We start from the raw sequence: 60948 nt of genomic DNA, 5'->3' as shown, positions 1-60948 counted from the left end.
TTGGGAGACCATGTGGATTGTTGGTGTTGATACGTGCTGCTAGGATTTGATATTGGTTGCATGATTATTTTCACGTTCTTTTGATTCCCGCTTGCATTTTGTCACATGTGCATATGTGTTGTGGTTAGACTTAGTTACACTTAGTTTGTAAATGTTTTGCATAAACATGGTCGAGGAAGGGAATCAAGTACCTCCATGATGAGCTATGTGTCCAATTGTGCCTTTCCCCTCCCCGTGGCTCGCACCCGTGACCTCTTAGTTAGCCGAGGGAGGTGGGCTTGGCCAATGAGTTTAGACCGATCTTGTGAGACCTAGGACCGTAGACTAGACCTAAGGCTCGACTTAGCTACTTAATGGTAAAGGTGGAGCCTCCTAGGGTGGGTACATTCATACCCCACCCTCATCTAGGTTTGAGAGTAGGCCTCCTCGCGAGACGTGTCACATCAAGACGCTAAGTGTGTCATTTCGTCCTTATACCGTGAATTTGCATTACATTTTTGTGCACATGATATGAAACAAAATCCGTTTGTATGAACCTCACATAGCCAAATAGCCATATTTTGTCCCTTCCATTATCTCCCTTTTTGATTCTCCCCTTTGAGCTTTAGCCTTTCCATTTGGCAAACCCACTAAAATAGCTACATTCCATAACCACCCTTCCTTGATCAAGAATTGGTCGGTTTCGTAGTGGTGTTATAGGAGGTGATTTAGGTCATAGTGGTGGATAGTATACATATCCACTTGGGTCGGAATTTGGTATGCATTTGGCATTGTATATAAATAAGAGGTTTTGAAAAAGAAATGAAAAACAAATTAGAAAAGTGAAAAAGTCATGAAAAAAAATGAGTTACTTGTGTTGAATATATGTTGTCAAGAAAATAAAGAGGCGAGCAACACCCCTCCTCATCATTAAACGGGGTAGAAAAGGCCGTTGCTAAATAAAAGGGCAAATTGATGTTTTTCCAAAATGAGTCGGGTTTAAACATTTTTTGCATGACTTGGGAAACTGAGTCTTTGTTAGGGTGTAGACCATTTGTTGAAATAAGAGGAGTATTTTTGAGTTTTTCCAATTTGAGTTGGGTTTATGCAATTTTTGCATAGTTTTGGTGATCCATGCTATGTTAGGGCATAGACGTGTCTCATGTGTTGCAATAAGAAATGGGTTACGATGTGTCGGCAATTCTTGATTTGAACTCCACATATCCAAACGGTGCTTGCACCAATCCCGTTTTGTCCTACTGCCTAGCCCCGTTACAACCCTTGTTTCATATTGTGTGCATTATACCATTATTTGTATTTCATTGGACATAGGACGGTCTTATACATTAGATTGCGGGTACGCTTTCGCTAGTCGAGTTAGGAGAGTGATTTTGGTTACTATTTGTCACAAAAATCACCTTGTTCTTTCATTGAGTGACGAGTGAAAACCGTGAGGATGTCGTTATCTAGGTCCCCTTAGTCATGGGTCTTTTGGTTGAATCTCGTGTCGGTTTTGTAATTCTCGGCGGACTTACCTACTTCCCCTTACCCCGCTCTTGAATGTGTTTCTTGAGTATTGGTCACACTAGGGTTGTTTGAGCCATGCTTAGGGGGTTGGCACCTCCGTTGGAACTTCTGAGACGGTACTCCCGACCAAGACCGTGTTTTGTTGTTTGAAAATCCGGCCATTTAGATGAGGAAAGTGGACCATTTTGTTAGATGCATTTTATTGCTTGATCACGTGCTTTCATGATATATGCATCGCAATTTTGTAGTAAGACCCAACTTGCCTTGCAATAGGGCACTCTTCCCTCATGGGTGTCAAATTGTGAGTTGAAGGGGCGTTTAGTGCGCTAATACTCGATCTGTTATTAATTAGAATAATTGAGTGATGCTTATATTGTGCACACACTCTTGATGGTTATTATAGTAGTCTCTTGTGCATTGGCTATGGACTTACTCGGGGACGAGTAAGGACTAAGTGTGGGGAGATTTGATGATTGAACATTCGGCCCTTTTTTACCCTTGTTTTTGCTAATCTTTTGGACTACTTAGGCACAATCTTAGGCCTTTTTCTTGCATTTTGCTTTTTATTCCCGCTATTACCGACTCCGACACTTGATTGTACGTAATTGAGCTAGCTAAAGGAAATTTGGCAAGAAACAAGGCATACGAGGAATTTAAGAAGGAAGAAAGGGGAGAAAAAAAGCAGAGGATGCTCCTGGGCCGACCAGCCGGTGGCCGGTCAACCGGCGGAGCGTCAGCTCGGCCATTTCAAAGCTTCAAATTTGACATGTCTCGGCGCCGGAGGGGCAGCCGGCCGCCGGTCGACCGGCTGGCGGTCGCTGCTACCCGTGTTTTGGCTTAATTCCGTTTTTTGTAACCTAAGCAGGAGGATACTATAAATACTCCCTCAAAATCGTGTTTAGACAGATAATCCTAGATCTAATTTATTTCCGATTTCCAAGTTTTAAACTTTACTAATTACCTTGTTAATCTTTCCCTAATTAGAACAAGTTATTCAACAATTATACCATTATTAGTGTAGAAATTGGGTTGTAAGAAGATTGAAGGCATCTCCTTTCTTATTTTTCAATCCAAGTTCCTTTCTTTGCTATTGAGTTGGTATAATTTCTCTTCCTAATTTCATTTGTTTAGATTTGCTTTTCTCTTAAGTTTTATTTAGTGGTTTATGTTAGAATTCCAAATTTAGTTGTTTGATTGTTGTATTCTCTCTCCTGTTCATCTTTTCTTTGTTCACCATTGTTGTTTTCACCCAAAGATTGAGTCTTTGATTTTCTCATGTTAAAGATTGAATCTTTGAGTTACTTGTGTGAAAGTTTATGTCTTTTAGTTTAATCCTCTTCCATTCTTAGATTAAATCATCTTTCTTGGTAATTTGTGTTGAATTATTGCATGATTAGTAGTAGAATTTATTCTTCCACCATGATTATGCCTAAAGAATCCATCTTTATTGTCTCTATTGCTTTTAGAACCATGATTAGTGAGTATTCTTCTACTAGGACTCGGTTTGACCCGACATGAGTAACTTCACTAATTGAATCTCATAAAGGCTAATTATTTGGGGAAATTGGTGAGGGTAGTTTAGAGGATTGACATGGTTTATGGATTGATTTCGGGTAGTGTCGACTTGTGACCCTTGTCCACCAACGAGAGTTGGTTAGGTTGTAATTTGGATACCCGAAAGTTGGTCCTATCGCTAACCTAGGTTTAGACCAAAAGGGAGAACCAAGGGAGGGTACCTCTAGACTAATGTTTGAAATCGACCTCCGAGAGGAGGAGTGGGATGACCCGGAATACGATGAGTACTTAATGACCTTGACCAAGTTCTTGACCTCCTCGGAAATATGCATGTTTTTGGGGTTGTTGGGTGTTGAGTTAGGGATTCCGACCTTCGAACCCAAGAGTGGGGTTGGTGGGTAGTTCTAGTGTCCTACTTCGAACCCGAGAGGGGGGTCTTAGGTGAATTAGAGCCATCTCCTCCTCACCATTCTACCCTTATGATTAGCCTAGGGAATTAATTGTGTGAAGTTATGAACTGTTGTGGGAGGACCGAGTTCTAGGCTTTTAATCATTTGATTTACAACTTATCCTTCCTTCTTGCTCATTTACCTTTATCTTGTTAAATTTTCATCTCATTTTGTTCTAGGTAGCATTAGTATAACAATCTCATCCATTATCGTTGACTTAGCTAAACAATAGAGTTAAAACGATTAGTAGTCTTCCTAGCTCCTTGTGGGATCGACCCTCAATTTTGCACAACGATAAATCGTGCACTTGCGAGGTATTATTTGAAACCATAAGGATCGCTTTGACGAATGATCGTCCCACCGCCGTGATACGCATCAGTGAGACCAAAGACCAATTGAAGAACCAATCGACTATTAGACACATTGGAGCTGACATTTTTCAAATGATCTACCAATGACTTAAGTCGTTGACAATATGCGGACGCGGAGGGAAAATCCTCCATCACAATATGGGAGAACTCTTGTTCGAGTGTTAATGCTCTCGAATTCTTGTCGTTGTCTTGAAATATGTCGGCAAGACGATTCCATGTGTCTATGGCGGTAGTCTCGCCCTCGACAATGGTTTCCAAGTTATTGGTGGTGAAGGTGGAATAAATCCACTGAAGGACTGTGGCGCCTAGGGTTTCCCATAACTCTTTTTCGTCATCAGTAACAGGAGGCTTACGAGCGTCCGCCTTTGGGTTTGACGAAATGACGAAGCACGCGATTAGATTTTGCGTTATTCGTGAATAACGCGACCCACAATGGATATTCGTCGTTATCCATACCAAGCTTGATGGTGATGTGGTTCGATATGTTGTTAACTGCAAGAGCCGGATGGAAAGTCGACTTTGCATCGGGAACCATTTGGACGGCGTAAGGTCTTTGAGAAGAAGAAGAAGAAGAAGAAGAAGAAGAAGAAGAAGAAGAAGAAGAAGAAGAAGAAGAAGAAGAAGAAGGAGAAGAAGAAAGGATTCGAGATTTAGAAACCTAATACCATAAAGGAGATTAATCGTTGATTTCTATTGAGATATTCAAAGAGTATAAATACAAAAGTTATCCTACAATTAAGCAACTAATTAGCTACACATAAGGAACTAATTTACACTAAAGTAGGCAACAAATAATCTAGCAAATAAATTACATATTTACGATTATCCTATCACATAGACCAGTCCGTGAAGGCGAAACTATAGCTATTTCTAGCGTTTTTAGATACCCATTTCGAAAAAGAACTGGATAAAAGGACGGAAAGGTGGCAAGGCCGTCTCCTAATTAATTCCAATGATTTGTGAGATAAGGCAATGGCTCAGCAAATGATCTATAGTTTCCTCTTCCGATAAGCAAGACATAATGGGTCGTCCGACAAGCCACGTCATACACACTTAAAATTGCATATTATCCTATCATGAGATGCTAGCTAAATAAACATTTTAATATGTGGTTGTATGTACACTTTTAATAGTATGTAACTGAGTTTTTACAGGTAAAACATATATGAAACTCATAAAAAAAACTGCAAAATCAGTAATTAATAGGAGTCCCGTAATTTTCACAAGTTCCAAAACTTGTTAAAGATAATAACAATTAGCCTTAAACAATGACCACAAATTCCAGTCTCAAGAAAGTCCAAAGATATTCCTTATATATAAGCATGTTCCTCTCCCTTATTACCCTCATCAGACTCACTTACAGTAACAAATCTTTGCACATTTTTGTATCTATTATTACCCTTGACCAAAAATATAAAAACACCCATATTCATAACAAAGATCACGGTTAATAACCAATAAAAATAATCAAGACGACTATGATTCACATCCTTGCCAATCCATTTTTTCCCACCATTCTTCCCAGTGACAGCGTTAACAATGATGATTAACAGGCTACTAAGAAACGAACCGACACCATTAATACTAAGACAAAAGGCCATCCCTAAGCTCTTCATCGAGTCAGGTGCTTGTTCATAGAATAACTCTTGCAACCCAACAATGGAAAATGCATCCCCTATTCCAAAAATCAAGGTTTGAGGGACGAGCCAAAATACGCTAAACATTGTTCCATTTTGCAATGCCAATAATCTTTTTCGTTCGACTAAGGCTGAGACTACCATTGATACGATTAACAAAACCATGCCAATGGCTATCCGGTTGAGAATGCTGAGACCCCTTTCGTTGCCTCTGACACGCCTAAGATAAGGAATTAATAACTTGTCATAGATTGGAATCACGACCGCTGTTGACATAAAAACAAGGGCGTTTACAGATGCCGGTGGGATCTCAAATTTTCTAGAGAGTCGTCTATGCATCACACTTCCTTGCTTGATGAAGAATGTGTGCGTTTGCGCGATACCGATTCCAAATACTAAGCAACTTAGCCATATTGGTATCATGTTTATTATCAGCTTTAGTTCCTCCACTTGTGTTACTGTTGCTAGTCTCCATGGTCCTCGCTCTTGTTCTTCGACTATAGCAGCTTTATCAAGAAATCTAGACAAGTTTACAACAGTAATGTTAAGTGTCTAAATCAGCATTTGGTTATGTCGTTAAGTATACCTGGCAAAAATACCTCGACAATGATGCATTTGGTTACGCCGTTAAATAGACCTGATAAAAATACCTTGACAGTAACTCGATCATCCAACACCTGACCCAAACAAGGTTGGACCAGTTATTAAATCATGGAAACGGGCGTGCCCGACCCCACCTCTAAAAGGAGGGGAGAGAGCGTCCGTTTCATAAGCCCAAAGAGGTTTCACTCTAAAAGGTATTGGCAATAAAGTAAGCAACTCCTTAGCTTAAAAAAGATAAAAGGGTGACAATTGAATTGAGCTTTAACATTAAATAATTACCTCAGCCGATTAGTATGATGGAGACGTCGAACTTTTTGTGACACCAGAACTTCATTCAACAAGGAGGAATCTGAAGGATTTGGCAAATTTCTCTTTGCCAAAGCTGCAACTAAAACCATGAACATTGGAGTTAAAGGACTTCCTTTAACTGTTTTATACCGATAAAGGGTCCTCCCTGAAATGAATATCACGACAATGAACCCCATAGCACTGGCAAGTATAATAAACGCGACACCCCATCCAACATTGTCTTCTATGTAGACTATCACGGTAAGTCCAAGGATACCTCCAGCATGCAATGCGAAGATCCACCAATTGAAATACGACATTTTTTGCTTTCTTTCTTCAAGATGATTGTCGTCAAATTGATCTGCTCCAAAAGCCTCTAGGCATGGCCTGAGTCCTCCTGTTGCTATCGACAAAAGGTAAGCCGCAGTAAAGAAGGTCGCCTTATGAATCTTGCTAGCATTTTGGCATGTAGTCAAGATTGTGCCGTAACTGTTGTTGCATGGTTTGAGGCTTGGGATGTATTGTGTCATGATGAATAGACATAAGACCTGAACAAATTATAGAGAAATAATCACGCACATATGTAGAAGGTGAGAATACATTGGATAATACGATTAATCAACTCAGGATAAATATCACATATGACTGTGACTCTGTGAGTATCGACGGTATTGAAAAAGAGGAGAGAGTTGGCTATAAGTATGTAAACAAGGAAGTTACCGTTACCTACTCACAATTCACTATTCATGACTCTTCAGACCGAACATAACTTTTTTTTGGCAGCCGTAAAGAAAGGATTTAAACAACATGCATTCTCATGGCATTTTGCGCAATGCCATGAGGCAAGAGCTATCTTATTCATGTTCCTAGGATGTAACTAAAACATAAACGGTGAAAAGATGTAGCTAAGGAGAAATCATCAAAAGTATTATCAAATTTAATATAGCGTAAAAGAAAAAGATCGAAAGTAAATATACTAACCAAAACATAAAGGAGGGAAGAGAAGAGAGCAATGTAGAAGCGACCAACATAACTATCACCAAGAAATCCACCAAAAATTGGCATTACAAGTGACACTCCTGCCCATGTATTCACACTATTCACTGCGGTTTCGAGGTCTTGATGCATCACCGTCGTCAAATACGTTATCAAATTCGATGATATGCTGAAGTAGCCCAATCTCTCAATAAACTCTGTTGCTGCATTTCCGCCATTTTAATGTCGTATTAACACATACGGAGTACATTGCGATAATAAGTACGGATTACAATATAATTAAGCGCTTATATTGGAGAAGAAAGTCTTTTTTACTCCCATATTTAGAATCCTTACTCCACACCTGTCAGCGCTTATATTAGAGAAACTCGGAAAAAGTTGGAAAATTTTAACTAAAAGTTTTGAAATTTGCATCGGGGACGAGCACTAGACCTCTAGCTCCACCACTGACCTCGCCTAAAGCGTGGTAAAGTGATTGAAAGTACACAAATGAAGACAAACACATCGTTTTTCCATGACTATATAGAGCTGACAAATCTAATTCGACCCGAACTTAAGCACACTTGAACCGATGACAAGAAAATGTTGCAACCAGAAACCGCCCCGACCCGATAATGACTCGTAACCCGACCTAACACGTTTAAGGCCACCCAACAATACCCGAGATGACCCATAAGGCCATAACCCAAGTTTACTCGATTCATGCACTGATCCAACCCAAATGATAACCCGAAATTGACTCGAAAGATGACCCGCAAGATAACCCAAAAATGACTCGAAAGCGGACTCGAAATAAAACTTATACATTAATAAAAAGTCCAAGGTAACAATTAATCTTGATTCTTGACCAAAAGATCACTTGTAAAGTTGCAACTGATTTTTAACAAAATTTCAGTTCAGATGTGTATTCTCTTTTTTTCTAGGGTTTTCTCCTAGGGTTCGGTCTAGGTCTAGGGTTAGGTCTTGGTTTTCTCCTCCTATTTTGAGGCTTCTCTCACGTTTTCTCACGTGAGTGTAGCTGCGTCGTGTTCTTTTGTGTTGTGTTGGTTGCGTTGTGTCGTTTTTGTGCAGGTCTGAAGAATTGTTCGATCCGATGGCTACATCTAAGGACAAGGGCAAAGGGATTATGACTAGCGAAGATCGAAGAAATTTTGATTCGTTTCTCTGGGACGAAGGCACTGAGGAAGAGGAAGCAAGGGGTCAGTTGATGTTGGTAGGGCGGATTTGGGCGCAGAAATCGATTAATGTCAAAGCGGCTATTGAGACGATGACAAAATTATGGAATTCGATGAAGCCTATCATTGGGAATGTTATTGATGCGAAGGAAAAACTCTTTGTTTTTCGGTTTGGGACGCTACGTGATAAGGAGAGGGTCCTGGAAAATCAACCATAGCACTTCGATAAGTTTGTCTGGTGCTTTAACGAACTTACTTCTACGGGCAAGGTAACTGATATCCCTCTTTTTCATTTACCTTTATGGGCACGCGTTTATGATTTACCTATATCAGGACGGCGTAATGAAGGTAATGTGAGGAAGATAGGGGCTATGCTGGGGACGTACATTAATATGGAATTAGAGCCAAACCTGGAAATGGACAGAGCGATTAGGGTTCGTATTTTATATGATGTTAGGGTTCCGTTGAAGAAGTTGATTACTATCCTGATGCCAAATGGGAAGGAGGTCGAATTTGACATAAAATATGAAAGACTGCCGACCTTTTGCTATGGTTGTGGGAGAAACGGGCATGGGGAAAAAGATTGTGAAGATGGACCGTTTGATGAGGATGATTTACAATTTGGGAAATGGTTGAGAGCATCTCCGTGGAAAATCACGAAGACTGTAAAAGAAGGAACCGGGAAAGCTGCGAGATCGTTGCAACCAGTGTTCGAGGATATGCGTAAGAATGATGAGGAAGAAGATATTGCTAAGATTATTTATAAATTACAAAATATAGCTGTGAGTTTTAGAGCAAATAAAAGGCGGGAGGAGGTGGTTGTAAATGAGGCAGCTGGGGATGACAGTAGGGAGAGAGGGGGATCTTTTCTCGGGTTGAGGAGGGGCAAATGCAGGAGGAAGGGGTGGGGTTTGGTTCGACGGTGGAGGGTTTAGAGCAGGGGCAAGGTGTTTCTGAGAGGGTGGAGATGATGGTGGACGGTCTGGAGAGGAGGGGGGAGCAGATTGCAGCTGGTGGGAATGGGGGTCTGGCAAGGAAAATGCCGTGTGAGGAGGGGGGAGACCAGGCGGTCATGAGGAAGGGAGTGGGGTAAGTGAGAAAGGCCGTAAGTGGGTAAGAAAAGTGGGGGAGGAAAGAGAGGAAGAAGGGGTGGGGTCGACGGGAAGCAAGAAGTCCAAGGTTGTCAACGACGGGGGCATCATTATACCTGAGGCGGAGGTTGAGGGAGCTCAACCCCGCCGGGCCCAATGAGTATCCTAAGTCTTAACTGCCGGGGATTGGGCCACCCCGATGTAGTAGGTGCGCTCCGTCATTTGTTACGACGGGAGGCCCCGGCCATGGTGTTTCTTTGCGAGACGAAACTCAGTGGTGGTGAGATGCAGACGGTTCTCGCGAAATTTGAGATGTATTATGGTATGCATGTGGATAGTGTGGGGAGGGCTGGTGGGCTAGCATTTTGTTGGCATAAGGATATCAAATGTGAGTTCCTTTCGGCGTCGGTTCATCATATGGATTTCATAATTAGGGAGGATAATGGGGATTGGCGTGTGACGGGTTTTTATGGTTGGCTTATGGTTGCGGATAGACACCTTTCTTGGGAGCTATTACGGGTGTTAAAGCAGCAATCAGCGTTGCCGTGGATGTGCATAGAAGATTATAACGAGATCTTATTTGCTAATGAGATGAAAGGGGGTCAACGAGCTCAATGGCAAATGAATCAGTTCCGAGATGCGGTGGATGCTTGTGGTTTGGTGGATGTTCAATTTGAGGGATATGCGTTTACATGGGATAATGGGCAAGCGGGGGAGGATAATCGTCAAAGCAGAATAGACCGAGCTATGGGTACTAATGAGTGGATGGAGAGCTTCCCTTATGCCAGGCTTTGTCACTTGGGGCGCGAGTGGTCTAATCATTCACCACTCAAATTGGTGTTGGACCGGCGGGAGAGTGTGGGGCAAGTCACAAAAAGATTTCATTTTGAGCAAATATGGGTGGGAGCTGAGGGGTGTGAGGAGGCTATATTGCGCGGGTTTGAAAGGGGGGGGGGGAATGTGGAAGCTTTACAGGAGAGTGCGACAGAATTGCAAGTTTGGAAACGGGTGAGTATAGGTAAAATTGTGAAGATGATTGCGACGAAGCGGAGCCAAATTACTAGATTGAAGGAGGGAGGACAGTCGGCTGATGAAGTGAGACGAAGGAGGAAATTGGTGAGGGAAGTGGCTGATTTATGTACACATGAGGAACAATTCTGGCGACAACGATCGAGGGCCTTATGGCTCAAAGATGGGGATCGAAATACAAGTTTCTTCCATAAACAAGCAGGTCAAAGAAAGGCGAAAAATCATATAAGCAAGCTGGTGGATGATGGGGGCATTGTGAGGTGTGGGGATGAGGCGGTATCTAAGGTTGCGACAAACTATTTTACCGAGCTATTCACGGCTTCTCCTTCTCGTGATTTTGGGGATGTGTTTGCTGGAATGGAGGGACGAGTGACTGCGGAGATGAATGGAGAGCTGAGCCGTGAGTATACCGAGGGGGAGGTCGTGGAAGCGCTTAATCAGATGCACCCGTTGAAGGCTCCTGGACTGGATGGTATGCACTGTCTCTTTTACCAGACATATTGGCATATTGTTGGACCGTTGGTGACGGATACGGTCTTGAGAGTCTTAAATTGGGCAGCGATGCCGGATGGGGTAAACCATACTCATATTGTCCTTATCCCGAAGAATAAGGCGCCAGATAAAATTCGTGATTTTCGGCCAATCAGCTTATGTAATGTGGTGTATAAGTTAATATCGAAGATCCTTGCTAACTGGCTCAAATTATTTCTTGATAAAATTGTGTCGGAAAATCAGAGTGCTTTTACACCAGGAAGGCTAATCACGGATAATGTCCTCATCGCTTTTGAATTGTTTTATTACATGAAGAATTCGAAACACGAAAAAGGGCATATGGCAGTTAAGCTTGATATGGCGAAATCTTACGATCGGGTGGAATGGGACTTTTTGAAGCAGCTCCTGCGCGTTATGGGCTTCGATGCTATGTGGGTGGATAGGGTGCTCATGTGCGTAACCACGGTCTCTTCAGCTGTTCTTATAAATGGTAATGTGAAGGAGGTCTTCCAACCGGCGCGTGGCTTGCAACATGGTGACCCGTTATCTCCTTATCTATTTATTTTATATGCGGAGGTTTTATCTAATTTGATGAGGAGAGCGACGGAAAATTATTCGCTTCATGGACTTCGAATTTCGCCCCAAGCTCCTGTGATATCGCATTTACTATTTGCAAACGATAATATATTTTTCCTGAAAGCAAGTGAAAGTGAAGCGGTGGAGGCGAGTAATATTCTTCACAAATATGAGGTTGCTTCAGGCCAAATGGTGAATTTGGATAAAACGACCATTTCCTTTAGCCACGGGGTCTCGGATGAGCGGAGGATTAGCATAGCTGCTAGGTTGGGTGTGAGCGTTGTTGAGGAGCAAGAGCGATATTTGGGTTTACCTACGGTTGTGGGCGATCGAAGAAGCCTTTTACCGATATTGTGCGCAATAAGCTCAATAAACGGTTGCAAGGGTGGCGTGGGAAAATATTGTCTAGGGCGGGTAAGGAGATTCTCATAAAGGCAGTTGCCAATTCGCTCCCTACCTATGTGAAGAGTGTGTTTAAACTCCCAGCCTCTTTTTATGACGAATTGAGAGCTCTTGTGTCGCGGTTTTGGTGGGGACATGAGGAAGGAAAGCCGAGAAAGATTTCGTGGGTGTCGTGGAAGCGCATGTGTCAACCGAAGTGTATGGGGGTATGGGGTTCCGTGACTTTATTGCTTCGAACCAAGCTCTTTTGGGTAATCAAGCCTGGCGTCTCTTGACGGAGCCGGAGTGTTTGTGGGCTCGGCTAATGAGGGGCAGGTACTATGGTGAGGGTGAATTCTTGAATGCGGGTTTGGGAAACAACCCGAGCTACACTTGGCGTGGGATTGTGGAAGCTCGGACCGTGGTTGTGCGTGGATTGCGGAGACGAATTGGGGACGGTTTGGAGACCTTAGTGTGGCGTGATGCTTGGCTTGTGGGTACCCAGTCAGGAAGGGTCCTTTCGCCGTGTATGGAAAGGGGGAAAATATGACTGTCGCGGAACTGATGACGACCGATGGACGTGGATGGGATGAGCAGAAGCTGGCCGAATGCTTCTTACCTTTCGAGAGGGAACGGGTTTTTAACATTTGGTTGGGTAGGGAAAGACGGGTTGACTCGTGGTATTGGGCTTTTGAACAGAATGGGGAATACACGGTTAGGTCGGCCTACAAGCTGCTTGCGGGAGAGGAGCCTAATAGGGTGGAGACGTCGAATTGGGAACGAAGCAAATGGTTATGGAATAACTTGTGGAAAGTTCAGGTGTGGCCTCGGATCAAGCTTTTCTTTTGGCAATTGTGCAACGATGCTTTAGCAACTAAGGTAAACTTATCTTTTCGTGTCGGTCATGATGATATTTTGTGTCCGTTGTGTCAGTGTCAAGTTGAGTCGAGTCTTCATCTTTTCCGAGATTGCTGGATTGCGAGGGGGGTATGGGAGGAAGTTGGGCTGTTGGAGGAGAAGAGGGACGGCGAGGGGGATGTTCGAGCGTGGGTGGAAGGTTGTTGGCGTGGGATGGGAAAGAGGGAGTATGGGTTGATGATGGTAGTGTGTTGGGCTATATGGGAGGCTAGAAACCGAGTTATCTTTAATGGGGGAGGTGTGGTGGTGGAGGATGTGGTGAAGAGGGTTCGACGGGTGGTTGAGGAAATAGAAGGGGAGCTGGTTGTGCGGGTTAGGGATGAAGGGGGACCGAAGGAGGTAGGGGGAATGCATGGGGATGATTGGCGACCTCCGAGCTCGGGTTGGGTTAAGCTCAACGTGGATGCGGGGGTAAAGGAGAGGGTCGGTGTGGGTGTTGGGGTGGTTTGTCGTGATAGCTCGGGGAAAGTCCTATGGGGCATGGCTCATAATAGAAGGGAGGTTTGGGAAGCACGTGTAGCGGAAGCGGTAGCGGTCTTGGAAGGGCTCGAACAAGCGCGGGAAGCAGGCCATGATCGTGTTGTGGTGGAGAGCGATTGTTCGCAAGTTATTGACGCCTTGAAGCAGCGCAAGACGGGACGCAGTTTATTCTCGCTTGTTTTAGATGACATTTTACGTATTTCTAGTTCTTTTTCTTCGGTTGTATGGTCTTTTATTAGTAGAAGAAACAATGTAGTGGCTCACACGTTAGCACATGTGTTGCCGGTAGGAGATGGTAGAGTTGTTTGGATCGACAAACTTCCTGGAAAAAAAAAATGTTCAAGAAAATAATACTTCGTAATAAAATTCTCTAGAAAAAAGACATATAGTCAAGTTGGTTTAAGAGTTGGATAAGAATTAATTAATCAACATCAAAGGTGTATATATAGAGATTACACATTAGTAGAGATTTGATTGCGATATTTGTCGTCAACTATTGTTATTCATTGATTCATTATTTAAGAAATAATCATCAGCAAGTATTATAAAAACAATTCATTTATTTTCACCTGTTTTGAATGATCTTTAAAAAAGTTTAAAATTAACTAATTTTATAACTTCACAAAATAATGATTAAGCTAAACAATTATTAAAGAAACAAATTTAATATGTTACTATACATGTCCGTGTATTTATACGGATTTTAAGCTAGTATATCATAACTCAACTCAAACTGGTAAGGTAATCGAAAAAATGACCCGATATAAATTGATAAGCCAAACGAGACAAAATATGAGCCAGAAGCCCATACTCGATAATGCCCCGACCCGACCAAAACTCAACCCGGCCCGACAAATCTATTTCAAAAACCCGATCCAAACCAAAACAAAGATTTGACTCGACTCGTAAGTGACCTGAACCCGACCTGGGCATAGCTATGACACGATATGACCCAACCTGTGACCCGACCCAAACTTGACCCGAATGACATGATTGCCACCTCTATGACCATAGTGTAATAAGGCTCAATAAAAGGAATTGAGGGAGTAGTTGGTCTTGCTTCAGACGAGATATTTTGGTCTGAAGGGATTGTGTAACCATTTACAGCCAAATATAATCACTATTGTAAAAACAAGTACCATAAACTATAAAACGAGTTGTACCATGGTGGTTATATTTAGTCATAAAATAGTCACATATGCCCGTCTGAAACTCCAAACAAAAAGGAATCGTTTGAAACAAGAATTTGTGTTAGAGCGAAACTGACATACATGCATGTAGTCGTTTATATTTTGACCACTACTATTTTGAAAATAAATACTCCCTCCATCCCGGTCAATTGTTGTCCTTTTGTTTTGGCACAAAGACCAAGAAAAGAGGAATGAGTCAATTACTAAATGAAAAGTGGAACAAATTGAGTGTGAATGATCAAATTGTTTATCAAGTTTATTTTTAAAATAGAAAGAACAACTCACTAAAATACCCTAATTATATGAAAAAAGATAACAAATGACCGGGACCGATGGAATATATTGTCATGCTTTAACGGTTTATAATTTTTGCCAAGAACAATATGTTAGCCATAGTAGAATAAGGTCTTAAACATGTTAAATTGAAGATCATTTGGCTCAAGTATTTCTAAGTTAAGTTCCCAAATAATTACAAATGTAGTATAAGCCGGTCTTACAAAATAATTTTAGAATGTAGTTGAGTATGTCTTACATATGAAAAATCCGGCGGCTTTCCATGACCCGGTAGATGCCCGGAGAGGCAAATCCCCTTTATAATCTAGTGATGAATCGTGAACATATAGTTCATCACTATAATTATTTTGTGGGCTCCCGGAAGGCCTATCTTCCGTCTGAAGTTCATGCCTCACTATTTCTCTTTTCTCCGGTTGCATGCTTAACTAGTTATGTGTAATAGACTAATGTCTCAAAAGTTTATTTGTAGCATAACACTTTTGTTATGTGTTACTATTATGTCATTTATGGCGGGATTGCTCGAAGCTATATATATCTCGAAATTTTCACATAATTTAGTACCAATGGTTAGGTCGAATATTTAATCGATATCATTATCTTATATTTGTTTGATCAATTCAATTTTTCTTCGTCACTATAGAGCATAACTTACACTCAAGACTCAATAATACGTATGGCAGGACGATGGACGCTATTTGTTTACACTTGGTGTGTACCAGAAGTGCAATTGTTTTATGTTGTCAGATTGTGAATTTGTGATTGAAAGTGATGGTCTTGACTCTTGACTTTTGATTGCGACTATTATTTGGACATCGACATAGCACCATCCAATAATACTGAAAATCAGTATCAACATGACTGGAAGAAAATAAAAAATTAGGGATGTTGATGGGTTATTGAAAGAATATTGTGCTTGCCTTTCATTGATATTATTGTTACGTATAAATACCAGTTATGTGAGTAGATTCTAACCTAATTACAATCAATTAGTTACTACTAATAAGGAAATACAATAAGACTATTTTGTGACTAAATATTCACAATATATTCTAACACTCCCCCTCAGTCGAAACGGGAGGTGGACGAATGTTGAGGCTGTTACGAAAATCATCAAACAGGACCGAAGGAAGACCCTTGGTAAAGATGTCAGCCAGTTGAGAGCGAGAGGGAACGTGATGTACCCGTACATCTCCTTTTGAAACTTTCTCACGAACAAAATGTATATCAAGTTCAATATGTTTTGTTCGTTGATGTTGGACGGGATTACCGGCTAGTAAATGGCACTCATATTGTCGCAATAGACAATGGTAGCTTTGTGAAGTGGGTGATGAAGTTCAAGCAGGAGATTACGCAACCAACAAGATTCAGAGACAACGTTGGCGACGCCGCGATATTCGGCCTCGGCACTAGAGCGGGAAATCGTTGGTTGTCGTTTTGACGCCCAAGACACCAAATTGTCACCCAAGAATACACAATAACCACTCGTTGAACGACGAGTATCCGGGCATCCAGCCCAATCAGCATCGGTAAAGGTTGTAAGCGTCTGAGGTGGAGACGGAGTTAACCATAGACCATACTGTTTCGTTCCTTGAATGTAACGTATAATACGTTTTAATGCATTCATGTGAATTTCCATTGGATTATGCATAAACAAACATATTTGTTGAACCGCATATGATATGTCGGGACGAGTGAAAGTGAGGTATTGCAACGCACCTGCCAAACTACGATAGAGTGTAGGGTCACGAAATGGAGGACTTATTGTGGAGCTAAGTTTCGGTTTCGTGTCGACTGGAGTTGGTGACGGCTTGCAGCTAGTCATACCCGCACGATTAATTATTTCTGCTGCATACTTAGATTGAGATAAAAATAAACCTTGAGCATGTCGAGTCACAGCCACGCCGAGGAAGTAGCTCAGAGGACCAAGGTCCTTCATTGCGAATTCAGCCCCGAGACTATCCATGATGGTCTGGCGAAGAGACTCGGATGACGAGGTTAATATTATATCGTCTACATATAGAAGTATAAAAGCAGAGTGCCCATTTTTCCCGCGATAAACGAACAGCGAGTGATCGCATTTGCTATGCATAAATCCAATTTTATTCACAAATGTAGCAAAACGGGTGTACCATGCCCGTGGTGCTTGTTTGAGACCGTAAAGAGACTTACGAAGCAGACACACATGATCCGGAAATAACTTGTCACGATATCCAAGGGGTTGATGCATATAAACGGTTTCTTGGAGATCACCATGAAGGAAGGCGTTTTTGACGTCTAATTGACGAATAGACCAACCTTGAGACAAGGCAATGGATAACACGGTGCGAATTGTTGCCGGTTTGACAATTGGACTGAAAGTTTCACCACAGTCGATCCCTTCTTGCTGCGTTTTTCCGTCACCTACAAGACGAGCTTTGTGCCTTTCAAACGAACCATTAGATTTAAATTTGTGTCTAAAAATCCACATTGACCTTATAACATTCACATTTGCCGGACGAGGGACAAGCTCCCAAGTCTTATTGCTAATTAAAGCGTTAAATTCATCGTCCATGGCCAGTTTCCAATTATGATCCTTAAGAGCAGAGACGGGATTTCGGGGAATAGGCGAGACTTCAACCGTGGTATTTAAGTTAAATATCGGTTTGGGTTTACGTATTCCATGATCACCCCTAGTTACGGCTTTAGAGGATATGGGAGGTTGGTAGGGCGAGGGTGTGGCAGACGTGATTGGTATGGAGGGAGGTGAGGATTGGTGAGTATGTGAGGCAGACGCTGGTGTAGTAGGTGGGGTGAGGGGAGCAGCGGAGTTGGGTGTGGGAGACTCGGGTTCAGTATGGGGAGGATTTCAATTTGTGGGTGGCTGTAGTTGGGTAGTATGATGGACTACATGAGGAGACAGAGGACTATCAAAACAATCAGAAGCACGAGGGGTCGATTTGGGCAATTTGGCGAAAGGAAATTGAGTTTCGTCGAAAAGCACATGTCGACTAAGAATTATTTTGTTAGCTTTTATGTCGAAACATTTGTACCCACGATGGTGAGGAGGAAATCCAAGAAATACACAAGGTGTAGAACGAGCTTGGAGTTTGTTTATTGTCGTGGACGGAAACAAAGGATAGCATAGACAACCGAATACGCGTAAGTGAGTATATAACGGCTGTTTATGATATAGCATTTGTATAGGAGTTATTAAAAAAATAACTTTGCTGGGTAAAACATTGGACAAGTATGTTGCCATCGCTAGAGCGTGATGCCAAAAAGATAGTGGGATAGATGCGTGATGAAGTAAAGTCCGTATGATGTTGTTAGAGGAACGGATTTTTCGTTCGGCTTTTCCATTTTGAGATGATGTGTGTGGACAAGAAAATCGAAAAGTTAATCCTTGTTTAGCACAAAGCTCCCAAAATGTACCGTTATCAAATTCCTTCCCGTTATCACATTGTATAGTCTTTATTTCACGGTCAAATTGAGTTTTTATATAATTGCGAAAATTGACAAACACACTAAAAACTTCAGATTTTTTTGCAATTGGAAAAGTCCAAAGAAAATTGGTGTAGTCATCTAGAAGCAATAAATAGAAACGATGTCCATTAGAGCTCGGCACCGGAGAGGTCCAAAGATCAGCATGGACGATATCAAATGGCATAAAAGTGCGAGAAATAGATGGATTAAAAGGTTGTTTTATGTGTTTACCCAAAGAACAAGAGTGACAAATAGTTTGCTTAGAATTGGAAATACAATTAATCAACTTATTGTTACGCAAAGCATTAAAAATAGAAACTCCAGGATGGCCAAGACGGTCATGCCACAATGACGACTCGATAGCAGCAAAGGATGCAGGCGAAACATGTGACACGGCCGTGGGGTTTGGCAGGATAGGATATAGCGCGCCCCGACTCTCACACCTCATTAGAGGGTTCCCCGTCATGTAGTCCTTCACACAAAAACCAAAGGGGTCAAATTCGACAGAAACGGAGTTATCAGTGGTGAATTTTCGTACTGAGACAAGATTTTTGACGATTTTGGGTGCGTGTAAAACATTATTTAAAACAAGGTTATGGGACGAGTGAGGGAGGGTAATATTACCGGTACCAAGAATCGGGATTGACTGGCCATTTCCTACTAAAATACCATCATTAACGCTTGAATTAACATAAGATGAGAGCTTACCTCCATCCGATGTCATGTGAGATGTGGCACCGGTGTCCATGAACCAACGAGGATCCGGAGGCTGCAACCCGAGTGTGTACATAGCTTGCTCAATGTCCGTTTGTGACGGAGGAGATTCTGCACTGTATGCCTGGGGCCGGGAAGCTGCCATAGGACGCATAGGACGAGATCAAGGCGTTGACGGATATGGGCATGGGGGGTACCCCCATGGAGATGGCACCCACGGCCATGACCCGTAACCACCATATTGTGGTGGCCACGCAGCAGCAGGAGCAGGGGCGTTTGGTGGGTTTCCAGGCGACGAGGAAGCAGCCGTCGAGCCTTGGGTTCGTGACCCACCATTGTTCTTTCCTTTGTTACCTTTCTTCTTGTTATTAGAGTTGTTGCCTTTACCGTTTTTATAAGTAGACGGAGAAGGAGGACGACCCAATATAGAAGAAGTATCACCATCATCGCTTTGTTGCTTAGCATATAACGCTGAATTACCTCCATTTGCTGCGGCTTGCTTGGCAATCCCAGCCTCTTCCAGAGTTAACATCGAGCGTGCACGATAAAATGGTGTAAGCGGAGTGCTTTGACGAATAATCGTGCCTACGCCATTATAAGCTTCAGACAGACCAGAGACGAGTTGTAACACAAGGCGACTATCGGTCACTGGCGAACCAACGTTCTTCAACTGATCGGCGAGGCTTTTCAGGCGTTGACAATATGCGGCAACAGTGGGGAAATCAGCCATCGACACATGTGAGAACTCTTGTTCCAGTGTGACGGCGCGGGAATGTTGATTGTCTTGAAAAATATCGCGAATGCGATTCCAGCACTCCATTGCGGTGGAGGTTTCTTCAATGACAGTCTCGAGTAAGTCACTCGTGAGCGTAGCATAGATCCACTGTAAAACAGTAGCATCTAATTCCTCCCATAATTCATCGCCTTCGTCAATGGCAGGTTTCTTTGCTTTACCTGTCGGCGCGATGATATGGTGGAGTACATGGTGTGATTTGGCATGATTAGTGAAGAGTGCCACCCAAAGACGGTATTGGTCATTATCCAGACCGAGTGTGACCGTAACATGGTTACGTATGTTAGTCACAGCCAAGGCAGGGTGAAACGTCGAAGATGATTTTGATTTTGAGGCGTCGTTGCCAGGCATGATTTTGGTGGTGACGTGAGGTCGGTATGAGAAGGAAGAAGAGGAGAGGAGAAATCTAGGGTTTGGAGCGGAAGCGAGAGATCGTTATGCCCTAGGAAGCTGATACCATGAAAGAATATTGTGCTTGCCTTTCATTGATATTATTGTTACGTATAAATACAAGTTATGTGAGTAGATTCTAACCTAATTACAATCAATTAGTTACAACTAATAAGGAAATACAATAAGACTATTTTGTGACTAAATATTCACAATATATTCTAACAGTTATACTTCCCAATAACCCGGCCCATTCGACCCTTATTTTTAGCGGGTTTGGACGCAAATTTTTCTTAAAAATGGGTCGTGGGTTGGACAAGCCCAGCCCGATTAAGTTAATGGGTTGGACATGGACATGAACTTTTCCAAACGGACCAACCCGCTCAGCCCGCTAAAAATATAAGATAATAAATTTTCAATTTATTTGTGTATATAATTGATTTGTATTATAATAATGATTTTTTTAATGAAAAAAATAAAAGCATATTTTTATAAGCATATATTCAAAATACCACTAATTACCATGTATTACAAGTTACAATAATGTATACATCCAATCTTTACTTTTATCTTACCTTTATCCTTACATGTAGGCCATGTTTGGTAAACAGCGGATTAATTTCAGCATAAGCAGATTACAAAAGCAGATTAGAAATGGTAGATTTTATCAGAAGGTTTGACTAACATATTATAATTAGCAGAATTAATTTGAGTGTTTGGTAATTGACAGATTACGATTAGTAGATTGTTACTTTTCTTTGTAAAAGGGAGAAAAATTTCCTATTTTACAATATGCTAACCAATATGCTGGAGTAAGCAGCATATTGGGGGTGTTTGGTAAACGGCGGATTGGGAAATTTTCAGCATATTCAAGGCTTTTAGCATGTTTGACTCACCAATCTACTATTTTGAGTGTTTGGTAAATGACATATTGAAAAAGTAGATTGGAGCTCAATCTACTGTTTTCAATATGCTGTTCTACCCAGCATATTCACATTAGTAGATTGTAAAATATGAATCCGTCAACAATCTACACATAGATACAACAATCTATTAACCAAAATCTGCTAATTACCAAACACTTCTACTAAATCTGCTAATTGAAATATACTAGGAGTAGTCAAACCTGTTAATCCAATCTGTCATTTATAATCTGCTTGACCAATCTGCTTTTGCTAATATCAATCTGCTGATTACCAAACAGGGCCATTGTAAAACTGCATATTGATCCCAAATATGTTGTTTCAATATGCTGTTTACCAAACACTAAAATTAGCATATTGATTGGTCAAACATGCTAAAACCTTGAATATGCTAAAAATGAACCAATATGCCGTTTACCAAACAGCGCCGTAATATTTCACTATCCATATACTTCACATCTAACTTCAAATTTCAAATCAAGTTATGACATATAAAAAGTAGTTTAAATTGAAGACATTCTATACCGAATACGTAACTAACAGTTAAAGTTTAGTGTTTCGGCCCATTAGCCCATGGGCCTCCCGACTTTTGACTAAAGGGCGGGTAAGGGCAAGGATAATTGGCCCATAATTCTGACCCGGCCCGCCAACTATAGTCTTAAAGGGCAAATGTTTTCTTCACGCCTCGGCCCAAGCCCGCATTTGAACAGCTCTAAAATCTGGCGTGAAAGACGGATTGAACCGACTCTATCAAACCCAACAAGTGTTTATCATTGCATATTGACGGTTATTCCTAAATAACTTGACGGATATTAAGTTTAAAACCCAACCGAAAATATCCATAAGGAGAAATTGCCCAACCTGGCCCAAACCCGATCCGATTGACTCTCCTTGAAGATGATAAAGATTGTGCAAAAACCTTTTGTTTGAATCTCGAGTTATGTACTCCCTCGTTCGGTCGAGTTCACTACATTTGATCAAATTCCTCACATATTTGGTCAAATGTAGTGAATTAGACCAAACGGAGGGAGTAGTCATTTTCATAGCAAACATTGTTAGTTAATGAAGTTTTATTCATTCATGCATTAGGTATAATTAATACTTGGCTCTAAAGTCTAAACTATCACAATAATGTATTATTGTATTTGTATATATATATTAGATGTAAAATAGTAAAACACTGAACACATTTGCTGCAAAGACTCCAACTAATAAGCTACTTCCCTCCTGCCAACATAGAAGCGGCATAAGGAATGGAAATATATATCTTAATACACATTTACACAAATTACCAATATATCTCTTTTTTACACGGAAGAACCTATAATAAGTATTATTATTAATTAACAATCCATCCATTCAGATTCAAATCTCAATTACCAGAGATGTCTTAGCCTAATGGATATTGTACAATACATGTTGATCATCCAAATTTCTTGGTTAAACGCTAGTGACATCATCCTTATCGGATTCACATATACCAATATTTTTTTGAACATTTTTGTATCTATAGCCCTTGACGAAAACCAAATAAACACCCATATTCACAGCAAACATTACGGTTAATAACCAATAAAAATAATCAAGGCGACTATGATTAACATCCTTGCCAATCCATTTCTTCCCACCATTCATCCCGGTGATAGCGTTAACAATAATGATTAACAGGTTACTAAGAAACGCGCCAACACCGATAATACCAAGACAAAAGGCCATCCCTAAACTCCTCATTGAGTCGGGTACTTGTTCATAGAAAAACTCTTGCAACCCAACAATAGAAAATGCATCCGATATTCCAAAAATCAAAGCTTGAGGGACAAGCCATAAGACGCTCAACATTGTTCCATTTTGGAATGACAATAATCTTTTTCGTTCGACTAAGGCAGATATTATCATTGATATGATTAACAAGACCATGCCGATGGCTATCCGATTGAGAATGCTGAGACCCCTCTCATTGCCTCGAACACGCCTAAGATAAGGGATTAATAACTTGTCATAGATAGGAATAACGGCCACTGTTGCCACAAAAACTACTGCGGCTACAGATGCCGGTGGGATCTCAAAGTGTTTAGAGACTCTTCTGTACATCATACTTCCTTGCTTAATGAAGAATGTGTTGATTTGCGCGATACCAATTCCAAATATTAAGCAAGTTAACCATATTGGTGTCATGTTTATTATCAGCTTTAATTCCTCCACTTGTGTCACCGTCGCTAGCCTCCATGCTCCTTTCTCTTGTTCTTCAACTATAGCAGCTTTATCAAGAAATCTGAACAACAAATTAACAATGATTCGTATATATCTAATAAAATACTCGGTATGGAGAAGAACAAGAAATAATCATCCCCCTATTACTAAGAAAATAAAAATTCTCAAAAGTTTTCTCTCCAAAAGCCATCTACTTATATAAGGAAAGAAATGAGATTTTCCCATTTAACTATTATCTTTCTTGAAAGCATGATTTTTTTCATTAAATTATAATTATAATTATAATGTTTTAATCAAAATAAAATAAAAGGGGTAGAAAATTATAGGGAAATTTTATGGTGTACCCTTGAGTTTTTACGTTTTCCATGTTGTACCCCTGCTTTTTTTATATTTCACGGTGTACCTCTGAACTCTTTACTTCATCCGTATGATGACCTCTTTCAACACTCTCTTCACTCGTTGTCTCTTAAACAATCGTTCTTTAACCTCAAATCTCATTGATTAACATCATATCATCTTCTTTTATGATAATAATCACAAACTAACTTTAAACAATTACAAATTACCTTTAATACCTATTTAAAGAAGCAAAAAAACGAAATGAAAGTTTTGTGCATTTTTGGAAATGTTAGTTGATTATTAAGCGAGTTAGTTGATAATTAGATGGGCTAATAACTAAGCGGGCGTGTTAAGGAGTGATTGGTGCATGAATGACTGAAATAGTCGATCAACTAACGAATTACGTTAACAAAGACAATTAATAAGGTCATGTTATAGACTATAATATAGAGTTTAGGGGTATGACATAGAATTTCAAAAAAACAGGGGTACAACTTAGAAAACTCAAAAACTCAGGGGTACACCGTAGAATATCCCAAAATTATAAAATACAAAATTGCTATTTTTTCTTAGAAAATGACTTGATGCATACTTACACCGTATAAATCATAAAAATAAACTAATATTATTAGCTTCGTGAAAAAAAGTCATTAAGATAATTTTAAATAAGTTATAAAACGAAATCATTAACTTTGTGATTAAAAAAAAAATGATTTCATGACATACCCAATTTTTTTTATTAGTTTTATAGTTTAATTTTCTTTCTCATATTAAAATAGGTGAAATATGAAAATGTTAATTAAGGTATAAATTTTAAATAATAAGTAATAAACTAAAAAGTAAACACCCTATAAATACCGCGCATTTATTGCGCGGGATCTACCCTAGTTACTAATCATTACCTTAGTCGATTAGTACGATGGAGAAGTCGTCCTTGTTGTGACACCAAATCTTCATTTAACAGTGATGAACCAGCAGGGGGACATGGCAAATTTCTCTTTGTGAAAGCGGCAACCAAAACCAAGAGCATTGGAGTTAAGGGGCTTCCTTTAACGGCCCTATATCGATAAAGGGTTCTCCCTAAAATGAAGGACACTACGGTCAACCCCATAGCAATTGCAACTATAATAAACGCGACACCCCATCCGACATTGTCTTCTATATAGACTATCACGGTCAGTCCAAGGAAGCCTCCAGCATACAATGCGACAATCCACCAATTAAAATACGACATTTTTTGTTTCCTTTCTATAGGATGATTGTCGTCAAATTGATCTGCCCCTAAAGCCTCTAGGCACGGCCTCACTCCTCCCGTTGCTACTGATATAAGGTAAGCCGCAGTGAAGAAGACCGCCTTATGAATGTTATTAGCGTTCTCACAAGATGTCAAGGTTGTGTTGGAATTCATGTTGCATGGTTTAAGACTTGGGATGTATTGTGTCATGATCAACAGACATAAGCCCTGAACATCCAATTATAACAAATCATCAATTGAAAAATCCTTGAAAAATCACCCCTTTTAAATTTATTTAAAACCATCTAACTATATTGTTTCTAAATCTAGCAAATTATAGTAGGATGGAGTAGGTTTTAAAGTCAGCGAGGGCGAAATAGTATTAGGTAATCTCGGAAAAAAAAAATCGAAAATTTTGACTAAAAACTTTAAATTTTTCATATGCCAACGAGGCGAGCGCGATTATTACTAGCCCCCCTTGCTCCAGCACTTGATGAAGACATGAAGTTAATATACATATACGAACTACATTATAAAATAATATATTGAAATAAAAGAATGAAATATATTACTCCCTCCGTCACAATCATTTTTTTACCTTTTGATTTTGGCACAAAGACTATAGGCGCTGTTTGGTAAACGGCATATTGGCCAATTTTTAGCATATTCAAGGGTTTTAGCATGTTTGACCAATCAATATGCTAATTTATTGTTTGGTAAATAGCATATTGAAACAGCATATTTGGGGTCAATATCTTTGTTTTACAATATATCTTTCTTACCCCAAAGATATTGTTAGCATATTGTAAAATAAGAAATTTTTCTCCATTTTACAAAGAAAACTAACAATCTACTAATCGTCTCGCTATTTACAAACACTCAAATTAATTTTGCTAACTATAATATGCTAGTCAAACCTTCTGATAAAATCTGTCATTTATAATCTGCTTTTCCAATCTGCTTATGCTGAAATTATTCCGCTGTTTACCAAACAGGGCCATGACTCTGTTTGGCATGACACTTTAGATACCTTTTTTTACAGAAGTAGCATTTTTTTACCAAAATTTCAGGTAGCTTATTTTTTGGAAGTGTTTGGCAAGTAAGTTATTTGCACAAATAAGCTAATTTTTTTGGAAATACATGGGTAGCATTTCAGATTTCAGCTACCTGATCTTGGTTTACCCCTTCAATCTATAATTATCATATCCTTTTACGTTATTTCACCAAAATAAGCTACTTTTTCAGTTAGTTTGTCAAACATAATTTTATATAATCATTTACCTTATCAACTCCTAATTTTCAGCTAACTTTTCCAGGTTTCAGTTAACTTTCTAGTTTTCAGGTTCATTTTTAGGTTTCAGCTAGTTTTACCAAACATATTCTAAGAAAAGAGGAAGGAATTATTGGATGACAATCAAGTAGACCAAATTGAGTATGAAGGTTTAAGTAGTTACCCATCAAAGGTACACCCAAAATAGAAAGGTAAACGATTGACTGAGACACCCAAAAATAAAATAGGTAAACAAATGAGCGAAACGGCAGGAGTAGAAAGCCAAAAAAAAAAAAGATAGAATGTACTAACCAAAACATAAAGGATGGAAGAGTAGAGAATAATTTTGAAGCTACCAACATAAGCATCACCAAAAAATCCACCTAAAATAGGCGTTACAAGAGATACTCCGGCCCATAAATTCACTGAATTTACTGCCGTTTCCAGATCTTGATGCATCACCGTCGTCAAATATGTTATCATATTCGATGATATGCTGAAAAAGCATACTCTCTCCATAAACTCTGTTGCTGCATTTTCACCATTTTAAATTTTAATGCTATATTAACATAAATGTACAAATTACATCTCGGAATATCATGCCTAGAGTCGTCGTATGTCGTAATAAATGGTAGAGCTCGCTACATACCCCCGAGTTCGAGACACATATAAATAACACGGTCTTACAGAATCAATCAGTCAATCAATCAATACAATATAATAATTCCAGAAACCAAGGGAATTCAATGTAATTAAATAAATTTATACAATTTAATTATACTATGTAGCTTTAATCATAGAACTGTGTGATGGACCTGATCAAGGGATTTCAACGTAAATATTATAGAATTTTGTCTTAAGTTTAAATTTAGATAACATCATAATATGGAGATTTTCCTTAACATAAACGTGCCCAACTTATGGTATTAAACTATTAATTATTATAAGGAAGATGTTAATTATTTAACGTACACGAATATAATATTAGTATGTTATATTTTAGAAACTATTAAAATGTAAATAAAGCAAGCTAGATTTCAAAAAAAAAAGTATAATTTTCCATAATTATTTTGATTTAATTTAATGCATATATGTAATATATTTATATAAATATATAAGTCTCTTAAGATTGCATGACTAAATGGTAAAGTAATTGTTAGTAGTGAAAAGAATTGTACTACCATTGGATATAGTAATATGATGATAATCACTCAATTGATAGAAGTAACAACGAGCGGGCGGGGAAGTGAAAGTAATAGAAGTAACAACGGGAGTAGTGAAATTATCAATACTAATGCGACTATAGTGAGAGTAGAAACAATTACAGCGGGAGTAGTGAAAGTAACAGTAATAATAGCGAATGTAATAAAACTAATAATATTAACAACAAAAGAAAATATATATATATAAACATTTAGCTACCCAATCGATTTAAGTAAAATATTAATAACGGGAGTAGTGAATTTGTCTCATCAATTATTTTATCGTAATTTTAAATATGTCATACAAAAATATATTAATGATAAATTTATGAGTTATACAATTTTAAAATAGTTTTATTTAATTAAAATAAAGTTTAATACTAAATAGAGTTAGTCCAGACAAAGCCAGGCACCAATGCTAATAATATTAGAAAGTAGTATGTCTTACATATGAAGAATACGGCGGCTTTCCATGCCCCGGTGGACGCCCGGAGAGGCAAATTGCCTTTATAATCTAGTGATGAATCATGGACATATAATTCATCACTAGAATTATTTATTTGGCTTTCGAATTGGTTATTTTCTGTCGGAATTTCAGGCATCATTATTTCTCTCTTCTCCGGTTGCATATGTATGTGTAATAATAGACTAATGTCTCGAAAAAATTGTTGCTTAACACTTTAGGTATGTGTTATATGAGTTATATATAGATATGAGATATCATATATCATAGATCATAGATAGTGATATATCTAAAATTTTGCCAAATTTTAGGTTGAGGGTTTAATCCATTATCATTACTTTAGATTTGTTTGATCAATTCAATATTCTTCGCTATTGAACATCACTTAAAAACTAACAGCACGAATAGTTGGGAGTTGAACATAATTTGTTTACATGTAGTGGCCATCAAAATTTGAACAAATTGGAATTATTAATTGCACCGAGACGGCGAGACAAAGTCCATTCGATAGTTATTCCAGGAAGTGGATCAGTACAAAGACTGCATACCAAAGTGACGTTACTTTTATGCCTCTGAAATTTAACAAATTTGTTGCATTGGAAAAAAATATGTTTTAAGGACATTAGTATTTACTAACCAATTGAATTTTCACATAATCACAAGTCATGCAACATTTGTTGGTTTCCTGATATTATCAAACCATTCATCTAAGATATTGTCGAGAAATCGGGTGCACTGCACGTACAGATTACAAAATAAATCCGACCCTGAAAAATGTTGGAGTCTTGGAGATATGAAGCTACTGTAGTATGTAGCCTAAGAGCATCCGCAAAGGTGGAAATCAAGCTCCCCATATACACTCTCTTTCCTCATATGGGGCTCCTCATTGTTGCACCAACCTCCCCAATATTTGGGGCTCCACTGTTTTTAGGGAAGGTCCCCAAAAGAAAAGTAAGGCATTTGTGTTCTTTTTGGGGAGGTTCCCAAATTTTTGTGTGTGAATTGGGGAACCTCATTGTTGCATAGATGTAGTTATGAAATGGGGAGGGTAAATGGAAAAGTTAGTGGAAAATGAGGTGGACGAATAAGAAAAGGAAAGAGAAAATATGGAGAGCCTCACCTTTGCGGATGCTCTAAGGAAAACCAGCGCGTCTTGCTTCAGATTGCTGTTTTCCGTCTGAAATAAAATGGGCAATATCACTCAATATGTTGTCATTTTACAATAAAATGTTGTTATTTTCTGATAACATGTTACCATTATTTTCATAATCATTTTCAAGGTAAAAAGTGACACCTCTAGTGATAACATTTTGCAAATTAAATGGTTACATTCTCTTAAAAAATAGCAACATTTTATCCAGTGGCGGACCTAGGAATTTAGTGTCGGGGGGGCACTAAAATTTTTTTGACGCGTTATTTACGCGTGTTTAAGACAAATTTTTTATATTTTGAATTTTTTTTTTCCTAAATTAGCTACTCCCTCCATCCTGGTCATTTGTTGTCCTATTCCATTTGGGGTTCTCAGTTAATGGTTGTCCTTTTTATTTTAAAAATGAACTTAATGAGCAATTTGATATTTCATCCTCAATTTGGTCAACTTGTTATCTTACCTTGGCAATCGTAGCAACATCAAGGTTGGGTGTCGCCTCCCTGCCTCTAACCCACTACTGGTTGGTCTCCTCAAAGAAACTCCAAAGGTATACTCAGTCCTCGCCCTCAACAAGCCTTCATCACCCAACCACACAGCATCAGGACGCCTCCAGGAGCTTTTGTCCCGACTGATATTGCAGCAGCTATGCAAACTCTCACACTCTAGCAACCCGACGACAACTACTATATGGACGACACCGGAGCCTCGTCCCACATGACCTCAAATGCTGGTACTCTTTCTTCTTATTCTTCTTTGAGTGGTAATCGTCACATAGTAGTCGAAAATGGCAACACGATTCCCATTGTTGGTTACGATGTTAGTACTCTCCCGTCCCCATAGCACGGGTGACCTTTACCCTCGCCACGAGTCTTCACCTGCTCCCAAAACTGCCCCTCACATCCTTCCTAACCTCTCATCTTCAACTTGGCACGGCCGTCTAGGCCATCCCGGCACTGTTGTTTTTAATTCCCTTTGTCGTAATAAAAACATTGTTTATCGTTAGTTAAAAACTTTGTCAATTTATCACTCTTGTCAATTGGGGAAGCACATTAAACTTCCTTTCAGTGCCTCTTTATCTAATACTATGAATGCTTTTGATATTGTGCATACTGATTTGTGGACTTCACCAGTTGTGAGTACCATGGGTCACCGGTATTACATTCTTTTGTTTGACGATTTAACCAATTTCATACGGACCTTCCCACTCACAAATAAATCCCAAGTTTATAACATATTCACTAGCTTTCATAAAATGATACACAGTCAATTTAATTGTTTTATTAAGACCCTTCAATATGATAACGGCCGTGAATTCGATAATTCTCCTCTTTACAATTTTTTTGCTAGTCAAGGTATGCTGTTTCGTTTTTCCTGCCCCCATACTTCACCTCAAAACAGTAAGGCCGAGCGTAAAATACGAACTATAAACAACACCGTCCGTATCTTTCTTATTCATGCTCATATGCCTCCGTCTATGTGGCATCATGCTCTTGGTATGGCCACCTATCTTCACAATATCCTACCTAGCAAGGCCAATCACAACAACTCCCCCACCTCGAGTCTATATCACCGGGTCCCTGCTTATGATAATCTTCGCACTTTCGGGTGCCTATGTTATCCTCACACACCACCCACCACCAAACACAAACTTGCACCCCGTGCCACACCTTGTTTCTTCCTCGGCTACCCGTCTACCCATCGCGGTTATAAGTGCCTCGACTTGACCAATCGGAAAATTATCATTGCTCGACATGTGACATTTGATGAGTCCATTTTCCCATTTGCTTCTACCCATCCAACACCAGCCAACTCCTACAATTTTTTAACCTCTAACTCTTCCCCTTATATGTCGCATCACCTACATCAACAAACCCCCACCACGGCTGAGCCTGGTGCACCCAACTCCCCAGTCTCCTCCTCCACGGTACACTCCCCTGCCTCATCTCCCGAAGTCAGTTCCCCCTGCGTCCCAGCCCCACGACAACAACATCAGCTCCCCACAAGTCACACAACCACAACTCTCCCCTCAGATGACCACTCGTGCCCAACATCAGATCTTTAAACCCAAACCCGTGTTCGACCTATGTACCACGACGTCTCTATCCCGTATCCCCAAGTGTCCCAAGACTGCCCTTAATGACCCCAATTGGAACCGTGCCATGAAAGATGAATTCGACGCACTCATTAAGAATAAGACTTGGGTCCTTGTTCCTCGTCCTCCGGACGTCAACATAACGCATTGTCTATGGTTGTTTAAACATAAATTTAAAGCTAATGGTGATTTGGAGTGATATAAAGCTCGTCTTGTTGTCAATAGCAGGTCTCAATAGGTGGGTGTCGATGGTGATGAAACCTTCAGCCCCGTAGTTAAACCCGCTACCATCTGCACCGTTCTTAGCTTAGCGGTCTCTCAAAATTGGCCCATCCATCAAATTGATGTCAAAAATGCTTTTTTCCATGGTCATCTTGCGGAGACCGTTTATGTGCATCAACCACTCGAGTTTCGAGATCGTACCTATCCGGACTATGTGTGTCTTCTTAAAAAGTCCTTTTACGGTCTCAAACAAGCATCGCGAACCTGGTATCAACGGTTTGCTAATTATGTCTCTACCATTGGGTTCATTCATAGTAAGTGTGACAACTCTCTGTTTATTTATCGCGATGGTGATAATATGGCCTATCTCTTACTCTATGTCGATGATATCATCCTTGCTACTTCAACTAAAGCACTTCGGGTACAAATTATGACACACCTCCGCTCTGAATTTGCAATGACCGATCTTTTTTCTTTAAAATTCTTCCTCGGCATCACTGCCCAACGGCATTCCACTGGCCTTTTCCTTCATCAAACAAAATATGCAACAGAGATCATTGCCCGAGCCAACATGTCATCCTGTAAACCAGCTCAAACTCCGGTTAATACTAAGTCGAAACTGAGTGCTAACTCCGATCTGCCCGTATCCGACCCGTCTTTATACCGAAGCCTTGCGGGAGCACTTCAGTATTTGACATTCACCCGTCTCGATATCTCATATGCGGTCCAACAAATATGCTTGTACATGCATGACCCGCGTGAAGCTCATTTTCATGCTCTTAAACGAATCATTAGGTATCTCCAAGGTACTTTGTCTCATGGGCTACATATTACCACTTCATCGGTCTCCTCACTCACTGCCTATACTGACGCCGATTGGGGTGGCTGTCCCGACACCCGACGATCTGCCTCCGGTTATTGTGTTTACCTCGGTGACAACTTAGTTTCCTAGTCTTCCAAACGTCAAGCTACGATATCCCGGTCTAGCGCGGAAGCCGAATACCGTGGCGTCACCAATGTAGTGGCCGAATCTTGCTGGTTGCGAAACTTATTGCTCGAGCTCCACTGCCCTATACGAAAAGCAACAATAGTTTACTGTGACAATATTTCTGCAATTTATCTCTCTGGTAACCCCGTCAACCACCAACGCACAAAACATATCGAGTTAGATATACATTTTGTACGGGAAAAGGTCGCTCTTGGTCAAGTTCAAGTCCGTCATGTTCCTTCGCGTTATCAGTTCGCGGACATATTTACAAAAGTAGTTGCTCTTTCATGGACACATATTACTCTTTTATGGACTTTTTTTCATTATGTTTCCATACCTTACCCTTTTAAAAAAAAACACTCTCTAATGCTCTTCCTCACAAAATTAATCTAATCCGTGAAATTAATTAACTATGGATGTAGTTCTCATCTCAGATCAAGTATTATTTCTAATTCATTTACTTTACTATGTTATATCAAATTATCAATTTAGAAAGATTGAATTAATTTAGACTAATGAATTAGGGTTTGAAGAAATAATTGTTTAATGAAAATTAAACTTGAGAGAATGTTCTTCTCTTAAATCTAATTTTCTAAGAACATAGAAATGAACATGCGACATTATTGGAGTTCTTGCGCCATGTCACTTCCACTCCCCTTGAGTTGTATCACTATGACCTAAAAGTTGCATATGGACAGCCGACATGTATGTAATTTGACATCAAGTATAGTGATTTAACCGCATAGTTCAGAGAAGTCGGCACTTGTTGAGCAATAATTAGGGTTCCGGTACGGCTGGTCCGGTGAGAGGGGTGGTCCGGAGCAAGAATCTGATAGTATATTAGTCGATCCGGGGGAGGTGGCGGTGGGGGAGTCTGGTGGTTTGACGGAGTTAAATTATAATTTGAGAGAATTATACAAAATGGAAAATGGGTGTGTGAAAATGACAAGGGTATAATGGTCACTTATATCCATAATTGAGTAAATCATGTTCATGAATGAGCAACACCCTTTACAAAAGGTTTACCTAAATTTTTGTTCGACGACTTTCGGTCCAGTCTCAGCATCCGTCCTTCCCCCGCTTCATCTGAGGGGGTGTATTAGAATATGTCTACATACATAGAATATTTTGTATATTATGTATGATTTGTATTGACTAAATTAGGTACATTGACTCCCTTATTCAAGGCTTAATTAGAGGGATTGACTTAAATATTCTAAGCAATATCTCATGTATATAATATCATGGCTGTACACGATTGAATCTCAAGGAATAAACTCTATTAGTATATAGTTATGTCATCAAATAGTATTCCTATTTGATTATGAACAATAATTGTAATACGTTGACATTATTTGTTTATAATAGTTGTATATTGCTAGATTGTAATGGTATCTTTGATAGCAATATAAAAGATAAATGATCGGAATGGAGGTGGCATTTGAGAATTTAGGTACCTTAAGTGATTTTAAAGCATTAGCAATAGTAGTTCTTATTCTTGAGATTGTCACCAAGAACTTTTATATAAAGAGTTGATCTATTAAATCATAAAGTTGATTCTTAATTTTAAGAATTGAGTTCTAAAATAAGAACTAGGTTGCTAAGGAAATGTGATGACCAATGACCATGACATAGAAAATGTGAAGTGTCTTTAAACTTTCTCTCTTTCCAAGAAAAAAAAAGTTTTTCTAGTGTGGATTAAAGTTCTTAAATATTGGAAATAGACAAATACTCCCTCTGACCCGATCATTTATTGTCTTTTTCCATATTGGGGTGTCTCAGTCAATTGTTGTCCTTCTATTTTAAGAATAAACTTGATGAATAATTTGATCATTCATACTCAATTTGTTCCACTTGTCATGTAGTAATTGGTCTCTTCTTTTTTCCTTGGTCTTTGTGCCAAAACCAAAGGACAACAATTGACCGGGATGAAGGGAGTATGAGAAGAACTTTATATAGAGTTCTTCTATTGTTATTGCTCTCATTTATCTGTTTTACCCCTTTAATATGTAATATCAAATTATTATCATTTTACGTCATTTCACTAAAAATCAACTACTTTTTCAGCTAATTTGTCAAACATTTTTTTTATAATCAGTCACCTTATCGGCTCCTAATTTCCAGTTACTTTTCAAGTTTCAGTTAACTTTTCAGTTTTCAGTTACTTTTTCAGTTTTCAGCTAGGTAGCACCAAAACGGACACGGACACGGGACACGGACACGACACGGACACGTGACACGGCATCCCATGAAATTTAGGACACGGGACACGTTATTTAAATTTAACAAAATATATATAGTTTAGTTATAAGCGTTTAATTTTATTTTTGTAAAAGTATTTGATATTAAATTTAAATATGTAAAGGTAAAATTTGGCCTTGATTATAACTCATTTTCACTTTCAACCAAACCTATATTCTAATCAATCTCTTTCGACATCTTATTTTTCGTCTAAAGAACATCATTCACCCCAAATAATGTCAAAAAACCAAGGACACGCGTTGGACACTTGCTCAAATACCATGGACACACATCGGACACGTGCCCAAATAAAAGTAGGAAGTTAGACACGGCTTTATAGGTGTCTGACACGTTTAGGCGTGTGTCCGAGGAGTGTCGGTGTCCGACACGGTGTCGGACACGGGACGGCTGATTAAGTGAAGTGTCCGTGCAACCTAGGTTTTCAGCTACTATTTCAACTAATTTTACCAAATAGAGCCTAAATAATATCTCGCAGATGCCACAACCCGCATATGAAGAACCTCGTCCCCAATTTATTGGGTTTCACCAATACGTAGCTAAATTCCATCGGAGTATTTCACATTTCGTAATTTAATTTAGGGATATTGTAATTTTATGTTTTACTAATGTAACATGTAGTATGGTTTAGAGAGGCGTGCAAGTAATATAAAGAAACTCTTTTTTACATCTCTAGAAAAAAAAATTAACTAATGTATTTAAATTGGGTAAAAGTTACCGTTAAAAGGTTAAATCGTATGCAATTGAAACGAACACACAAAAAAGGGAAATATCCGGCCGGACAAAACCCGATTTGTACCCGACCCGTAACAAAAACAAAGGACCTAAATCTGAGTTGAAAGCCGGATTGATCCGACACTGTCACACAGTCCAACCCAACCCAACCCAAATGTTTATTATAGCATTCTAAGTCCTAACTATTATCCTTACATAACTTGATTATTAATAACAGGTTTAGAAACCCACCCGGATACGATCAAAAGCAGAGATGACCAAACCCGGCCAAATTCAATCCGAATTCTTGCAAACTGAAAGTGACATGACCCAAACCCGACCAATTGACCCCTTCTCGACGATGAAAAGATTATGCGCCAATTCAAAGGAAAAAAAAAAAACATAAATAAAGAAGAAGAAAAAATAGTGAAGATCAACTGATCAAGCGCATTAATGGAGGAAAAACCGATTGAAGAATCGAAGACTTTAAACCAAGAAGACATCTTAAAAGCCCTTGAAGTTGTAGAGAAAGACTCCATCGCCATTGCTAAGTGCTGGAGTTCCCTTTATACTTCTCTTCGAGTATCCCTCTCCCAGGTACACTTTTCCTTTTCTGTTTTTTTTTTTTTGGCTTAAAGTGAGCAACAATGGCATATTTGATGTTGGCGGGTTTCGAACCCAGGTCACGAGTACCACCCCTCGAATTTTGCGTTATTTAATCAATTTTGTTTGTTGGGTTTGTTGAATTTGTTGGGTAGGCTACATGCACTTCTGTGGATCATTTAGAATGCTTCAGTGATGCTGTTGGCCAGCTTTAACAATCTGGTACCTTCATTAATTTTAAATTTAAATTTAATGGTATTTTTACACAATTTTAGTTGACCCTTATGCAAGTTTGTCTTCTGATTAATTTATGAACTACCAATCGTTGGTTGGCGCAGTGGTAGCATGGGGCTGCGCTTGGTAGGGAGGTCTGCGGATCGATCTCACACAACTGCGATTGGGAGGAGTTTAAATACCGTAATCCTTGGACATGCCCCGAAATCCGGATTAGTCGGTCTGTGGTTCGGATTACCGGATGGTTTAGACCAAAAAAAAAAATTAATTTATGAACTTCTGAATTTTAGTTATTCATAATTCACTTGATCAGCATTGTTTAGCATTCTACCATGTCTTAGCTCGACGCCTCGACAATTATACTAGAAGATCAAATGAATGAGGTAGTTGTTCATTTTGAGAGCCATGAGAATATGGTGGAATAATCCATTTTCCATTAGCTTCATTTTGATGTTGATGGATTTCGGATTCAGGTCATTTCACGCCATCATGCCATATGTTCGCTAACTTTACTAGTTAAGCTAGCTAACATTTGTTTAGGGCGTGTGGTATATTACACAAAATCTCATTGAAGACGGCGACCATTTTCTCTCACAAAATACCCATGAGAGGTGAGTGGGGAAGCACATGGGGGGTGCCCCACCTTGTCCCCTCTCTCTTTTTGTGAGATGTCTTCAGCTTGTGACGGGATTAGCCCGTCACAAGCAAGACGCTTTGGGTATATTATACTTAATCAGTTAATTGTAATTCATTTGTAGTTGTCCGGTGATTAATTGTAGCTAAAACATGTCTTTGTTTAAACTTTGCAGCTACTGATGCTGCTACAAGAGGGAATCGTTTTATACATTCATGTATTAGGTATCAATACTTGTCTCTCTAAGTTATCACAAAGTATCATTTTTGTATGGTGAAAGTAGAACACTTTGAAAACCATTTCGCTTCAAAACTGCAACTTTTAGGTTACTTTCCTTCGTGCAAATATAGAAGGGTGTAAGAATGGAAATCTAAGGAAAGGTGACGCTGTCACTAACTCGTCTGACTGGATTGGCATACAGACTAGTTTGGTGTGAAGCAGATACTGTGATAGCATCTAGTTGGTATAATGACAGTTTCAATGATCTCGTCTGTAGACTGTAGTCACTGTTATCGTGTCATTTGGGTACGGATCAGTTTTAGTTGTGTTGTTCCGAGAAAGTGGATTATGGTTTGGATCAATTTGGTCATTTCAGGTCATAATTACTAAAGTACTTGTTTTAAAATAGTAATTTTAGGTGATTTTCTGACTGAATTGTCTCAAATTGAATCAATTACACTTCAGGTCTACTTCTGCTCTTTTAGATTCGAGTTAGGTCCATTTGGGTCGGATGAGTTTATCAGACCTAGTGAATTAATAGCTTCGTCCTGTGTTAAATGGTGACTATTGTCATGTGTATCTCTTCTGAGTACTTCAGGAACCATTAAACAATATGTCCTTCAGCTATATGTCATCCTATTTCTTCCCGGTCTAGCCGAAATTTCTGTTTTCAGTGCTGGACATGGGATCTGGCCATAGCGGCCAAGCTCTCGGGAACAATTGGAAAAATTGCACTTCATGCCTTTTTTTCCTGATTTTGGCATCTTTGTCTTACAGGTTAAATGAAGAAATGAAAGACTTGGACACCTTAGCGGCAAATTTGTATCCTTTATAATCTCTTCATTCGATTTAATTCATCTTGCAATTCTGTAACCCAATCGGTACTGATTCCTACATCGGTTCATGTCAAAAGTTATCAGTTTACGCCACTGATGTATTCATGATGCCCTTATAAACCACATCTTCAATAATTCAAATTTAGGTTCCGTTCTGCTCTCGCCCATTGCATTCCTTAATTGTGAAGCAGAAATTTGCTGAAAAGGAATGTGGATGCTTTGGACTCAGCAGTGAGCCGTTTGGTCCCAAAAGGTGGTATACAATTTCCGTTGTTTGGTTAGTATTTTGGGTTGGGTGGAATTTTTTTTTTTTTTTTTTTTTTGTCGCAATCTCGCTTCTTACATTTTTCTACTAATCTGAACAAATGTGATGACTGTAATTATACTGATTTTTATTATGAGCTTGATCTATGTCTTCATCTGTAACTTCTACACACCGTGTACCTCGCCTATGTAACATTGGATTTAAATCTTAATGTGCATTGTGGAGTTAGTTTTCCGATTAAGGCATGTCTAACATTGGACATGTCGATCTTCCTGATGGATACATTTCCGGAAGAGTTACCGGGTTTAATTATAGGCATGTCAAATGTGTCGACTATCGATCATTCCGATGGATACATTTCCTTAAAAGAGTTATCGGCTTATCGCCCTTATCGGGTTGAGTTATCTTTCTTCTAATGTGAGCATGTAATGATATCCATACTTGACTTGTCTTTAAAATCTTTAAAACAAAGGCTCTAGCTTGTGGCCTTGCTCCGCCTGGATATTTATTTATATTTGGGCTATTTCATGGCCCAATTTGTTTGTATAATGGATATAGATGCTCAACTACTTGGCCTGTTGTTCTTTTGTACTGATTTCAGTTCGGTTCGGTTCATTTCAGTTTGATTCGATTCACTTTAGTTTCGGCTATTTCATTTTTTTACAGTTCATTTAAATTCAATCATTCCCTATACGCTTTTGTTCGAAGTGTTTCGGTCGAAAAGAACGGAACCGTGTTATTTCTTCCATTCAATTTAATAATTTATACGGGTGATGACTTTTTACCGACAAATATTTCATCCCGAGTTCGATTTCAATTCTTTCTTTTTTTTCATCCCTGAGATCGATAAATATTCTTTTTTTTTTTTTTTTTTTTCATATTTCCAATGGGGTCAAAGACTCATTACTCTTTGGTTCTGGATTATGATGGAGTAAAGTAAAATGACTCACTAAAGTGACTCTGCTTCTTTCTCTTGTGAAGTAGCATTCTTTCGATGCAGTTTTCGACGCAATTTTTATCTTGGGTCATTCGGAAACAACCTCTTTGTGTTTCTAACACAAGGGTAAGGCTGCGTACATCCGACCCCCCCCCCCCCCAATTTGCGGTAGCCATTAAAACACTAGGGTAATGTTGATGTTGTTGATGTAAAGAAAATTTTTAGTTAATCGTTTTAACTTTCTTTTTCCTCTACATATTCTCTTGGTTCTTAATATTTGTGTGTACAAAAAGGAATTCTATTAGCTGACAAAATATGTACCTTATTTTTACAATACTTTTTTTTTTCTAAAATAATACGGAGTACTCCCTTCAATCCGCTATTTTTTTTCCCATTGTTTGTGGGCACGGGTATTAAGGAGATGAATAAAAAAAGAGTAATAAAGTCGGTGAGGTTTAGTGATAGGAGAGATTGATGAATAATTAGGAGTTAAATAATGAATTGGTGACCACAAACATTAAAGTAAGGAATAAAATAGGATTAAAAGAGTTGGGTGGGATTTGGTAATAGGAGAGAGGGATGAATAAAATAAGAGTAAAAGTTACCAAAAATAGAAAAGAGAAAAAATTTGAATAATCCGTTTTAGGAAACATGGAAGAATATAGTGAATTGGAGTGAATATTTATGTTGACCTCATATGTAACTGAAGTTACTATGTTTAACCAGTAATCTCTCTTAAGACGATAATATGCATTAAAATGAACATGGTCAAACATAATCTCACTTGCATATGTAAGACAGGCATTATACGGAGTATTCGTCTCAAGGCATCGTCCTTTTACCTCAATTATTAACTCGTTTTATATTTAAGCTAAAACATTGTAGTAATTTTTTTTTTTTGGTACGATACATTGTAGACGATCCTACGATCCAAAAAGTGGAAAACGATTCAAATCGTCGTAGGATCGCTGACAACATTAGTATAAACTACTAGACCTGAAATAGAGGTAGCATATTTGAGGTAGGCATTGAGTACGATGAAAAGGCATTCTCAGATAACATCTTTCTTCCACTGTTAATATTGCGGGCTGAATTCTCCAACCTCATCTTTGGAACTTTGACTAACATTATCTTTAAACCCACTTGAACCACCAAAATGATACACATAGCTCTTTGTTTAACACTTTGACCCATCAAAATTGATTGTCAAGATAGCTAAATGTATGATTAGTGAATAATTGAAAGTGACAGGTTGAAGGAGCGACGCATTTTCAAAAAAAAAAAAAAAAAAAAAAAAAAAAAAAAAAAAAAAATTAAAAAAATTATGAGACCATGAGTCTGAGTCCGAGTTCGAGCTTATCTGTGACAAGTGTATTGAAGGCTCGACTTCAAGTTTACATGTATACTATGGTGTCGTTTGGTTGTCATGGTGGAATTAATCTCCCGTTAGTTTTAAAAACACGTGAATTGAAGAATTCATGTGAATTGCTTAAAACTCGTTTGGTTGACATGGCGGAATTAAATGGACACAGGAGTTTCCAACTACCTAGAGGGGGCTAGGTAATTAAACTCCCCCATTATGGAGGAGTTGACAACTCCTAGGAAAAAAAAAATCATGGGAATTTAGGCAACCAAACAACAATATTTTTACCAATTCATGGGATTTTTCAATTCCCCCATATTTTGAGTGGCAACCAAACAAGGCCTAAGTCTTTATGATTGCGGGAAAACATAAATTAGGGGCCGACCCTGGGTTTTTCCCATTATAAATTATGTTGAAAGTAGTGGGTCAACTATGTTTGATTTGGGTTGGGTCTGTTTTTTAACAAAATTTGGGTCGGAGGAGGTTATCCTCGGATAGGTTATTATCATGTTATTTAGGGATAACGGTCAGTTTCCAACAATAAATATTTGGATCAGTCATATAGGGTCGGGCCAATTCGGGTTTAGATCAAACTCGGATCCTCAGTTCAGGCATCGGGTCGGAGTACGGATTGGGTTATTCAGGCCGAATTATTATTGGTTATTCCAAAATTCGACTTTTCACACTTTCGTGCATCAACCAATTTAGCCGACATCTAATATGAAAAATAGGCTGATTTAGTATAGATATTATCCTAATCGTATCAAAAACTAAAATAATATGAGACATGAATATTCTTGAACTATGGTTAATACATAAGTCAAATAGTATCAATATAGAGTATAGTTTGTGTGTCATGCAAATTCATCATCCAAGTCGGCCTCTAAACTACCTTAACTACATTGGGCAGATCCATAAGAATAATATCTCTATGGTAGTTAAGGACTATACCCAAATCGGAAAGACAATAGACATCAAACAAACTTTTCTTGTTTACAACTTGATACTATTAAATTTATGGGTTGTGCTTTTTCACATACGAACTTTACTCTTTCGCATATGTATTTTACAATTATACCCTTGTCATTCTCTCCCTCCCTCAATTGATTTTTTCCAACTCTCTTTTCTTGTCATCTCCCTCCGACAAACCCCTCCGTCCAACCTTACTCTTACTTTGACGACCCGTGCTCCGACGGCCATGCTCGTTTTCTGCAAGTTATGGAGTGTTTGGTACTTGAAACCAACAAACAGCCCTACCACCACCATTTTAACGCATTTTCGTGCCAATCAAGTGTGATATTTAGGGACAAAAATAATTGCAGCAAGTCGACACTTTGAAACTAAAATAATGCCAATTAAGTATTTTTAATCATGTTGTACAGTTGTATCTAACAATACTCGCAAGTCGCAATAGCAAGTTTGGAGAATTACAATTGATAAACCCTAGCAATTTCAACAAAATATATTAATAAGTGCTAATCAACAAAATTACTTCACAAAATTGGAGAATTAAATCCATAATTTAAGTTTTTAGAACAATTAGAATCGATTTTAGGGGAAAGGTACATGTAAAACTTAATTTGTTTAGGTTTAACAAAAGGGTATGATATGGAAAGTTTATGAAAAAATGTATGTGAAAGAGTAAAGTCCGTATGTGAAAAAGTAATTCCGTAAATTTATTTGTATGTGCCAATTGCCAATTCTGCAATATTCCTTTTTATTTGATCCAATAGTGTTCCATTATTAAGGAACAGATTTGATAAATACTGATAACTCTTGGATAGAGTATTAGAATGGAAAGATCCATTTGATAATGAACTATTGGTTCAAACCCACCTCTGGCGATTAATCAACAATTCAAAGTGCTTTTCTTGCGTATTCTTGATAAACCATTTCTTGCGTGTAATAGTCTTATGAGATGTCGGTTAGCTTTTCTTGCGTGTAATAGTCTTATTAATCAACAATTCAAAGTGCTTTTCTTGCGTGTAATAAATGTTCCTTCCATTTCTCCAAGTAAAGCCCTTCGCATTGCAATGCCGATTGTGTCAGCTTGCCCTTTCAGAAGTGGAGAAAGAATAAAGCGCCCATAATAAAGACATTTACTATTTCTTCTTGATTCAACACACTTCCACTGCAGTGTTCGAGTCGACACTCTTATTTTCTCTCGAACCATAGGAATATTATAAATATCTTTGAATCGTTTATTTCTTTTGAAATTTCTTCAATGCTTTTTTTACACACGTCTTTTTTTAGGAGGCCTACAGCCATTATGTGGCATAGGAGTTACGTCCCGCACGAAACTTAATAATATACCGCTTCGACGAATAGCTCGTAATGCTGCATCTCTTCCGAGACCGGGACCCTTTATCATGACTTCTGCTCGTTGCATGCCCTGTTCCACCACCGCACGAATAGCATTTCCTGTCGCGGTTTGAGCCGCAAATGGCGTCCCCCTTTTTGTACCTTTAAAGCCACAAGTACCCGCGAAGCCCAGAAAACAACCCGACCCCGTACAAATATAATGATTCAATCGTATTGTTGAAACTTGCTTGAACATGGATAATGCCTTTAGGTATTTTACGTGCACTTTTACGTGAACTAATACGTCCATTTCTACATTTATTAACAATCAAAATATGGTCGAAAGAAAAAATCTCTATTTGATAGGGCTTCTTCCTATACCTATGAATTCCATTGGACCCAGAAATGATACATTGGAATACGATATAGAAGGAACACTACTACAAAGAGTATTACACCCTTGATCGTGAAATATTGATTGCTTGTTGAACCCCGTGAATTGGGTGAAAGTAGGATACTCCAAATTCGGGGGTCAAAGAGTTTTATAAACCGTTCTTGGTGGAAAAAAATGTGAATGAAAGATCCCACTGAATTGAATTGGGTCCATGAATTTGAGAAATAATGAGAATTTTTAATTTCTCTCAATTCGAAAATCCAGAGTTTATCTACAACTTCGAAAGTAGTTGCTTCAGCGTATTCTTGATATGAGTTACTGAGCCGCAATTCCAACTTATGCTTGGTTGGAGGTAATAGTCTTATGAGATGTCGGTTAGCTTAGTTAGGCCCTTTTTTTTATATATACTTAAAGTCACTTTTTTTAACTTCATTTATTTAACCTCTATAAATTCAAATCAGCTTTCTTATAAATCTAGTTCAGAAAAGTTCAGTTTAGTTTATAGCTATTTTTCTATAAGTTTAGCTCCTAAGTTGAGTTAGCTCCTATGAGTTCAGTTCAGATCAGTTCATCTTTTATAAGTTTAGTTCAGCTCCTATTAATTCTGCCAGCTCCTATTAGTTCAATTTAGAAAAGTTCAGCTTATAGAAGCTGAATTCGAAAAAATTAATTCCCAAAAAACATAACCTTAGCTTGTCATCTATCGACATAATAACTAACTTTATTTTTTTTAGAGTTCGGCTACTACCTAATTTATAAGGATATTAATAGAGATTTCGGAAGCTTGGATTAAGCACTTAAAAGGGATTGTATGGCAAACAGTAATTGGTACGGAGTATCTAATTTCATTGCGTGAGGAGTTAGGGTGTACTGTGTACATAGTATACATCTCGCCTATGAAACACACCACTGTATACCTCTTCTAACATGTCGATCTTCCTGATGGATACAATTCCTTAAAGAGTTACCGGGTTTAATTATAGACATGCGTAATGTGTTGACTGTCGATCATTCCGATGTGAGCATCTAATGATCATACTTGTCTTTAAAATCTTTAAAACAAAGGCTCTAGCTTGTGGTCTTGCTCCGCCTGGATATTTATTTATATTTGGGCTATTTCAAGGCCCAATTTGTTTGTATAATGGGTATAGATGCTCAACTACTTGGCCTATTGTTCTTTTGCACTAATTTCAGTTGTTCTGTTCTGTTCAGTTCAGTTTGATTCGATTCACTTTAGTTTCGACTATTTCATATTTTACAGTTCATTTAAATTCAATCATTCCCTATACACTTTTGTTCGAAGTGTTTCGGTCGAAAAGAACGGAACTGTGTTATTTCTTCCATTCAATTTAATAATTTATACGGGTGATGACTTTTTACCGACAAATATTTCATCCCTGAGATCGATTTCAATTCTTTTTTTTTTTAAAGGAAAGTGTTTTATTTAATCCTTTAACTTTCTTTTTCCTCTACATATTCTCTTGGTTCTTAATATTTGTGTGCACAAAAAGGAATTCTATTAGCTGACAAAATGTGTACCTTATTTTTACAATACTTTTTTTTTTCTAAAATAATACTCGCTTCAATCGACTATTTTCTTCTCATTATTTGTGGGCACGAGTATTAAGGAGATGAATAAAATAAGAGAAAAAAGCTGAGTGGAGTTTGGTGATAGGAGAGAGATGAATAATTAGGAGTTAAATAATGAATTGTGGACCACAAGCATTAAAGTAATGAATAAAATAGAATTAAAAAGGTTGGGTGGGGTTTGGTGATAAGAGATAGTGATAAATAAAATAAGAGTAAAAGATACCAAAAATAGAAAGGGAAAGAAAATCTAAATAATCCGTTTTAGAAAATAGGGAAGAATATAGTTAATTGGAGGGAGTATTTATATTGACCTCATATGTAACTGAAGTTACTATGTTTAACAAGTAATCTCTCTTAGGCCCTGTTCTTTTGGACTTAAAGTCACTTTAATTAAGTTCACTTCAGATCATATAAGTTCAATTCAGTTCAGTTCAGATCCTATAAGTTCAGTTTAGATCTTATAAGTTCAGTTCAGTTCAGATCCTATAAGTTCAGTTCAGATCATATAAGTTCAAATCCTATAAATTCAGTTCAACAAAATTATATACGGAGTATTATTTTTAAAAACCGATGCAAAAACATTTGACATTAATTATTCGATACATATATACATTATTATTTTTAGTACAAAATTATCATTCCTCTCATTATTTTTTATCGTAATGTAATCGTAGTATAATGTATGAACAAACCAATGTATATAAAGTGGAAAAATGTTATTATCTTACTTTGTGCTTTAAACTATATTTTCTTATCATTGTTCTCTCTTGGCTACCCACTAATTTCTTTTAAAAAAATTATTTCATCTCAATAAAAATTTGTGTTTTTTTATAATACAATAAGTCTCTCTTGTGACGGGTATATCCATCACAAGCTTGTGATGGGTCAAATATCACCGACTTGGGTAAATAAGACAAAAGTAATAGTGCATAGGGAATCACAAAAACCTTGTCTTCATCTACCTAAATAAGTTTTATTTAACCTGTCACAAGCTTGTGACGGATATTATACGTCACAAATGAAAATTTGTGTTTATAACAATTAGTCTCTCTTGTGACGATATATTCAACAACAACAACAACAACAACAACAACAACAACAACAACAACAACAACAATAATAATAACTACAACAACAACAACAACAACAACAACAACAACAACAACAATAACAACAACAACAACAACAACAACAACAACAACAACAACAACAACAACAACAACAATTAAGTTAAATTAAATTAAGTTAATTTAAATTTGGATCCTATAAGTTCAGTTCAATTCAGATACTATAAGTTCAGTTCAGTTCAGATCATATAAGTTCAGTTCAGATCCTATAAGTTAAGTTAAGTTCAGATCTTATAAGTTCAGTTCAGTTCAGATCCTATAAGTTCAGTTCAGTTCAGATCCTATAAGTTTAGTTCAGTTCAGATCAGATCTGTTTCAGTCCAAAAGAACAGGGTCTTAGGACGATAATATGCCTTAAAATGAAAATGGTCAAACATAATCTCACTTGCATATGTAAGACAGGCATTATACGGAGTATTAGTCTCAAGGCATCGTCCTTTTACCTCAATTATTAACTCATTTTAAATTTAAGATAAAACATTGTGGTAATTTGTTTTGTTTTTTTTTTTTTTCACGAAACGTAGTAATTTGTGATGTTGAGTATAGACTAGAGACCTGAAATAGAGGTAGCATATTTGAGGTAGGCATTGAGTACGATGAAAAGGCATTCTCAGATATCATCTTTGTTGCACTATTAATATTGCGGGCTCAGTTCTCCAACCTCATCTTTGAAACTTTGACTAACATTATCTTTAAACCCACTTGAACCACCAAAATAATACACACAGCTCTTTGTTTAACACTTTGAGTCTTTGACCCATCAAAATTGATTGTCAAGATAGCTAAATAATTGAAAGTGACAGGTTGAAAAAGCGACGCATTTAAAAAAAAAAAATAAAAAAAATATTAAACCAGGAGTCCGAGCTTATCTTTGCTAGTATATTGAAGGCTCGACTTCAAATTTACATGTATTCTCTATTTTTATGATTGCGTGAAAATATGAAATGAGGGTCGAGCACGGATTTTTCCCATGTTGAAAGTTGATCTAGCAATTGGGTTATCACCGAGTCTAATTCGGCTCGGCTCTGTTTGTTTTTAATAAAATTTGGGTTGGGGAAAGGTTATTCTTAGGCGTCGGTTATTATCATGTTATTTAGGTATAACGGTTAGTTTACAACAACAAACATTTGGATTGAGTCATATAGGGTCGGATTAATTCGGTTTTGGATCCTCAGTTCAGGTACCAGTTGAGGTACGAGTTGGGTTATCAGGTCAGATCATCATTCTCAGGTCAGGTTATTATCATTTTATTTAAGGATAACAGTTAGTTTCCAACAATAAACATCCCCTATTTACTAAATGAATAGGTGAACTCCAAAATTTTCCCTCCAAAAAGCATCTTTATAAATAAGGAAACTATTGATAATTTAATTGTATTCACTAAATAAGGTAATTAATAATTATAATGTATTTCTTTATATAATATTTTTCATTTATTATTAACTTTTTCATCAAATTTTATAATTTTCACTAAACACTAAACTATAATATTTTAATTAAAATATAAATAATATAAAGCTATAAACTGTAAGTCGTTTTGATTACTTACATGACAAAAACAAATGAGAGAATTAATAAATTGGAATCATTAGCTTGTGGTATAAAAAATAGTTTTAAAAAAAATACATTTCAGCACGTTACTCAATTCTCTTTGACTAATTTTCAGTTTTAATTTTTTTTTCTCGAAAAAATATATATTGACGAGAAAATGAACATTTAATTAGATACCATTATTATTTTGCAGTTCAATTTTACTCGGTTTTCTTGAATAATTTTACAGTTCAATTTTTTTTCTCACATCAAAATATAATGACATGAAATATGAAAAATTAGTGAGGTATTAATGTAGCATTATTAAGTAATATAAAAGTAAAAACTCTATAAATACCGCGCATTTATGCGCGGGATCTAAACTAGTTTGTATCGGTCATATAAGGTCAGGTCAATTCGGGTTTGGATCAAACTTGAATCCTCAATTCAGGTGTCGGGACGTGGTACAGGTTGGATTATTCAAGCTGGTTCATTATTGGTTGTTCCAAAATTCGGCTTTTAACATACATTATCGTGCATCACCCAATTTAGCCGACATCTAATACGAAAAATAGGTTGATTTAGTATAGATGTTATCATAATCGTATCAAAAACTAAAGTAATACTCCCTCCTATTCCGAATAAGTGTCCCATTTGGACAATGGCACGAAAATTAAGGAATATTGTTAAAATAATAAAAATTATTGTATAGGGGTAAGAATATATGAGTTAAATAATGAAAAGTATTGAATATGATGAGTTATGGGTGGTTGGGGTAGTAAATAAAGAAAAGAGCTAAGGGTAGGAAAGTAAAAAACCATGTCCAAATATGGCAAATGGGACAGTTATGTGAATAGACGGAAATGACAAATGGGACAGTTATTTAGAATAGGAGGGAGTATGAGATATGAATATTCTTGAACTAGGGTTAATACACATAAGTCAAATAGTATCATTGTAGAGTATAGTTTGTGTGTCGTGCAAATATATCATCCAAGTCGGCCTCTAAACTACCTTAACTACATTGGGCAAATCCATAAGAATAATATCTCTATGGTAGTTAAGGACTATACGTCTATACCCAAATCGGAAAGACAGTAGACATCAAACAAACTTTTCTTGTTTACAACTTTTTTTATTTAGCTTTATAATTTAATACCTTATCTTAAGAATTAATGTTTATCTAATCTATTTGTTCCTTTTTAAGAATCAAAATCATAATCATGAATTGTCACGAGTTAGGATAAAAATAAAGTTGGCAAGCTTTAAGATCTCCATATCTCTAACCCAACTGTTTGAGATATGAGTTATTCAGCCGGAATTCTAACTTCTGCTTGGTTGGAGTAATAGTTGTATCAGCTAGTCTGGCTATAGACGGATATATCTGTTTATAACTAAAGATGGGTCAAATAGCTTGAAAGTGGTGATATTTTTGACCCCCACCATCCCACTTGTTGTTTGTCCTATTAGGAATGTGATATTGTATTTGGCCCGTCTTTAGTTATAGACGGATATATGCCGTCTATAATGAGATTTTGTGTAGTTGTATAAGGTCTGCTTTTTCAGACTTAATTTTAGCACTTTTTAATTCAACTCGGTTCTATTTAGTTCAGTTTCGTTTCGGTCAATTCTATTCAATTCATCTCTTCACAAATTTAACTCTTATTTCAGCTACATTCAGTTCACCATAACTTCATTCAGTTATGTTAAGTTAAATTCAGCTCATTTTAGCCGAAAAGAACACAACCTAAAATATCGGTTAGGCTAATTAGCTGTTTATCGACATAAATACGAATGTTTTTTTTTAGAGTGAGGGTACTTAATTTATAAGTGATGGGGCATATTCTGCACCGCTGACCAAGTCAACATATTGAGCAAGGTCAAAGATATCCACAGCAAGTCAACGACTTAGATAGCCTAGCCGATCGACCCATCGGCACTGTCGGCTGGTCTCGGCATGGCAACCTGCCAGCCGGGGCACATATCCGCGTACTCATATCCAAGACCCCTCGGCGGTGAGGCAACAGGGCCCGCCGGCCTGCCATAGGTCCCTCGGCCGAGGGGTAGATCAGTCTTTCCACCTGCTAGCCACTTGGCCACTTGGCCACTACGTGACAAAAGGTGAAAGCCTATAAATACTCCTCAACCTTCATTGAGGAAAGGATCCAACAAATACACAACTAAACCTAAATACACTATTCATCTGGTAATATCTTCCTTCTCTCTCTACAACATACATTCAAATGCCAAGTAACAAATGTTATCCTTTACGTTTCGACTTGAGCGTCGGAGTGAGTACGCTTGGCACAAAGCCAAGCCCTCGCCTCGTTCATTGTTGCAGGAGAGGCCGAGAGGAACGATTAAGACCAAAGGAGAATCCAACTCAAGACATCATTCAACAAGCCACGGGTGGTAACTATACTTGCTCTGGAATTACACCCGGAACAATTGGCGCCGTCTGTGGGGAAAGACACTAGAAGCTAGTCACATTCATTCCCAAACAACAAAAACCCACCCAAAAAGCTAAGATGTCAAAACAACAAGACGCAGTCGTGACCGACGAAACCGCATTCTACCACGATGATACTTTCAACAATTCTGGAGTCGTGCGGCCTCCACCGGCGAGTAATCCAACCGGAGTTCGGGATGCCAATAATGCCGGACACGCCGCTGCCAGCCAACCAGGTCACCATCATGGGACACGTGGTTGACATATCAAAACTGAAAATGGTCCTGGACCTAATTAGTAATACGCTTGCTCACACTGTCACGCCGACAAGAGCGGCGGAAAACGCCCAGGAGACCAGGGCCCAAAACGTGACTCCGAGAAATTTGAACGGAGCACTGGGAGAAGCTGACCCAGCTAAGTCGCCGGGGGAGCCCAAAGTGGGCGTGGTAGACCTAAGTCCTTCCCGCACTCATGGGAGGACAGCGTCCCCGCAACACGAACGAGGCTTACCCCAAAGGAACCAGAGGAGTCCGACTCAGCAGAGTTGGAGAAGAAGTCCGAGTCGGAGAAGAAGTCCTTCCCGCTACGAGGAGAGGAGCCGGATTAGGAATGCGAGGAGCCGATCGCCGCGTGTCGTTCGACACGTGGTCAGACAGCCCCTCAACGCCTACGTCCTAGAAGTCCAGGTGCCAACTAAGCTCAAGTTGCCACCCCTATCATACAAAGGAGATAGTGATCCAGCCGACCACGCTGAGGCTTTCGAGTCTTACATGTCGGTATGGGAGCAGCCCGATGAGGTCTGGTGCCGAGTCTTCCCAACAACTTTGCATGGGATGGCTCAAAGTTGGTACAAAGGGCTTCCCGACGGCTCGGTATACTACTACGCCGACCTAAGAGACGCCTTTCTAGCCCATTACTCTTGCAACAAGAGAAGGGCCGTGGAGACATCGGACCTCCTAACTATCAAACAGGAGGGGAGCGAGTCTCTACGAAGCTATGTGAAGAGGTTCGATGGAAAGGTCCAGTAGATCCGAGAAATTAATCCCGAACTGGCGGCCTTCGCGCTGATGAAGGGCCTCCCAAGGGGAGACTTAAAAAATGAGCTCATCAAGTGCGGAGGCCTGAGCTTGGATGCCGTCAGGAGGATGGCCGACCAGGCCATCAAGGTAGAAGACTATCACAAGACATGGGTAGGCCCCAGCGAGGCCGAGCCCTCCGAAAAGAAGAGCCACCGGGAGGACAACCCGGATGAAAGACGCCGTGACAACAACGGGTCACGGTCCGATGAAAGACGCCGTGAGAATAATAGGTCACGGTCGGACAAGTCTGTTGGGGTTTGTGTCCTTAACAGTTAGTGCAAGGACTTATAAACCTCTAAAAGGATCAAAGGGCATACTTTTGGTATTATTATCAGTTGATCCACGTTTATCAATAACGGTTGGCTTGCTAGATAAGTTTGACGTTATTGTCATACAGATAGCGGTGATCAACTGGTCCCTAAAAGTCACACCTATAGGATACGTTTGAGAGATGTGACAAAGATGAAAAAATACAATCATGTAGATGCCAAATTTGACTAACCAGTTAGTCCGAGTTACTTGACTAATAATTAGTCAAAATATGATGTTGAGATATTATATTTGATACGGATTAAATATCATGGGCTAAGGCGAATTAACTTGATTAATTCGTAAAATTAAATATAAGCGATTTATATTTAATTAATGTATATTGAATATTAATTATACAATATTGTCTTTGTCGGACATGTATTAATACTTCAACTAATCCGTGTTATTAGTCGATGTATTAATAACCGATAACCGATGATGACGATTTATAATACAAACCCGTCATATACATTTTAGCATTTGGCGAACTGGACCTCGAGCTAAAAGTAAGAGGAAGTGGAAGCCCACTTCCCCATGAGGGCTCTCGGTTTTGGCCGAAACACACAAAAGGAGAGCTCCTCTCCTTTTGTGACCTAGACAATTCATTTTACGTAAAACTAGGGTTTTGGAGACATTTTCTCTCTGAAACCTAGATCTCACATCTCGAAAACCTCACAACAAGTTCTCCCAATATTGCAAGGCAATCGGAGAACACCATCTAGCACAAGGGCATATCTCGGACAAGTCTTGGGTGCAACAATTAGGAGGGAATCTCGTTTGATTTCTGTTCTTTACGCCGCACTATAAAGGACCCGAGGTTAATTCTTGTTCCTTATCGTTTCTCTATTGTATTTATGTTTTATGACGATAATCGCATGCTAAATTTACGTTATAGTCCTAAATTTAGAGGGTCTTATACGGATATTACCCCACAAGTGGTATCAGAGCGAGGCCACGTAAATTTTTCCATGTGTTTTTCATAAAACCGATTTTGAAACGATTGTTTTGTCTCGAATTCCGTGCCATGTATACACGGCTGATTCGGTTTTTGTTCTTGTTGAAACCGTGACATGTTTTACACGGTTTTATCATCTTGTTTTCGATTTGTTTTTATGCATATTGTTGTTTTATACGGAGATTACAGCAACATGTCAAGTTTTGTCAATTGTTAAATTGTTTTTGATGCGTTTTTTAATCAAAATTGCAATTGATTTTGTTTTGTCAAACTGTTTTCACGAGGGTTTTATGTTTTCCAGAAACTTTTTCCCTCGATCGAGCATGTTTTTAGTCGATCGAATGGTTTTTCTGACATGTTTTTACTCGATCGAGTCCTGGATGTACTCGATCGACCTGCTTTTAAAACCCCACTGCTCGATCGAGAAGTCCTCGTACTCGATCGAGCAGTATTGCTGATATAAGTCCTCGATCGACTACCAGTTTTGTTGATCGAGTACTTCCTGATTAGCACACCTCTCGATCGACTTGCAGTTCAGTCGATCGAGCCCTTTCGTTCCTCGATCGAGCACCTGTGTCCCTGGATCGAGGGATTTACTTTTTGACTTTGAAAATTTATTCTTTTTGCTTTAAATTTTCTTTTGGCTACAAAATGTACATTATACGGATATTGTACACTCGCTATGATTGTGAAACGGTTTACACACGTACCATTAAGTTATTTTAAAGCGTATTTAAAGTAACGGACTGTATTGGATTAAAATTAAATGATAGAAGCGGTTTTATCACATGAATTTTAATCATTAAAAGGTGGTTTGGATAAATTTAACATAATTACGGAATTATGTCACGAATGAATTTGTTTTTAGTTGATGCATTTTTATTTATCGTTAATTTTGAATGCTTGTGAATGCCTCTTATTACGTATTTAATTTTGCAATCAGTTGTAACTTAGTGTGGCCTTAGTAGAACGTGTTACCGTAATGATGGAACACGGTCTTGGTTGTATTTTGAGATCTCGTATCTCCATTTTATTTCTTATAATTACAGTTTTTTATTTAGAATGTAAATAGGTTTATATTTGTAAATTTTAAATTGTAATTTTTGAGAAGACTAAAGATGGAGACCGGATGCTCACTCCCGCTACATGGACAAAGATGGAACACCAAGACAAGCTTTTCGGGTCCAACGGTGGATTCCAAAGTTGTATTTTGTTCTTTTTACTAGGATAGGCCACACTAGGAAATTTTTATTTACGTATTGCATTCATTTATTTATTTTATTGTAACGATAGTATGCATCATATTCCGCCTAAAAACCAAACCACCTAATAATTGCATGAAAACTGACACATATAGAGCTCACGAGTTAGTTTTCTTTGACATTCGCATGTCACACGATTTTAAGCCATCACCCAAATTAATTCATTCACGCAAACGCTAGTTATTCGTTCACTTAATATGAATTATAATTTAGTTGATGGGATCTTCCTCGTATAAACAAAAATTGAGAATAGTCTTTATAGGTCAAACTCCAATGAGTCCCTTCTTCGTCGGTAGGCATAATATGACCCCTTCTACGTCGGGTAAGTTGGAACCGATTGACCTATTTTATCTCAACACTATTGTCACTCGTACGATCCTGTGACGATGGTGGACTATAGATAGGATTTACGGAAATCTATCGACCAAGAGTTCTTACGGAAGAATTAGCTAAACAGTTGGCTTATCAATTTACAGAAATTGAGTCTTGGGATCACTTGTATCATTCTTGAGGGAGATCAATTATGCAAGTGCGAGAGTCTACATGTTAAAATGAATTTTAAATAGACTTAAATCACCTCGATGAGTTGCTTATTTCGTTTTTGTTTTTCTTTCTTTTTCAGTGTAGATCACGAACTTTTAAACTGCTTATAACTATATGGCTGGTCACTTGAACGACCCAATGCCAAGTGCCACATTGGACCGTGAGTCCTGGCTTCGGATCTTCATGAATCGATGAATCGATCAACTCGATCAAGAATGATGGATCAAACTTCGCGGACCGGGAGGCGGCATTACGGAATGCCGCCGCTGCGACGGAAGCTCGAATATCTCTTGGAGCCCATCCCGGCGAACCCGGTCCCACGGCTAGAGTCGCTGAAATCACCAAGTTTAATGATTTATGTATGGAAGCGGGTGCGATTAAAAACGTACTCATTTTTGCAATGGAACCCAATTTGCAGAAACGCTTCATAGCCCATGGTGCAAACAAGATTTTCACCACGCTCACCAAGGAATTCTCGAAAGCACCGAGAATCGTGACCTATGAGCATACCACTCGCTTCTTTGATGCGAGACTCCGAAAGGGCCAACCGGTTAGCCCACACATTCTCGATGATTGAGAATGTCGAGAAGTCGAGACCTTTGATTGTAAGATCAGCGAGAACATTGTTATTGACCGCATACTTCACTCACTCCACGATGGTTATTCGCAATTTAGAGCGAATTACTATATGAATGATTTGAAGAAAACTCCCCATGAACCGCACTCCCTCCTCGTACAGACCGAGAAGGACATGAAGTTCGGTGGGAGCATGAAACAAGATGTTCTCGTTGTGACAAACAAGGGAAAGGGTAAGGGCAAAGCTCGAGCAAACCTAGCAGAGGTAAGGCGAAGTTCAAGAAGTCGGGTTCGGGTAAGAGTGGGCCTGGTGAGTCGAGCACCTCATCAGGCGCGACAAAGAGCAAGAATGAAAACATGGAATGCCATCATTGCCACAAGACCGGGCATTGGAGACGCACATGTCCTGTTTATCATGAGGACTTAAAGGCAGGTCGTGTTAAACCTGTTGGTATGTCTTCCTCTTCTTCTACTTTTATTCATATGATTGAGATTAACCACGCAAGTTACGGAACTTGGGTACTTGATACTGGTTGTGGTTCTCATCTGTGTAATCATGTGCAGGGCCTCCGAAATCTCGAACCTCTCGTAAAGGGTGAGGTTGACCTGCGTGTTGGGAATGGAGCAAGAGTGGCTGCCATCTCAAAGGGGACATATGTGATCCACTTCCTAGCTGATTTGAGTTGTCATTATATGACTCGCTATTATGTTCCTAGTCTTTCGAAAAACATTATTTCGGTTTACGCACTTGACAAACTTGGTTTTTCATTTGTAATAGAAAATAATGCTTGCATTTTCTCATTACACGATATGATTTACTAAGAAGCGCAGTCTCCATGAACGGAATTTATGTTTTAGATCAGACCACGGAAATATTACACGTAATGAATAAAAAGTTAAAGGTTGGTGACAAAGATCAAACGTATCTATGGCACTGCCGTATGGGACACATTAATGAGAAACGCGTAAAACAGCTCATCAAACATGGAGCTATCTCGGCCTTTGATTTTCAATCATTTGGCACGTGTGAATCATGTCTCATCGGTAAGATGACTCGGATTTCCTTCAAAGGTGTTGGAATGCGCGCTGCCGACCTATTAGGGCTCATACACACGGATGTATGTGGACCTATGTCAATCACCGCACGAGAAGGCTATAGGTATTTCATCACTTTCACGGACGATTTAAGTAGATATGGCTATGTCTACTTAATGAAGCACAAAAGTGAATCCTTTGAGAAATTCAAGGAATACCGGAATAGGGTACAAAACCTATTAGGTAGAAAGATTAAAACACTGCGTTCGGATCGTGGTGGCGAGTATCTTTCTCACGAGTTTGATCAACACCTAAAGGACTCGTGGGATTGCCCTACGCTTAACTCCACCTGGAACACCTCAATTGAATGGAGTGTCCGAACGGAGAAATCGAACACTACTTGATATGGTTCGATCCATGATGAGTCACACCGTGTTGCCTCGACTCATTATGGGGTTATGCTCTTATGTCGCCCGCTCTAATACTTAACCGAAGTCCGTCTAAAGTGTTGACAAGACTCCATATGAACTATGGAAGGGAACGGTCCCCAACCTGTCCTTTATACGGGTTTGGGGCTGCGAGGCTTATGTCAAGTGGAGACACGAGGATAAGCTCGGCCCGCGATCGGTCAAGACATACTTTATAGGTTATCCTAAAGGAACACTTGGTCATTACTTCTATTCGCCAACCGAACAACGTGTTTTTGTTGCGGCTAGTGCGACATTCTTAGAGAAGTAATTTCTCGAGAATGCAAAGAGTGATAGAACCTTCGACCTGTCGGAGATTCCAGAACCAAATACCGAGCAACCATTGGAGGAACCTATTCCTTCAATCCCGGCTACGGTTAACATTCCTGAGGAACCTAGGAGGTCGGGAAGAGTCTCTATTCCTCCGGACAGATACATTGGTATGGTCGAGGAACATGACATAGATGATGTTCTACTCTTAACGAGTAGTGAACCCGCAACCTATAAAGGTGCCATGACTAGTTCTGACTCAAAGCTATGGCTTGAGGCCATGCAATCCGAGATGGACTCCATGTATGAGAACAACGTATGGGATCTTGTTGACTTACCTGCTAAGGTTCGTCCCCTTCAATGCAAATGGCTTTACAAGATAAAGCATTCTGTGGAAGGTCAACAAGATATCTATAAAGCACGACTAGTTGCTAAAGGTTTCACCCAAGTGCCAGGTTTGCACTACGATGAGATTTTTGCACCCGTAGTCATGCTGCGTTCCATTCGGATTATCTTAGCGATCGCCGCTTTTCATGACTATGAAATTTGGCAAATGGACGTGAAAACCGCCTTCTTAAACGGCTTTTTGGAGGAAGAGTTGTACATGGTACAACCCGAAGGTTTCATCGATCCACAACATCCTAAGAAAGTATGCAAACTTAAGCGTTCCATTTATGGATTTAAGCAAGCATCTCGGAGTTGGAATCATCGCTTCGACCAAGTGATTAAAGAAAATGGATTTACTCGATCTGTCGAGGAACCATGTCTATATATCAAGTCGAGTGGGAGCAAGATTGTCTTCCTAATATTGTATGTTGACGACATACTCCCGATTGGGAATGACATACCTCTCTTAACTTCGGTGAAAGTATGGTTGAAAAACCATTTCCGGATGAAAGATCTGGGAGAGGCACAAAGAATTCTCGGCATCCGTATCTATCGAGATAGATCACGACGGATGCTATCTCTCGATCGAGTCTTACATAGACAAAGTCCTAGAGAGATTCAAAGCTGACCAACTCCAAGAAGGGGTTCCTTCCTATGGCTCCAGGGGTGCATTTGAGCAAGTCTCGGCACCGGAGACACGGATGAGAAAGAGCGCATGACACGGATTCCTTATGCTTCGGCTATAGGATCAATCATGTATGCCATGATATGCACACGTCCGGACGTGGCATATGCATTGAGTATGACAATTCGATTCCAACAAAGATCCAGGTGAACCACATTGGCTGGCTGTCAAGAACATTCTTAAGTACCTACGGAGGACTAAAGATTGGACATTGACTTATGGAGGCGATCAAAAACTATGCGCAACCGGTTACGCAGATGCTAGCTTCCAAACGGATCGAGATGACTCGAGATCTCGGTCTGATTCGTTTTTACTCTTAATGGCGCTGCATCAGTGGAAGAGTTCGAAACAAATCATTACAAAGATTCTACGACGAGTCCGAGTACTATGCCGCGTCTGAAGCTACAAAGGAAGCGATATGGATGCGTCAATTCTTACATGGGCTCTCTGTAGTGCCTAGTTCGAATGACCCGATCACCATCTATTGCGACAATAGTGGTGCCATCTTCCAAGCTAAGGAGCCAAAGTCTAGCAACAAGTCTAGACATGTACAACGAAAGCTCATCTAATCCGAGATTACGTGGAGCAAAAGGAGGTAGTGATAGAAAATATTGCTACAGATGATAACATAGACGATCCTCTCACTAAACCATTACGACAAGATAAGCATGAAGGGCATGTTAATTCCATGGGAATTAAACGTGTTCCTAAGTTGTAGTACTCTTTTATGGATCAGATTCATTCTCTCTTGTACCCTATACGACATCATCGTTTTGATATTTTATATATATATTTTGTTTTTCATGTGGAATTGTACGACAATTTTTGAACACCACAAAGTGAACTCGAACGAACATTATATTTTTGGTCCTTAATTGCCCACATGAGCCGATAACTCTGGCAATTATTTTGTGACGTTGGTTGATGGTGGGTTCAACGAGCCATAAGTCAACCGGTTGACTGACCAATCACAGAGGCGATTTATACGGATATCTCGTAGGACACAATTGTGACATCGACGTGGAGTCCTAAATGTTTTATAACATTCGGTGCCCGGTCGTGGATAGGACCTCCATGGTGATCCTAAGAGTCGATTCTTTTGACTATCGACTGTCTCTTGAGACTACGGCAGATTTTGGGTGACTTTGGTTTCTTTCTCACGGTCATCCGTAACAGGGGGCCAAGTAGATTTTTTCTGGGTCATTTCATGCTGTGCTTAGATCGGAAGGAGTCGAGTTGAAGGAAATATTCAGCCTTTATCAGGTACTCGATATTTCTCAGGGCCACTCGAGGAGTCAGAATCGAAATGCATGGCCATGCTCGAATACGGATTCGTTTTATCAGTTAAGTTACTCTCTAGTCGGGGAAACCACTCTAGATACAGATCGATTGCAAAATACGACCTTTGTGGATCCGGATCTGCAAATTGTTTTACATTGGGTGGGAGAAATTTTAAATGAATATGAGAATCGGTTATCGCACATACACTTGTACGGACAAGTGGGAGTTTGTTGGGGCTGTGTCCTCCAGTTAGTGCGGATAACGTCATTGCACATGCACTTGTACGGACAAGTGGGAGCTTGTTGGGGTTGGTGTCCTTAACAGTTAGTGCAAGGACTTATAAACCTCTAAAAGGATCAAAGGGCATACTTTTGGTATTATTATCAGTTGATCCACGTTTATCAATAACGGTTGGCTTGCTAGATAAGTTTGACGTTATTGTCATACAGATGGCGGTGATCAACTGGTCCCTAAAAGTCACACCTATAGGATACGTTTGAGAGATGTGACAAAGATGAAAATACAGTCATGTAGATGCCAAATTTGACTAACCAGTTAGTCCGAGTTACTTGACTAATAATTAGTCAAAATATGATGTTGAGATATTATATTTGATACGGATTAAATATCATGGGCTAAGGCGAATTAACCAGTTAATTCGTAAAATTAAATATAAGCGATTTATATTTAATTAATGTATATTGAATATTAATTATACAATATTGTCTTTGTCGGACATGTATTAATACTTCAACTAATCCGTGTTATTAGTCGATGTATTAATAACCGATAACCGATGACAGTTTATAATACAAACCCGTCATATACATTTTAGCATTTGGCGAACTGGACCTCGAGCTAAAAGTAAGAGGAAGTGGAAGCCCACTTCCCCATGAGGGCTCTCGGTTTTGGCCGAAACACACAAAAGGAGAGCTCCTCTCCTTTTGTGACCTAGACAATTTCATTTTACAGAAAACTAGGGTTTTGGAGACATTTTCTCTCTGAAACCTAGATCTCACATCTCGAAAACCTCACAACAAGTTCTCCCAATATTGCAAGGCAATCGGAGAACACCATCTAGCACAAGGGCATATCTCGGACAAGTCTTGGGTGCAACAATTAGGAGGGAATCTCGTTTGATTTCTGTTCTTTACGCCGCACTATAAAGGACCCGAGGTTAATTCTTGTTCCTTATCGTTTCTCTATTGTATTTATGTTTTATGACGATAATCGCATGCTAAATTTACGTTATAGTCCTAAATTTAGAGGGTCTTATACGGATATTACCCCACAAAGTCTGCCAGGAAACAAGACTCGACAGGCGCCGGGTGGAGTTCGGGCACGTACCACCAGAGGCGGTATAGTGATAAAACCCCTCTCGTCGTATCAGCCGCCGAGGTCTTCGCCCTGAGCAAAAACGAGGGCCAGAAGTGGGAGAGACCCCCCAAGCCAAAAAGTGACGGTGACACGAGCCAGTACTGTGAGTACCACGGCCACACCGGCCATCTAAGCAACGACTGCCGGCATCTGAAGAATGCCATTGAAGAGCTGATCCGGAAGGGGAGCCTCGGCAAGTACGTTGCCAAAGGCCAAAAGACTGACGCCGACAGTTCGGGTAAGAAATCCGTCTTCGAACGGATAGGAGTAATCCATGTTGTCATCGGGGGCAACAAGAACGGAGGGTCCGCTCATGGGCACAAACGGCACCTGAACGAGCTATATCAGGCCATCAACTTTGTGCCCAACACAGCGATCCCTGCTTCCAACATCCCCGATATAACCATTGGAAGGAAGGACTACGAAGGAGTCATCGCTCCTCACAGCGACCCACTTGTAGTCAATTTGGACATATCCAACCACCTAGTCAAGAGGTGCCTGATTGACACAGGCGCATACATGAACATCATGTTCAGGGAGTGCTTCCTCAGCCTCGGCCTGAAAGTCAAGGACTTGAGCCCCGCACCAACCCACTATACAGACTTCTCTCTGGGCCGGCCTGGTACCACTAGGATCAATCGACTCCGGTGACATTCGGCGAAAAGAATGCGGCTAAAAATGTCCTAGCTGAGTTCGTGGTCATTGACGGCTCGTCCGCCTACAACGTTCTCATAGGCCGAGTCACCCTGAGTGAGGCTGACGCAGTGATGTCCATCCGGGCCCTAACACTGATGTATGTCTCGGACCGGGGGGAAGCGCA

At 39.1% G+C, this 60948-nt stretch overlaps 3 protein-coding genes and 1 long non-coding RNA gene across 4 annotated transcripts; 1 reads left to right on the top strand and 3 right to left on the bottom strand.

Annotated features, from left to right (window-relative positions):
* Positions 1–3787: 3787 nt before the first annotated feature.
* Positions 3788–4366, bottom strand: LOC141614740 (uncharacterized). Its single transcript, XM_074433486.1, has one exon. It carries the CDS (start codon positions 4364–4366, stop codon positions 3788–3790), a length of 579 nt encoding a protein of 192 aa, XP_074289587.1.
* Positions 4367–5151: 785 nt separating this feature from the next.
* On the bottom strand, positions 5152–15410 carry LOC141614738 (protein NRT1/ PTR FAMILY 5.6-like). The gene is made up of 4 exons (XM_074433485.1): positions 15230–15410; positions 7351–7568; positions 6361–6917; positions 5152–5998 (listed from the first exon to the last, which is right to left on the bottom strand). The coding sequence occupies exons 1-4, from the start codon at positions 15408–15410 to the stop codon at positions 5152–5154; spliced, it is 1803 nt and encodes a 600-aa protein (XP_074289586.1).
* Positions 15411–22713: 7303 nt separating this feature from the next.
* On the bottom strand, positions 22714–28134 carry LOC141614737 (protein NRT1/ PTR FAMILY 5.7-like). The gene is made up of 4 exons (XM_074433484.1): positions 27978–28134; positions 26640–26857; positions 24726–25285; positions 22714–23545 (listed from the first exon to the last, which is right to left on the bottom strand). Exons 1-4 carry the CDS (start codon positions 28132–28134, stop codon positions 22714–22716), a joined length of 1767 nt encoding a protein of 588 aa, XP_074289585.1.
* Positions 28135–35734: 7600 nt separating this feature from the next.
* On the top strand, positions 35735–38442 carry LOC141615375 (uncharacterized). Its single transcript, XR_012529825.1, has 5 exons — positions 35735–36014; positions 36176–36242; positions 37064–37112; positions 37885–37929; positions 38135–38442. It is a non-coding gene; the product is annotated as an uncharacterized LOC141615375 (long non-coding RNA).
* The last annotated feature ends 22506 nt before the right edge of the window (positions 38443–60948 follow it).

Source organism: Silene latifolia, chromosome 11, assembly GCF_048544455.1.
Source record: "Silene latifolia isolate original U9 population chromosome 11, ASM4854445v1, whole genome shotgun sequence".
NCBI classification, from domain to species: Eukaryota; Viridiplantae; Streptophyta; class Magnoliopsida; order Caryophyllales; family Caryophyllaceae; genus Silene; species Silene latifolia.
Note: the sequence above shows the minus strand (reverse complement) of the source record. Positions and strands in the feature narration are given on the sequence as shown.

Bases quoted from the DNA above. Each gene is read 5' to 3' on its own strand.
- LOC141614740 (XM_074433486.1), bottom strand. From the start codon at position 4,366: ATGCAAAGTCGACTTTCCATCCGGCTCTTGCAGTTAACAACATATCGA.
- LOC141614738 (XM_074433485.1), bottom strand. From the start codon at position 15,410: ATGCAACCGGAGAAAAGAGAAATAGTGAGGCATGAACTTCAGACGGAA. The intron at 6,918-7,350 runs GTTAGTATATTT...TAATTTGTTCAG, and splicing joins CTTCCCTCCTTTATGTTTTG to GTCTTATGTCTATTCATCAT. The intron at 5,999-6,360 runs GTAATTATTTAA...AAACTTGTCTAG, and splicing joins CATCATACTAATCGGCTGAG to ATTTCTTGATAAAGCTGCTA.
- LOC141614737 (XM_074433484.1), bottom strand. From the start codon at position 28,134: ATGATGCCTGAAATTCCGACAGAAAATAACCAATTCGAAAGCCAAATA. The intron at 26,858-27,977 runs GTAAGACATACT...GTGAAAATGCAG, and splicing joins AGCCGCCGTATTCTTCATAT to CAACAGAGTTTATGGAGAGA. The intron at 25,286-26,639 runs GTTAGTACATTC...TTGGATGTTCAG, and splicing joins CTTCCATCCTTTATGTTTTG to GGCTTATGTCTGTTGATCAT.